Source organism: Nicotiana tabacum, chromosome 24, assembly GCF_000715075.1.
Source record: "Nicotiana tabacum cultivar K326 chromosome 24, ASM71507v2, whole genome shotgun sequence".
Lineage (NCBI taxonomy): Eukaryota > Viridiplantae > Streptophyta > Magnoliopsida > Solanales > Solanaceae > Nicotiana > Nicotiana tabacum.
In genome coordinates this window covers 103,054,267-103,126,355 of record NC_134103.1, presented here as the reverse complement: position 1 = coordinate 103,126,355, position 72,089 = coordinate 103,054,267, and the positions used below count along the sequence as shown (strand labels likewise).

General features: G+C 38.7%; 3 protein-coding genes across 3 annotated transcripts; 1 reads left to right on the top strand and 2 right to left on the bottom strand.

Moving 5' to 3' along the window:
- Positions 1–3,421: 3,421 nt before the first annotated feature.
- On the bottom strand, positions 3,422–9,178 carry LOC107808132 (uncharacterized). The gene is made up of 5 exons (XM_016632621.2): positions 8,759–9,178; positions 6,166–6,278; positions 5,693–6,064; positions 4,182–4,911; positions 3,422–3,869 (listed from the first exon to the last, which is right to left on the bottom strand). The coding sequence occupies exons 1-5, from the start codon at positions 8,988–8,990 to the stop codon at positions 3,799–3,801; spliced, it is 1,518 nt and encodes a 505-aa protein (XP_016488107.1). The 5' UTR covers positions 8,991–9,178; the 3' UTR covers positions 3,422–3,798.
- Positions 9,179–17,525: 8,347 nt separating this feature from the next.
- On the bottom strand, positions 17,526–27,628 carry LOC107791867 (transcription elongation factor SPT6 homolog). The gene is made up of 17 exons (XM_075248383.1): positions 27,293–27,628; positions 27,060–27,158; positions 25,901–26,030; positions 25,748–25,832; positions 25,470–25,623; positions 25,259–25,394; positions 24,869–25,136; positions 24,531–24,740; positions 24,324–24,449; positions 23,849–24,235; positions 22,998–23,105; positions 22,130–22,909; positions 21,815–21,956; positions 20,568–21,742; positions 20,174–20,383; positions 18,825–19,293; positions 17,526–18,195 (listed from the first exon to the last, which is right to left on the bottom strand). Exons 1-17 carry the CDS (start codon positions 27,324–27,326, stop codon positions 17,774–17,776), a joined length of 4,935 nt encoding a protein of 1,644 aa, XP_075104484.1. The 5' UTR covers positions 27,327–27,628; the 3' UTR covers positions 17,526–17,773.
- A 1,761-nt stretch (positions 27,629–29,389) lies between these two features.
- Positions 29,390–33,061, top strand: LOC107820087 (nascent polypeptide-associated complex subunit alpha-like protein 1). The gene is made up of 4 exons (XM_016646303.2): positions 29,390–29,580; positions 30,476–30,560; positions 32,268–32,395; positions 32,515–33,061. The coding sequence occupies exons 1-4, from the start codon at positions 29,518–29,520 to the stop codon at positions 32,845–32,847; spliced, it is 609 nt and encodes a 202-aa protein (XP_016501789.1). The 5' UTR covers positions 29,390–29,517; the 3' UTR covers positions 32,848–33,061.
- The last annotated feature ends 39,028 nt before the right edge of the window (positions 33,062–72,089 follow it).

Below are 72,089 nucleotides of genomic sequence, written 5' to 3'. Positions count from 1 at the left end.
GGTCAATACTCCTTCTTTTAGGTTTCGAATGACAACATAATCTTTTCCTAGAAGAAGCACCAATATTCCAGCACTCTTCATCTCATTAAATCCCTATTGGAACTTGTCAAACTTGTCAGCCAGAGCTTGATTACCGTAAATATCAAAAACTTTGTATACCCCGGCATTATACAGTGAGGGAATAAGCAATGCTGACAACCCGTAATAGCCGAATTCAATCATGCTCATATTAAGCGATATTCTAGTGTCGGGGCAACGCTGACATCATATTTTTATGCATACGCCCAAATCAAAAATTAGCACGATGTGACCCCCAAAGAGGCTGATCTTGGCGGAATGTTACCATTTTTATAGTCTTAGAAAAATATCTCTTTTTTTACTTGAAAATCATAATTCTTTAATTTTTGAAGCTTGCAATTTTTGTTTAATAGTGAAAAATAAAAGTTTATGATTGATTATTGTTAAAACCGTGTAAATGTTGATAATTTATTCTTAAATTTTTCGTTCAGATACAAATTGTGGTGATTTACTGTACAGATCTCATAACTCCATTGTTAGACCTTAGAAAGTGTTAAAAAAGATAAAATGAGCCTTTTTGATTTGGTGTTATTCTACTAAATTGGTGATTGGGGAGTGTTTGTATTACTATTTGAAAACTTTGTTTCAAATTTGAGATCATAGGAACAGATTTGGGATAGTTTGATAAAAGAAAGGTAAAAAGTACTTACTTGAACTTCTCTATATATATTTCCTTAAAGCATATACGTGTACCGTTATACACTCAAGTCTCACTACGGCATGCCTAATATCTTTCAAACTTTATTTGCCAATTTAGAACTCATAACGTCCAAAAATCAAGATCTGGATCCTTGATCAATGACCTACAAACAGTATGCCGCTATATGTAAGGCCAGCAGTTCAGTTATTATCCAAATTTGATATAGAGAAAAGGAGAGAAGATATGTTTACCTCTTTTTATTGTAGAACCGTAAGTAGTCAATCGAGAGAAAAGGAGAGAAGAAGGGGATCGGGAATGGGGTTTAGGAACGACTTGGAAGGGGGTTTAGGCATTTTAGGATTTTTTTATTTTCTGTAAAGATCCATTGTTGACATTATTATTTTACACATATCGAATCATTTGATAATATTCGGGCATTATTGGTAAAGATATTTTAAAAGATCTCGCATAATAACATAAATTCGAACATCATTTTCAAAGCTCTCATAATACATAGTCATACAATTTGTACCAAATATTGAATTATTATCAAACTTCACTATGGCATTATGAATGTTTGGCCTAATCTCTTCTTTGATTTCGAACTTATACTTCCAAAATCAGGATCCGGATCATTGATGAATGAGCTACAAATAAAGAAAAGAAAATTAGTGTGTCGGCCAAACTATGTATGGAGAAAATGAGAGAAATCGATTTACCTATTCTGGGGTATGAATCGTGAGTAGTCCAACAGGGGGAGGGGGGCGAGAAGGGGGTTTAGAGGAAGAAGGGGCCTGAAAGGCGGTTTAAGGTTCATCGAGATAGAAGAAGCGGATCGTGAAGTTAAGAGCGACCGAAGAAGTAGGGTGGTTTCAATTTTTACTCTTTACAAGGTGAATTAGACAATTAAGATTGCTGCTTTATTTGGCATAATTTTTTATTTGTATTTCTTTAATTTTTTTTAAAGATCCATTATTGATATTATTATTTTGCCGAGTATGAACGTACCGAATCATTCGATAATATTTGGGCCTTAGAAAAGTTCAAGCCCAAACTTAGATAAACACCTAAAATCATATTTGATGCATATGCTCATATCAAAAATTAGTACGGCGTGACCCCCAAAGGGGCTGATCTTGGCGGAATATCCCCATTTTTTATGGTCTTAGAAAAATGTCCCCTTTTTATACTTGAAAGCCATAGTTCTTTAATTTTTAAAACTTAGAAATTTTTGTTTGATCAACTTCACTATAAAAGGATTAAAAACAAAAATTATTGATAATTCCTTGACACTTCGTGCAACTATTTTTCAGCCAGTATGTACCCACCAAAAAGGACCCACACATATGATTCTGTCTTATTCTAACTTCTCTTAATAATCCAAAAGTATTAGAAATTGTCAAATGGAAAACAATTACAAGTTGGTTAAAAATAAAGTATTCATTTGATGTGGCTTTCTTCACTCCTGACTCAGCATTTTGATTTCCTATCTTACATCCTAATTATTCATAACGAGAACCTCAATCTTGACTTAGGTTCCAAAATTTGTATTAGTAAGAAAATTCAAAAAAAAAAGACATCTTTGGTGTATTAAGATTCAGCTATACGCAATATAATACAAGTAAGAATTTGATCAAATCGAATCTATTGCACCTAACTTTACTTTGCACTTTTGCGAGAGAGACTATTTCCTCTCATATTTCTCTTAGTTTCTTCATAGACCAGACAATGGAAGGGAAGATTATCCCCTGTTCTTTTCTTTTCCCCTTTCTATTTCCTTTCTTACCTTCCAAACAATGTAAAGGTTTTCTATGTGTAATTTACCTAACTTATAGAAGTTTTGCATTACTATATATTTGGAGGAGTGGCATACTCACTTTGATGATTTCACTTGACAGAATAAAAATTGTCACATCACATGTTTACATGCCATTATAAAGAAGGCTAATTGAAGATGGAAGAAAGTGTTTGTTTTTTAGTATTCAAATTTGTGGATAACATATCTAAATCAAAGAGTACCCACATGAGTTATCATAATCCTAGCCAAAGCTTGTCCCCCACAAGCCAAATATGTTAATACATCAATTCTGGACATTTAAAGAAAAATGGCCAAAATACTAAAAGTATGAGTGACACTTTCACCATTTTTAAACCAACCAATAGTCATTATATTTCATCTATCACTTTTGAAGATAAAAACAATAATAATTCTTTCTTCAAATAATTTCAATGGGATACTTGGGTGACTTATGGAGAAGGCTAGGGGAAAGAAGAAACTAAACTCGTACCACACTTTTTCTTTTTTCTTGTCTCATCAAATATCCCAACACAATCCATTTTTGTTTTTCATATGCCAAAGGCAAGCTCTAATTCTCCTTCATTGTCAATGAGTTTGAATCACCAAATGTATTACAGTCTACAGAACTAAAATTAAATAAAAGCATATTTGAACTGAAGATGAGCGTATTTTTGTTAACGCTATGTAATATAACATTTTTGTTAACGCGATGAAACTCTAACTCAAACACTTTATCTGAACTAAAATTAAGTTTTGTTCATAGCAAGAAATCGTAGCTGACAGGCTCGGGAGTTTCTTATTTCCTTCTTTTTTTTTGGAAAACCAAAGAGATGCAACACGAGGACTTCCAAGAAGGTCAACCATCCTAGTACTACTCTCCCCCAAACATGCTTAACTTCGGAGTATTGAACGGGCTCGGAAGATATTACAAACAAAAAGGCATTGTTATACATTTGTTGGTTGATTTTGTTTACCTCTTTACATTTATGCAAGAGGTATCATACATAACAGTGGTAATTCATGTCATCACAGGCCTGTCACCTATGTGACTTTGACCTGAAAATGCATCGCGGTAGTGAATCTTTGATACAGTATTTACAAGCACAAAACAACCACATATATTCATTTGCGTGTGAGGGATGCCCCTTTGGCATTGTTCCCAATTCGCAAAGCTCCTCCATTTAGTTTTCTTCGGCCTAGATGAAATGATACGTGGAACTCATTTTCATACTCGCAGCAGATTTTAGCGTCACCAGAGAGGGGGAAATCCTTCATTCTGCAGCTATAAATGTGGTACAAGAAGAAGAAACAGCGAGAGCGCCCACAAGCTTGAAGAAAAGATCGCTGTAGAAGCTGCACAAATGGAGTACACCAGATTATCATTTCAGCATGAAGAGCAAAAACATACTAGAACAATTGAGTGATAAGTATATTTCTGGTAGCAAGAGGGAGCAGAGCAGGTGATTAGCAAATAGCAAAACTCTTCACGACTGAATGAACAATACAACTAGAATAGAAGAGTTTCACTTGCTTTAATCCGTGTCCCTCTCCTCGTTTGAATGAAAGGTAAAGAATATTGAAGACTGATGAATGATTGCTTAACATGCCTCAAGAGCTTATTAGCTTTTCTGCATAAAACAAACAGAAAATGTTCTTGCTACTTACATGAAGATGGCGATTTTGAACCTGAAGGTATTCTGTGAGGAGGCTCTGCAACTGAAGGTGTCACTGGAGGAGGCTGAGTGTGAGCATACACAACAGAGGGTAATGGGCTCGACGCAGAGATTTCATGCGGGACTGGTGTTGGAGCATGCGTTTTCTGTTGTGGAGAGGGAGCAATATGAGGTGCAGGGACTGGTGGTCTAATAGGTGGTAGTACGGGAGGATGACTAGTCGCCTTCCTTGGGAATCTCTCGAAATGACAAGGAGGTTTCGCCACATGACCTTTGTGAGTTGAATGTATAGGGGCAGGTGCAACCACTGGTGCAGACGATGGCACAGGTGCCAATATTGGTGAAACTTTCCCGCTAACTGATCCACTTTTCTCAGCCCTCGGAGCAGGTGAAATTGCGGGAGCAACATTCGAGCCTTGGCGGTGGTGGTGGCGACTGTGGTGGTGATGGTGTTGATGGGGGTGATAAGGTTGAGGAGCCGGAGAAGGTGAAGGACTACCAAGAGAATGTTGCAAAATAGAAGACAGGCTAACTTGTTTAACCCTCCCAAATACGGTGTTATTAAGGCCAAGGTTTTTAGAATTAGAACCAATGGTCTGAGCCAACTGCTTCAACCTAGAATTGGAAGGATTTATCCCAACTGCTAAAAGAACTTGACACTGAACAATAGTGGGAGGATTCACCGTGGAGCCTCTTGTATTAGTCAATTTGATATACAAGTTCTGCATTCAAACGAGAAGTAAGAAATATCAATCAACATGCAAACAGTAAACATGAATGCTTAAAAATAGAAAGATACATACTATGCAAGACGCCAGCAGCCAGAAGAACTAATATTACGGTATGTAAATACGAAAAAAAATATGTTTATACATTTGTGCAACATGTGAATGCATGAACATTTGTGTGATAAATAACGTCTTCCTGTAAAGCAGCAGATTCCGATGGAAACACAGCAAACGTTTTATACCTCAAAACAGAACTGCAAAAAAATGAAATTACTGAACCATAATGATGGTTATCGCTATGCTAGCAGTTTATATCGATGACAATCTTGTTACAAAATCGTAATTTGAAGAAGCAGGTCATATCCTAGAAGTTCAAATAGTTACATCTGTAAATGCCGTCAAATTAACCCACCAGGAATATTATCTTTGGTAGTTGATATCTCCTATAATCACCTTCTTAATAGTCATGACATTCAACTTGAGGCAGATAAATATAGTAAACTACAGGTAGTTGAAGCTACTATTCATCATTTTCCATTTATTTGATTTCCTTGAAGAGACAGAAAGCTATTACTACACTTAGTCAACTATACAAGAAAGCAAAAGAGAAGAGCGGTAGGTGTCATGTAGCAAGAACAACAAGCCAAAGAGCATGAGGAAATGACAATTGTAAATAGAATAGAAAATCATAAAGACTTGCTTAATGACATCATCATGAATTGCATCAACAACCAACATCAGAGGAAAGCAAAGGACAGCAATCATATTCGCGCACCTCGTATGATGCAAGGTGTACCCCTGATTTCAGCTGGCTTGTTAATTCATCAAATTTATCTTGAATTTCATCGATGGAGGAGTTCAATGTGAAGTTGAATCGGATCTGCACATTCTGCATGAGGAATCCACTCTGTTTAGGGATCACTGTAATCCCTCCTCTGAGTTTCAGCACATCGAAAGAAAAAGGATCCCCGAACAAAGATGCCGTCAGGTGCAGAAATGACGGGTGAGTAATTACAGTTTCAAATTCTGATCTGACTAGACTCAGAGCAGTTGGAGAGATCCTCGTATTTTTCAAATCAGAATCAACAGCGAAGACAACCCTTGTTATGTTTGATCCAGTTATATTTTCCAATGATATTATTTCCACCTGTTATAAAAGCATAAATCAGTAAGAAAAGGAACAAGTAGCAAAAGCAGTTAAATCTGAGAGGGGAAAGGAAAAACAAAGAGAAACCACATTTGACATACTTTAGTGTTGGAAACACTTATTTCATCAAAAATATCATCTTCAAGTTGCAAGGTATAGTCCTCCATCAAAGAAGCTGGCTTCTCAAGCATGAAACTGGCTACTATATCATGACCTATAAAGCCCCAAACACAAACGTAGAGACAAATCAATAGGTGAAAGTATATCCAATGTGCAAAAATCAGCTGCAATAATTTTTTAAATATATTATTAGTTATTGAAACTACTATAACAGAAGAAATGAAGAGTTCTCAAAGTAAAGTTTGCAGTGGATGTTATATCCCCGTGGAAAACAACCACTAACATTTGGAACCACTTGCTTCTGGGTCACACGGCACACGAGGAATATTCTACTCTATGCCTACAACTAAATCCATCAATCGCAACTCAATTATACTAGCACAAGTTGCTTGTATTGGTAAAACTAATACTCATAGAAAAGAAGGCAGCGGTAAAAAATTAACAAGAATTTGATTCAAATCTGCAGAGGAGATCAATTAGATATTCCTTTATTTTCTCTGTATATTCGATTAGGAACTAATGTGCTTTCTTTCTTTGATAATTTATTGTAAGATTTGTTTATTACCAATATTGTTGAAGGGTGGACTGCTAGTTGAGCCACTGACAGATGAAATGAAGATAAAAACAAATGATCAACTCCTTATTATGTGATGACATCAATTAGACAACTCAGCTGAAGAGAAGAGGTGAGACCACCAGAAACTCCTCTACTAACAAGGACAGAAAACACATTCACTAACTTCGCTAAGTGTCAGTTATCAAACTCTCCAGACATTGCATGTTTAGGCTTGTGGATCTAATGGTCCCAGTACTTTACAAACTTATAATCAATGTCTAGCCCACAAATGAGAATGACAAAACAAATCGCCACATGCCAATGCATAAGAATATGTAAAAAGGGGCACCCTTTTAAATCCAGTTGGACAATAATCTTAATAATAATAGAGTGAAAGGTCCTAAAGCAAAAGAATACAAACAAAAGCGGATCACTGAGGTATCTTTAATTGCTCAGCCATCATTAAAGTCCTGAATTATGGAGTTGTTTCTTGAACATCGTGCATATAGGATGGGAATGTTAACGTCAGAAAATGTCTAAGAACATAAATGGATAGCCTGGTACACTAAGGTCTCGCTATGTGCAGTGTCTCAGGAAGGGACGAACCACATTGGTCTATGCGCGTAGCCTTACCTTGCATTTCTGCAAGAGGATGTTTTTGCGACTAGAACCCGTGACCTCTTGGTCACATGGCGGCAAGTTTTACCATTGGCAACAAAACATAAAGAAAGTAAATCTTGCTTGACCAGTTGGAGCTTTCGTTGCGAGTCAACAACACTAGGGTTATAATGGAAGGCGCTCATACTACAAGGATAATGCTATTGGGTAACTAAAACCTCTTATATGCTCAACTATCACAAAGGTCACATGTCAAAATAACTCGTTGGCAATTGAGTTTCTTAATAAACTTTCTACACAAATAAAGTATGACTGAATGTAACAAGGATTATAGTGAAAACCACCAAAAAGAAAAACAAAGAGAAAAAAGACAAAAGAAGGGGAAATTTTTGTGGAGAACTGAAACAGGGTTGATCATCTTAAGTAACAATATACAATCCTACAATTAAAATATTATTACACAATTATTTTTATTTCTAGTTTCAATTAAAGGTTATTACTCTCCTCCCACTGAGACAGAAGTGTGCATATTTGCTTTAAAAGATTTGATGAAAATTATATACAACTTACTAAATTAGGAGATTACCTAAAAAGAATTCTAACATAAGCTTTCATACCAGACTTATCAGTCATCAGCCTATGTCATAACACAGCCTTGTTCTCAGTCAAAAAACAAAAACAAAACAAAAAAACAATTTTCACCAGATAAAGAAAAATGACAAACATATATTAGCATTATCCACTACTTCAAAATTGGAAATTTTACCATATTATAAAATTAGAAAAACCCAAAAATAAAAAGCATCAGTTCATTTAAGAAAAAAGGAAAAAAAGAGTTAAAATCAGATTACACCATAAGGTAAACAACCCCTCCCAAAAAGGGTAATTAGGATCTCAAAAGAAACAAATTAGGAACTCATAATTACCAATTCTAACACAACAAAATTCAAATTTTACTATAGCAAGACAATATTGATATTAAAAAAGGTCAAAATAAAGAAAAGGGGTACCTGTAAACGGTAATGTTTTTACCAAATTTGACATGGTAATAGCAACTTCAAATTTGAAAAGTTCACTTCATTTCACAAGATAAGAAGAAACCCAAAAATAAAAAACACCAGTTCTTTTAAAAAAGGGAAAAAATACTACAATCAAAATAACACCAAATTAGGAACTCTATAATTACCAATTCTAACACAAAATATTCAAACTTTACTATAAACAAACAATGTTAACATTTTAAAAAAAAACACATCAACAAAAGGGTAATTAAGATCTCAAAAGCAAAACCAAATTAGGAACTCTTACTTACCAATTCCAACAAAAAGAAAATCAAACTTTACTAAAGAAGACAATGTTAACATTAAGAAAAAAAACTCAAAATCAAGAAAATTAGGTACCTCTAAATTTGGGGTCTAGATCTAGATCCCCAAGATCTCCAGTGTGAAAAAAAGGCAACAAGAATATAGCAGAAAGCAAAACAGCTCCACCAAATAGCAAAGCAAATACACATCTAAACTTCACAAACCCACTGAATCTGCTGCCGCAACTATTATTCTCTACATTTTGGTCTGTACCATTTGCACCTACTGTTGATATTGGTAATTGATGCTCTTCTTCTACTTTGCCCATTGAAAATAATAGTAATAGTAATGTGGGTTTGGTTCAGTTTTGCTAATCTCCATATGTGTTGTGAGTGTGTAGTGAGAGAAAGTCCATAGCTTCTTCTTCTTTTTTTGTTTCTTCTTTTCTCTTTCCCTTTTTTCCTGTGAGTGTGTTTTGGAGGAGAAAAAAGAGAGAAAGTGAGAAACTTCCTATTTGGTAAGACTCAAATAGAGTGGTAATATATGTAGTCCACTACTCCACTTCTTTTCTCCTACTTAATTCAACACTGTTATTAGTAATTTAACTTATGAGATAAAATTTACCATAATAAGAATTTAAGTTATAAGCATTTATAATGTAAAAAAATTTATACTAGTATAATATAACATGTGTTACTAGATTACTTACCATTTATATCATGTTATTAATTATATTTACTTATAATTAATTTTTTCTTCGCTTTGGTTGTCAGATTGATTTGCTTGTTATTTTCCCTCCCTTTTTTTTTTTCCATGAATCGAGGGTCTATCGGAAATAATATTTTTGCCTTCTTAAAGGCAGGGGTAAGGTCTGCGTACATTCTACCCTTCCCAAACTCTACTTGTGAGACTACACTGAGTATGTTGTAGTTATTATTGCAATTACCTTATAAATAATCTAATTATGTAAATATAGCATAGAACTTAAACTGTATTAATAATAATAACAATAACTTATTAACATAAGATTGAAATGCAGTTTTGCAGAAAATATGTTATATCAAAGGTTAATCATTACTCTCTATCCATTTAATTTTATGTGGCATAGTTTGATTCATTATGAAGTTTAAGAAAGACAGTAAAATGTTTTAAATATGTAATGAGATTTTTGTAGCTATAAAAGTATGCTATTAATTATAAAAAAAGAAGTTTAAAATTAAATTATATTTAAATATAAAAATATACTCTAATATTTTTTTATGAATGAATTAATAAGGTAATAATATCACATAAAGTAGGAGGAAGAAATTATGATTCAATGAAGTTAAATTTCTTAAGGTTGTAAAAATATAAAATGAGACAGTAATGTCGGTTTGCTACAATAGCGTTTTGTTTTAAGTTGTTGTTTATCGCTTTATCGGTTGGTGTTTTGGATTTTGTAATAAAGTCATATTTAGAAACGAAAGGCTGAAGTTCTCCACGTTTTGGTCCCTTTTCTTGTCAACATAAATATGGTTAAAAGTTTCTGAAAAAATGTGGAGTAGTAATTTTTTTCAAAATATTTAGTTTAACCTAGAGCTTTTGAATCAAGTCGATTAATTTGTTAATTAAAAAATTAGCAAAAGTTGGTTAAACAGAACGAAATGATATAATGAATTTATATAGCCAACTACAATTAATTGATTGATCAAGTCTTGTTTCTTTTTTTCCAGAATAAGAATTATGTTAATTTTTAACTCTTGGTCGTATGATTTAAAAAAGATTGAAATATAGTGGAATGATTGTTTGATTAGTGATTTACTTAAATCGATAAAAGCTTGAAATGTGAAAGGAAATAGTTCATCTCCTATTTTAAAAATGGATTTTATTTCCATAAAATAACATTTTTATTCTAAACTTCCACTTCCTTCTAATGAATTTATTCACATAAAAAGAAGACAACTCTTGAAAAATTAGCTGGCATAAATGATATGAAAATTTAAACAAAACTCTCATACAAAAGGTAGTAATATTTTTGTACCAAATTCTTGAAACTTTATGCTATTTATTTTCCAAAAAACATGTGTACAAAATCTTTCTATCTCTATCCAAACCCATTGGAAGAATTTAATTTTCATGTATTCTAATTATGTTTAGAACACTTCAACATTATTACTATACTATTTATCGTTCTAATCGTTTATCCTCCGCTTTTGGTACACAAGAACTTTTAAAAAGAGAAAAATCAGTTCAAAAATAAAATATCATACGATATTTAAAAAGGAGAAGATAGAGGATATTTAACTCTTTGTTCTTAAACCAACATAGAGAAAAGGGATAATTGGACAAAAAAAAATAATAATAACCCCGTAAGAAGAAAAACTAGTATTAAAATTCTACCTTAACGGGCAAATAAAGTGACACTTAGTAAGGTAATTTACTTTAAAAAAAGACTTTCTTGTTCTCAACTTTATCTAAAGAGTGAATGTCAAATGGTAAGCAATCGCCACACTTAGTTATTATATATCTACCTTTTCATTTTCTTTATTTGAATTTCGAAGAGGACGCTCAACCAAACAGAAACTTCTCATTGATTTGGATAGAAAGCCTAACCTATTTCTAGGTGAACCAATAAAACAGAAAGCATAACATATTATTGAGTTTACTCAATTACTCTTTTTATTGAGTTTGAAACATAAAAGATCAAATCCAACCAAGAGTAAAATCCTGAATGAGTCTTACCCAAAAAAAAAAATGCCTCTCTCCCCTCCCCTCCCCTCCCCTCCCCTCCCCTCCCCCCTCGTTTTTAAAATTTTCGTCATTCGAAGTTGTTAAGTAATTAAAGGATGGTTCAGTTGTTGGTTAAAATTATGCAGCATTAGTGTTACGCGGCGCCTTCCTGAAGTTCCTTGGAAGGGTAACGTAAGGCTAAGCAACCGATGTCAGTGCGGTTGTTATTCGCCAACTGAGGTCTCCTCCGTACGCTAGACTAGATTGTCAGTGCCGTACGTAAAAACCAATATCGTGAGCAATTGAGCCGCGGAAAATGAGCAATTGATGATAAAAGCTGATGATTGTATTGATGATGATGAAAGCTATTACAAGATGCTATGCGGTGTCGGGGGAGAGACACCAGTATAGAGAATTATTTGAATGCTTGAATGTTTGAATGTTTTGGTCCCCCTTAATAATGCTTAAAAAAAATAAACCAAAGTTACATGAGTTGACCTAAGAAAGCTCTAGAAACACACTCAAAATGAATGAAGTAAAACTACTCTATAATTACAATAAAAAGGACTTGGTCTTCTACAAGGTGGAAGTAAGTCCGATGGCAGCAACTTTATCTTGAGCATCAGGGTCTGCGCGCATTGTTGTTGGCGCGCGCGGCACTATTTGGATCTGCCAGCGGCTGGGCACTGGTGCTTGGTATTGGATCTGCGCGCGGGGCACTGTCTGTGCGTTCGGTGCTCTTGACAACATGATGGTTTATGCGCACGGCATTGTCGGTGTGCGCGGCACTGATGGCATTCGCCAGCCGCTGGGTGCTGGCACTGATTATCGGTGGGGCGACAGAGGCGCATGCGCGCTTGTCACTTGGCGCTGCCGAGACCACGGGGCCGACCGTGGCGCTAGGCGTTGGGAGGCTTTCCATGATGTCACGGGGCGCGTCCAAGGGGCCATGGGTCAATGATGGAAAGCAGCTTATGACATTCTCCCCCACCTGAGTTGGCGACGTCCTCGGAGCCTTACTTGCCGAATGAGGATGATTGGTCAGGCTCTTGTTGGCTGGGAGGTATGTTCCCCTCAGTGTTGTGAGGTGGCTTTCTGAATGATCTTCCATGTATTTCTGAAATGCTCGGAGGCGGCTGTCATGGAAGACTGGATGGATTTTCCACCAGGCTGGTGTGTTCAGCTGGTATGTGAATTTCCCGATGCGCCTTTCAATGGAAAAGGCTCCGATGTATTTTTGCAATAGGCGAGGATCTTGGGTCCTCTTTTCAAACAAGTTCCGCCTCGGAACTTTGTCCCCTGCTTGATGTTGGGCAAAGCGAAGGTTTTGTTCAGCATACCTCGTTGCCCTCTCTTGGGCTTTGACAAGATAGCTCTGCACTATCTTCAAAGTTTGCTCCCATTCTGTCGAGAAACTGGCAGCTCGAGGAGATGTTGGCATGATTGGTGCATTCACCGTCTGTGGGAGTAGCGGTTGTTGTCAGGTAATAATTTCAAAAGCGCTTTTGTTTGTATGGGCGCACTTTTGTGAATTGAAACACAGCTGAGCAGCATCCAGAAGCTTCACCCAATGTGTTTGTGATCCGGTTGCAAATTGGCGAAGATATTCCTCCAACATGTTATTGAACCGGTCTGGCTGGCCATCTGCTTGTTGATGGAAGTTTGAGTTATGACTCAATTTGGATCCGAGGCAACTGAAGAGATGGGTCCAAAATTTGCTAGTGAAGCATGGGTCGCAGTCACTAATGATATCTTTGGGCATACCCCAATATTTGACAATATGAGAGAAGTAGAGTCGAGTTGTATCTTCTGCTGATATGTTATGTGAGGCTGCTATGAAGGTAGCATACTTGGAAAATCGGTCTACTACCACCATGATGGTTGCAAGATTTCCGACCTTGGATAATCTTGTGATGAAATTCAGGGAAATGCTTTCCCAAGGTCTTTGTGGGACTGGTAGCGGCTCCAAGAGTCCCGCTTCTGCTGAGTGATCCAACTTGTCCTTTGGCATGCTTGATGAGTCTTCACACACTGAGGGGCGCCATGAGTTGTTGGACGCCGATGATCTGATGTTTGATTGATGATGTTGAGGGCAGCCGGAACCGTAGGTTCAAGTCTGTTGGTTCCCTTCTTTGACTGCATGGCCGAGATGTTTCCAGCGGACATCTTTATGGGTATGCACGGTATGGTGCGGGGTTTGGCCCCGTTGTCTCCCATCATTAGGAGCATGTTGGCATATGGTACCGGTATAGTGTTGGTCTGCCTGAGGAATTCCAATCCCACTATCAGTTCGAAGTCATCGATGATAGCTATGCGCAGGTCGAATATTCCCTTGTATGGGCCGAGCTTCATTGGCACTTCTTTGGCTATTCCACTCACTGGCTGAGATGGAGAGTTGATAGCCTTGACACGACCCTTGCATTTTTGCACTGCTAGACCGAGGCGTTGCACCTGAGTTGAGGCCAGGTAGTTGTGGCTAGCACCCGTGTCTATCAATGCCCGAATAGGTCTGCCGTTTACTTTCATGTCAACGAACATTAAGATCCTCTTTTGTGTTGTGGGAGGCCTCTCATCCTCCTTTCCTTTCCCTTTTTTGACGATTGGGCATGCGTTCTTCTTGGGGTTACCAGTGCTAGTTCCCGCCAAGGTATCATGAATGGAGCCAACAAATGCGTTGAAGGCACCTACTTGTTCGGGGCCGTCTGAGTCGTCGGTATCTGACTCATTTTCAGCAGTCTGTTGAGCATTGATATGTGTATTGGGACATTGATTGTTCCAATTTCCCTACCGCAATGACGACATTCTGAAGGGGGCTTTCTCCCCTGATTGTTGTTGACTGATGCAGCATTGTTACTGCTTGAGGAAAGAGTCTTGGATTTGGATGCACCTCGATCTCCTCCGTTTCTGTTAGGACCACCATTGCTAGGTCGGCTCCCGTTGTATCCCCCTCGGACAGGCAGCTGGGGCCTATCCTTCTGAGTTTCCAACTCATAATCCCCAAGGCACTCTGCAGCTTGAATGGCCTTGGGCAGAATATCTACCCGTTGTCTTTGCATCTCCATACGAGCATGAGGTTTCAATCCTTCTATGAATGCGAACAGTTTGTCTTTGTCCCCCATATCTCGTATGTTTAGCATAAGTGCGGAGAATTCTCGCACGTAGTCCCGCACCGACCTGGTATGGCGGAGTTCATGCAACTTTCTCCGTGCATTGTATTCCACGTTTTATGGGAAGAACTGCAGACCTACGGCTGCCTTCAGTTCTGCCCATGTGTTGGGAGTATCTTCACCGACCCTGATGGCTTCGTATTTGACTCGCCACCAGAGTTTTGCATCGTCTTGAAGATACATGGCTGCAGTTGCTACCTTTTTGGATTCTTCCAATTGTCCTACGGCATCGAAGTATTGTTCGATGTCGAAGATGAAGTTTTCCACTTCTTTAGCATCCCGGGCTCCGTTGTATGGCTTTGGCTCCGGAATTTTCAGCTTTTGTGGCATGGGGGCAATGTTCATGGCACCCCTAATTTGGTTTTCGCCTCTTTTGAGCAGACTTTGAAGGGCAGCATTGACAACATTGAGCTGGCCTGTCAAGTTGTCTATGGTTTGCTGCATGACGGTCAGTCTGTCAGCCTCTAGTTCTCGATGGGCTAAATCCTCGGCACGCTCCTATTGGAGGTCCTCGAATTTGCCATGAATTTCGGTTGCCTCGACGGCTGTCGTTTGTCGGTCTTCCTCAGAGTCGCGACTGATGTTTGCTATGTCAACTTCGGTCTGCCGCATTCTGCGGTTCAGGTCGTCCAACCTTTGCACTAGGCTGGTTTTTAGATCTTGTAACGTATCCACGATGGGCCGTAATTCGTCAACCGTCTCTTGAAGGGTTATGATGCGATCCCCGTAATTCACCATGGTCAGAAATGGTGATGATGGTAATGAGTTCCCTCGTCCGATGTCGAGCCTAGGCTCTTATACCAACTGTTACGCGGCGCCTTCCTGAAGTTCCTTTGAAGGGCGACGCAAGGCTAAGCAACTGATATCAGTGCGGTTGCTATGCGCCAACTGAGGTCCCCTCCGTACGCTAGACTAGATTGTCAGTGCCGTACGTGAAAACCAATATCGTGAGCAATTGAGCAGCGAAAAATGAGCAATTGATGATGAAAGCTGATGATTGTATTGATGATGATGAAAGCTATTACAAGATGCTATGCGGTGTCGGGGGAGAGACACCAGTATAGAGAATTATTTGAATGCTTGAATGTTTGAATGTTTTGGTCCCCCTTAATAATGCTTAAAAAAAATAAACCAAAGTTACATGAGTTGACCTAAGAAAGCTCTAGAAACACACTCAAAATGAATGAAGTAAAACTACTCTATAATTACAATGAAAAGGACTTAGTCTTCTACAAGGTGGAAGTAAGTCCGATGGCAGCAACTTTGTCTTGAGCATCAGGGTCTGCGCGCGCATTGTTGTTGGCGTGTGCGGCACTATTTGGATCTGCCAGCGGTTGGGCGCTGGTGCTTGGCATTGGATCTGCGCGCGGGGCATTGTCTGTGCGTTCGGCGCTGTTGGCAACATGATGGTTTGTGCGTGCGGCATTGTCGATGCGCGCGGCACTGATGGCATTCACCAGCCGCTAGGCGTTGGCACTGATTATCGGTGGGGGCGACAGAGGCGCATGCGCGCTTGTCACTTTGCGCTGCCGAGACCACTGGGCCGACCGTGGCGCTAGGCGTTGGGAGGCTTGCCAGGACGCCACGGGGCGCGTCCAAGGGGTCATGGGTCAATGATGGAAAGCAGCACATGACATTAGTAATGCAGGAATTAGTTATGCATAATTTAATTATTTGGATTTAATTATTCTATCATTTACCATGCATAAAGTTATACATAAATTGACTCATAACTTATACTTGTTTTATTTATAAGATTGTAAAAGAATAACTAAATACGGTAATACAACAACAACAACAACCCAGTGGGATCCCACAAGTGGCGTTTGGAGAGGGTAATGTGTACGCAGACCTTACCCCTACCTTGAAGGGCAGAGAGACTGTTTTCGAAAAATCCTTGGCCCGAAAGGAAGAATAGGAACAAGTAAATAACAACAAGGCTAGGAAAATGATACCACACTAAAAGCAATGAGAGTTTTATTTTATTTAGTTTCCTCTAAGAAACAAGATATGCGAATAATTTTACGGTTTCACTAATATGATGGTAACAACTTTTTTTTAATACACAAAAAAACGAAATTAGACCATGCAATAAATAATAAAACGGATTGAAGTACAATGAACAAAACGATCCAATCACGGGCACAAAGGTTCCTCCTTAATTTTGTGTTGTGGGGTACACCGCAAGCACCCGTGACCAAATTCAATTTATGCACATGTAATGCCCAAGTGTTATTTTCTCAATTTATTCATGGATGATGAAAATTATTTCACCAGAACTTGAATTATCGTTGAGATAAAACGTCTACTGCCTCTTCGTTGTATACAGCTTTGAGTTTCGACATTGCGAGATTCACTGCCTAGACAATTTTACAAAACTTCGGCTATATAAATAAAGAAACAATGTCAAAAATTATTGTCATCTATCAACTCACCTATGGCACCTAGCTTAACGGTATTAGCCTAACTATCAATGAAATGAAAACCACGAGTAGGTTCAAATCCTTTGAGGCGAAATAGAAGATTAAAACGTGAGGCCCGAGTACCTACGGGCAAAAGTTTGCAACACACACGGGGAATTGTCAAGGATCGCAAGCTGATCTAAATACCACAATTATAGTAAATTTTTGAAAAGAATACTATGTCACCTGAGGTACTAGCCCAGGAATGTCCAAATCAAACAGACATATTTCGATCAGAAAAGGAAAGACCCAAATATGGATACACCGATCCAACATTGGTAAAGAAGCCAATGTAAAGAGAAATTTATTTTCTTCCCACGCATAAGATGACAGAAGAAGAAATATAATGGAGTACCGGAAGAAACAAAAACATGACAAAAAGAAAAATTTATCTTCTTAATCCTTCTATTAAAGGGCAAATCACCTCCCTCCATCCTGATTTACTTGATTATTAGTCAAAAATATGATTTTTAACTTCTTAATTCACTCGTCAAGCTACATTACACGAATGCAAAATCAATTTGATTTTTGGGTAGAGCATAAAACAGTAAAAATAACAGTAGAATCTTTGACAGGGAAGGGAAAACATTATGAGGACGGACATAGAGGCATAATTACAAAGATGCTACACTTAGCAATTCAATTCCAGAATGCAAAATTGAAACCTGGATAACAATGTTTGCAAAAAGAAAACAAGTCAGTGGTTATACATCCAAAGGGCTGCATAAGTACGAATTACTTGATCGAATGAATTGCTGTGATCATAGATACAGTCACCACCCTCCGCTGCCACCGGACTGTGAACCCTTTTTACCGCCACCCCAGCCAGAATCATCGGACTGACCACCGGTATCCTGCCCCCAGCCACCACCACCACTACCACTAGCACCCCAACCACCTCCGTCTCCGCTACCACCTCCGGCACCACTTCCACCACCACTCCAACCACCAGAGAAAGTGTCTCTAGCAGGTGAATTTTGGACTTCTGCACCCCATCCTCCCCCACCTTCCTTAGAACCCCACTTTTGAGTGCCATAATCTGAATCTTGCCCGTCATTATCGTTATTTCCTCTACCACGTCCATATGTTCCCCGACCACGTCCACGACCACGCCCACGCCCACCACCACCATAGGGCCTGGGCGGCAATCCACTTGGATCATCCTGACTGCTTCGATTTCTGTAGTCATTTCTACCTGCAAAACCGGAAAAGTCCATTGGCAATCAGTATGCATCTTTCTGCTCTTTTATCAACCTCGATGAACAACTGTACATTACAAAGCAACAATGGATAGACTTCCAATGGAATGAAAGACATTCTAGACATAAACAGACACACAGTAGGATAAGCAGTAAACGCTCTCTCGCCCCCAAGAGAGTTTCCTTAATCTTATTTAGGGCAAATACGTCACAAATCTTAACCAGCTCAGTTGATGGACCAACATAAGTTGAGATCTTAAGGGAAAATGGAGAGCAGTTGAAACAACGCTCGCCTGCTATATAGACCACAAGACCCACCCCCACCCCCAACCCAGACTAATTTTTAGGGGAAAACGAGAGAAGGGGCATGCTGCCCCAACTTGAAGATACGGGCCAAACAGTGCTGGAAAGAAAGTCTTTAAAAAAAAGGAATTCCTACTAGCTGCAAATATAGGCCCAACCTATTTCGAAGAAAAAGCAGGTGTCTAAAGAGGAGTCACCAATAAGGTCGGTTTAGAGCTTTCAGAATTTGATGAAGAGCAACCTTTTTATCATGAAACAAAGGGGAAGCAGAGACAGAACAGACAGAGAGAGAATAGGCAGGGACAAAAACAGAAGATTTTACCTGGTCTAGAATCTCTGTCCCCAGACTGACCACCTCTTCGACCACTATCATTGGATGAACCACCCCAACCGCCACCAAATCCTGAGCCCCCACCTGCAGGGCTGCGCATAGGTACCATCGCTGCAACTGATCGTATTGATGGTGCAGAGTCATGGGGATCATCAATATGTCTTTGAAAATATGCCACAAGGCGATCAATATCTTCAAACATCCTCTTGCGGAATTTAAATCCTTTCGGATACAGACCAACATACTCATGGTGCGGGTTGGAACTCCGTATATAAGTCAAAATGAATGTCCCAGGGTGTTCATGAGAAATACCAAAGCTATAGACAATCCTCATAGGGTACTCAGATTTCTCAATTCTCAAAAGTTCATCAACTTCTGCCTTTGTTCCCTTCCTAAACTTGCGGTAATTCAGCATTGCTTTCAAATGAGCTACTAATGGATCGACATACCGATCCATTACCTGAAATAAACACAACACAAAACCAATGAGATTCTCAGTGTTTCCAAGAAACTAAAATATAATATACCCAAGAAATGTATTGTACCAGGGGATAAATAAAGTAATCAAACAAGTGTCCTATGAAAATTTGCCAAGGACCACAAAATGTACAATAAATCTCCATGAAGTTTCTGGCTCCACTCAACCGAAAATAAACATATCAAAGAAAGCCATCCTCAACTAAATGCCAACAAGCAAAATGCTTGGGAGCAGTTAATACTTTTTTGGTAATAAAAAGGAAGTAGCAAATATTTAAGTTCTCCAACCAGCTCTAACAATAGTAAGAAAAAAGTCGAGCAAATCAGGTCCTTCACTCATCAAACTTGACCTCTCTTGCCCAATGTATTTGTCCACTATTTGAGCACAAAACCTTTGTTTTTGCACAAGGAGAATGTAAAGAAAGAGATATGGAGAAGAGGTCTCTGTGCGAGTGTGTGGGAGTGTGAGTGTGTGTGTAAGAGAGAGAGAGAGAGAGAGAGAGAGAGAGAGAGAGAGAGAACAAATTCTATTTCCTCTCAACCATGACATTAATGCAAGCGAACTGCATTCATACCTATGTTCTAGTTCTACTTTCAGAAAGCATCAACCATCATCATCTTAAGGATTTCCATTTATTACTAATTAATTTGTTTGTTTATTTGTTGCTTTATACAACTCTTTTCTCCAGCTGGATGACCTGTGAAGATAGCTGATCCCTCAATTCATATTGACTACGGGGAACATATGTTCCCTATTCCCTGCAATCCTCCCTCCCACAAAACCAAACGAAAACACATACCAAAAACTAGATTAGGAACAACTCTCATTATATATAAAATAACTGGAAAAATTGCCAGAGTACCTCATCTAAATCCTCAAAAGTATCCTCTCCTATTTTCAATGTTTTTCCGATACGGAGCAAGCTTGTTATGTCCTTATGTTCCTTTCCACCTTCCACAATATCCTTGTGAGCATAAACTCCATCGTACACTTTGAGAGTTAAAGTCAAATAAGATGGTCCGCGTGAGCTGGGACGTACGATACTTTCACCCGGTTCCTTGTCCGACAAGAACTGCACAAAGTATGAAGAGAGTATCAAGATAGCTTAGGCATCAAATGCTAGAATCGCCATTCTAAAAACGCTTAATTCATGCTTGTCATAAAAGAAAAGATGCTTGCGTCTTTTCATTGCAATGTCGCATCATAAGAACTATGCACCAAGTTTGTATTCAATATCTGCGAAGATAATAACATACCTCCATTGCTTCATCTGCCGTTATATTTTTGAATCGAGGATGAACTATCATCCTTGGCTTGAAATGCTTCTTTGCGAGCTCCTTTTCTTTACGAGCTTTATCCTTTTCAGCCTGTAAACTACTGCGATCTTCATGGTAGTATGGATCCAAGTTCTGATTATTCTGATACCTATTATTTCTCATATCATTCTCTTTACAGCTAAGGAAAACCTGGTACCTATTTTTTTGGATCGACTTGATTCTGCAAGTTAAGATATCACCTTCACGCATTTTTTCAGTCAAATCATTGACATCTCTCCAATCATCTGAAGAATCTTCTTTGGTAAGAATGCCAGTCAATCCAGACTCGAGAGCACAGATAGCTTTCTGAGGTTGAACTCGGCGAACTGTTGCCTGCACAATTCTTCCCTCGGAAAGTGTCTCCTCAGACTCGCCAGAAATCATATAGAACTCCTCATCCTGGCTTGGCTCCACATACTGTCTACGCCAATCTTGAAACCCTTGCATCAGCTCTAACCTTATATCGTTAAGAGTTTCCTCTTTGTCCTGACGATCTTTGGCTTTGGCGTAGTTTGGAACTTCAAGCAACCTCGCCAGATGTGGCTTCTCTCTAACATGCTCTATTGCCATTTCAAGCAGTTCATCATCATCATTATTTTCTTCACCGATATCATTAAGATAAATATCTTTGGCCAACTCCTGTGCAAGACCATAGGATTCTGGGTGGATCCTTGTATCATCCAACAAGTCAATATATGTATTACTGTTAGCAGTGTATCCACTACGCCTTACTCGCAAGAAGCCAACTGCATTCACAAATACCTTTTTACCAAGATGATGTTCAGTCAAGAGATCCTTCCTAGTGAAGATTGTCTGCTGTCTTACCAAGGATCTTTGAAGAGATGCTGCCTTTCTGGGACCTAGCCCCGAAATAAATTGCAGAGGGGCAAACAACCATTCATGACTTATAGCCAAATTAAGATCAACACCCACCTGGTTAGTTACATCAACCATAACCTGTTCAACCATCCCATACTTCTCATCTGATGTAAGAAAACTATCTAAAGTACTCAGCTTCCAAGATAAAATCTCCTTGCCTGGTCCACACAATGTCGCTATCATTGCTAAAGGATTTTGAAGATAACGTCCCAGTGCCACAGCGCGCCTCACAATACCTAAAACCCTGGAGTGGATAAGTGCTGCTAAATCCTAATAGCTGTATAAAAGTTCACAAGGAAAGTAATTACCTGACTGCCCAGGGAGCTGGTCAACTGAAATGCGGGAATTCTCATAGAGATGTGGAAGGGTTTCGTCTCCATATATTATGTTCAAATTATCCATCTCATGACCAACATCTCTTGGATTATCCTCCACCATTTTGAAAATTATCTGAACCACAAAAACAGTCAAGAAATACTTTAGCCACCTCAATAAAGAAATTATGCTGATTAAGAAACTGTTTATAATATGGCATAATTAGGCACTACATATCCTACCAGAATACCGCCAAGTTTATCCCCTAATCACACAGTTGCAATCAAATAAAATTCAAGGATGCACACCTCATAAATATCCTCCTTCAGCCGCGTACAAGATAGATTTACAGCTCCCAGCACCACAACATGTGGTTGGTGGTCCATCATGAATTTTAACAGTCTCTGCTGGTCATTCTTCTTCCGCTGCTCATCATTAACATTCTGTCCACGAAGGCTGAGAGACCCAGCATACAGGATATCCAAAACCTCTCCCGACGAATCCAACATCACAAAAGTAGTTGCTGGCTTTCCAGGGCCCCAACAGCAAGCCATAACCCTGGGCATAGGCTCTTCATCAGAGCCGACATCACTTTCTCTGCGTTGATATGGTCCCACAGACACTTTATTCCACAAAAACTTTCCATATTCCGAAAGCAGCCAGCTCTTTGCTCTACTCGTCAGCAACGATCTAGCTTCCTTCTCCATCGAAGGCAGAAGAAAATTGAAAAATGCATCCTCAAGTATTAACTTTCTCTGCTCATTCCATAACTGAGCAGATTTACTCACACCATCACTGAGATAATGATCTCTCGAGTCAGTTATCAGCTTGTCAAGAACAACTTCGGGCAGCTTGATAGTAACTTTGAGGAGTTTCTCCTCTTCTGCCTTCTGTATGAGAAGCCACTGTGCATCCTCAAAATCAGAGAGAGGTTTATCCCGTAACCACTTTACTCCAGCAAATTGATGGAAGGAATCAATCACCACATTCCCATCAGGAGTAGGACTCGTTGATACTTTGGCGTCATCCATAAAGGTCTTACGCACCTGTTTCCGGACACTAGGTTCACAGCTTATCTCAACTGCCGCCTAAAATAGCTCAATGAGAGTTAGCTATTACAGTCAAACATGGCAACAAAATCGTCCCAAAGTAAGTATTGCATAAACATCCTCATACCATGTGTCTAGCGCCTTTAAGCACAGCTTGCGGTGTTTCAAACATTGCGCAGGTGAAGTTCGACGCCATCTCCTCCGGTGTTTCCCTAGCATCCTCCAGCAAATCCCCCTGCAAGAAAACTCACAGCTTCACTATAATTTCCTAGTTCCAACTAGTACAAATGTTATCCACATCTCCCTTTGCAACTAAGAGACTTGAGAAAGAAATTAAACCCAAATCCAGCAACAGGAATGAGGAAACGAAGGGAACAACCAGCTATTTGGAGAATATTTTGGGGCTGCAATATAAGTCTCAGGATTCTGTGATTGAAAGGTCTTAACTAAAGGAACTGGCCTGGAACTATATGTAAGGGGACTCTCATCCACTGGCTGCAAGAAAACAACTGGATTGGCTTTTCTAACCCTCTTTAAAAGAGACTGCTTTCATTTTAGTAATGAACAAAACAAATAGGATTGATTATGTATCACAATTTCATCACTACATCAAAGGTTTTTTTGGAAATATATTGATAAGATAGCTTGGTATCCAACATAAATAAATGTGTGTTAGCATGTCATCCTTTTGCGAATAAGATGCATGTCTATGTGGGAAAGATTGCATATTTAAATAAAATCTGGTCATCATTTTATACTGTTTACTTAGTTGAACGCATCTCATTTCTGATTGTATGTCAACAAGCAGATTGAGAGTTCAGAAGTAATGATGTTCTAAAAGTGAGTTCAAATGTATTGGTGCAATCAGAAATATGGTACCCCCTCCACTGATTCCCCGATCAAGGCAATAGTTATCATGTAAACAAATTTACTTTCTTCAACATTCAGCAGATTTGGAACTTATAAGACCACACTTACCATACTTTCACAAGACATGTGTGAACCAAATTGTTCGGCACTATATCCCAACTTGCTTGCAACTTCCCATAAGCCGGCTTTGCTGCAAATACTGTATTGTGATTTCCTCTTTGGCCTCTTATATTGTCCTTCATCCACACCAACCTCTCCAGGTGGAAAGTGCAAGTTAAATTTTGAGTCAACATCATCAACTTCTCTTTCACAGTCCGCCACCTGGAGTGATTTTGTAATTGATTCAAAGAGTTGCTGATTCAACTTAAGACGTGTTTCATCATACACCCTACGGGACTCTTCTTGAAAGCGCTTCTTATAGTATAACTCGAGCGCAGACTTCCGCTTCTGAAGGAGGAGCCACTTTCTGTCTAAATCTTGGATTGCCCAAAGCACCTGCAGCATAATATCTTTCAATATTCATTTCAAATTCCCAAGCTTCTCGGCATGGGACAATCCACAATACTTTGACAACAAGTCTCACCTTCTGCCGTCTTACAGCAGGCTTTTTGTCAGAATTATTGGGGCCATCATCACTAGTTTCATCCTCTTCTGGATCCTTTAATAAGCTCATGCATTCCTCTTTCCGGTACATGGCAATGAACGGGACCTAATAAGAAAGCAAAAATTTGCAGAGTTTCAAATGTCATGCATAGACAAGATCAAATCCTAGTTAAGGTTTAGAACTCACATCAAGCTTCTGCCCATGCATCAAATCCAGAAATCTCATGATGTCATCTTTATCTATTGGTAGCTCACTCTCTTCATCAGTTTTCCCACTATCTTTCTTCTTAATCTTAAAGAAAGGCACAACGCCAGCAGCAAGCTGATTGTAGATCCAGTTACTCTCTTCCACACTAATAGCTTCAGGTGGCACAGGACCAGTGCTTTCCTCGGATACCTACGAAGAATTAACAAGAAATTCTACTGTTAAGAAGGTATCATAGCAAACAAGAAAAATAACACAACCGACCCAGACAAGAAAACTAAGATGTAAAAGCAATCACAAAGAAAATGTCTGTGTTGCACCTGCATTCTTTCGGGGACATCTATTTTCCGAATGCGCTCATCCTTCTCTGTCATATACTTCTCAGATAGAATAGTAGGATCAAATTCATCTTCAAGTCTCCTTTCACTCCATTCACCAGATTCGTCGTGCCTGCCTGATTTTGCCCGATCTTGTTTTCGACGCATTAAAAGTTCATCAACATCACCAAATATGTCATGGGCTTCCTGGAGAGCAGAAGACGAAACTCCTGATGCCTGCCTGGACTTCTTTTTGTTCACCTTCTTCCTTCTGCATCAGAAATTAAGAAGTAAGCAACTAAGAGGGAGCCAAAAAAACAATGTGAGATAAACCAAAGAGCTAATAAAACATCAAGATGAATCCTACAGCCACATATATTTCAAATGCTATACCTAATAGGAGCGCCATGTTCATCAACTTCTTCTTCATCAACAATAAAGTCGGCCATTTCATCTTCCTCTCCAATATCAGCATCCTCTTCTTCCTCCAGCCGCTCTTCCTCCTCAGCAATATCCTCGAGTGGTGGCCCTGGAAATATTACGGGAGTTCAATTAACATCATGAGAAAGACCCCAACAAAGAAGGCAATTAAAATGGTATTTACCTTCATCATCACCAAATAAGCTATGCTCTAGCTTCTCCTCAGCTGTACGCCCACGCCTCCCAGTTTCGTCAAACTCTTCCTCCTCAGAAAAACCAGAACGCGCATCATCCATATCCCTCTGAGCTTTTTTTAGCCGCTTGAACTTTTTGCTCTCCTGATCAGCCAAGGGGAAAATCAGAAGGTGTGAACAATGACTGACAAATCAATATACTACATATGAAATGCATATACATGTGTTTGTCTGCGTGTTTATATCAGTAAGCAAAATCACAACTCACAAGTTTCGGACGAGGCACCGCAATGTTGCTTTCCTGAAGTAGTTCATAATCATCTTCGTCAAGCATGTAATTCCTCTCTGACTCCCTGAAACAGCAATATATAAGGCAACCATACACGAGAAAACATATGCATTACTGCAAAAAATAACTCACCTTTTCTTCCTTTTCTTCTTCTTTTGCCTCTCATCATCACTGTCAGCTCTATCTTCTTCACCCTCTTCCTCTTCTTCTTCCACATCATCTACTATAAACCCATCTTTCTCATATTCATCCTGACCTTCTTCTGCCCAAATAAAAGCATCAGAATACCCGATTAGAACAAGTACAAAGAAACCTTCAAAACAACTAGCGGAACTTTTCAAAAAAGAGAAAACAGCCAAAGATAAATCGTCTTATTCCATAAAGGCTTCCCTATCTTATCCTCCATAATATCAACCATCTAAAATAAGAATTTCTGCTAGGACCATGTATTATTAGTCCATCTGATAACTATAATAGCAGGCTAAAAGCCTTTAATGTTGTCAGCACTCAGCAGTAACTGCTTTGGGGGGGGGGGGGGGGGGAGTTCACTGAGTATAACTGCACTTAACTTGAACAGAAAAAACAGTGTCTCCACCAAATCCACATCCTCAAGGGAAGTTGATCCACTTCCTTACAAAAAATAAAATGCCAATTCGACAAACCATGCATCCTTAAACCTTAATCCACGTGATTTGGAACTCCAAAACAAATATTAGCAATCAATTAACAATCCCTTGGTACCAAACTAGTTGATGCCGGCTCTATGAAACTTGTATATCCATTCCGCTATTATTTGGGATCTTTTTTTTTCACAATGGTGGTGCCCGGACCAGCTAGCATTCACCTCGATGACTCCACCGGTACCCACTACCTCCCACCACTACAAGTACCGCCATACCCAGAAACTCTGCTCACCAAGAATCGGGAAGATAGGAAAAAATCACCTGGCATTTTTAGACTCAGCATAAGTCTGAACCCCGATCTCCCACAACTTTTAGCCAGTCCATAGACCACTATATTCAGGATAAGTTCATCTAAATACTCAATAATTTGTCTTGAACTCTCTAAATCTAATCCTTCTCCAACAAAACATTAGCAAAACAAAAACTAACAAGCCTCAATCTTAAACTAGTTGGGTCTAGTATGAATCCTCTATAAACATTCCAATTCCGTTCTGGCCCGTCTCATTCCACAATTCAAGCAATAACAAAGGTAAAACACTGTCAATCTTCATTATAATAAGCTAAAAAAATATATGAAAATTCAACCATATTAAAATTAGGGTTAATACCATCTTCTTCTTCGTCTTCATCCTCCTCGTCCCGTTCATCTACTCCGTCTCCATCAACAGGCTCTTCATCCCTCTCTTCATCCTCAATTCCAACTTCATCTGCTCACCAAAAATTTGATTTTTATCAATAAAATAGCATAAAAAATACATGCACATAACTACTAACATGTTCAGCTGATATAAGAAACATATTCCTCGAAAATTTTCAAAAAATTAAGTTTAAGAAAAACAACCTTCGTCATCGGAGATCACGTTTTTTCCAGCCATTTTTTCGAAATGCGAAGACGAGATTTAGGGCACGGGGAAAACCCTAGTATTTCACAAAGTTTGCACACAGAACTATGTGAAAATTGAAACCAAACCCTAGGCTTTTCGCTTCGATTCCTCTCCCTGCTACTGAACAGCAAAAGATGCTGAAATTATATACTAGATGAACAAATGTGTGTATATATATCGCGTGAGAAGAGAATACTATGGCGGTCCGTGGCACTGACACAGTAGCAATTGGCAATGCAAAGGGGCAGACTTCAGTTACGGAACTACTTATTTTGATGAGGCGAATTGGCAATGAATTTATAATAATGCTCTAAATAGTTGATTAAAGATAAAATTTTAGAATATTGATGAATATTTATAAATAATTTATATTGCGCTCTTTCATAAAAACACTAGTATTAATGTTTTATATTAACACTAGTTTAATAGTAAGCTATAAGGAGAAAAGACTTTTTCGTATATATAAAATTTTCAAACTTATTTATTCAGTTTATTTGTGTTTTCCTATTCATAGAGAGTAACTAATTTTTTTTTACAAAATATATATAAATTCGGTCAAGATCTACAATTTATCTATAACTTATATTTTTTCTACAAAAATCTGTCAAAAACTAAAATTTACATATAATTTATATACAACTTGAATAGAATTATGTTAGTTGTATATATTTTGTATAGCGTTTCTACATTCGACATACAAAATGTATACAATTTGTTTATATCTTCTTCGCGTTCAATCTAAAATTCTAACCAAAATCACCTTGAATCTTCACCAATTTTTCTCAAATTTGAGATATAAATTTCAAAGGATACTAGCAATTATTTACAATAACATTCAATCCAAAAAAAATAACAATTTTACAAAAAATAATTTTTCAATTCAAAGTTACGAAACTTTTTAATGGATGTCAATGACTATTAAAGAGATGGTAATGAGAAACTTCAAATCTTATGCGGGCTAACAACGTGTTTGATATTTTTCAGTAATTGAATATTTTGAAAATTAATTGAGTATCTAGGAAATCAAATTAATTCCCCTAATATTAACACATTGTTATTGGAAAACAAGTTCATTCCCCTTGTATTAACACTTTACTCACTTTGATCAGAGTCATTTGAATTACATATTTGTTTGCACATCGGTTTTGAGTTCATTTCAGCCAATGTCCTCGCTATTACATTAGTAATTAGTGGATATTTTTTTGAGAGAGATGAGTGGAATGGGAAAGGAAGAAGAGAGAAAGAAGATGGGTAAAATTGGAGTCTAACATATATATATAAAAATGATAAACCGTATATCAACTTGGAATTAAATTAGAACTTCAATATTGAGAATAAATAAGTTTTAAAAGTAGTATAGATAATTAAAACCCTCAACTGAAATTTACGTACCGTTGTTGTTTTCTAATGAACAATGTAAATTCAAGTGTTTACGTATACCTTTATGTATTTGTGTGTTTATCTTTTTTAATTAAAAAGGAAACTGAAATTTTCAAAAGAATAGATTTTAGGCAAAAATATAAAAAAGGAATTATTACATAAATAACCGGCCAAATTCAATATTTATTTTTTCTAGGTGGTATACATAGACTATACACACTTATATATATATTATACATATATTATATATCCGACGGCTATTTATAGTTTAAGAGATTAGGTGGGCGACTATTGAGTTAATTCTTCTAGATTGAAGAACATAATATACTTATTAACAATCTTTAACAAAAGCCCAAGCCCAAGAGTTTTTCACGTAAGGTAGGCAATGACACTTGGCAGCCGCTTGTAATGGCATCATTTAAAAAATAGCTAGTTTTCAATACATATTTAAGGTTTAGCCACTCTATATAAGTAGTAATTATAAGTTTTTTTCCACAGTTTCGTTATATCTAACTTTCAGAGTTCATTAGATATTTGATTTAAACTAAAAATTGCTGATTTTTAACGAATTTAAACAACCAAACTGTTCATTGAAAAAAAACAATTAAAACTATGAGACTAGTAAATTACTTATTTCAAAACATAAGTGACCATTTTTGTAATTTTCTCGATTTTGAGTAGTGGCAAGGTGTTCAGATCTCAAGGTAAAAAGGCTTTTCTTCGCCGTTTTAGGGTTTTAGGACTCTTCCTTATCTCTCTCAAAAGAAACCTAATTTCTCAAATTCCTCACTCATTCTCAGCCATGACTGCTGCTCAATCGCAAGAAGAGCTCTTAGCCGCTCATCTCGAACAACAGAAGATTGAAGTAATTCTCCATTAATTTTTGTTTAAATTGATTTAATAGTTCGATTTATTGTTTTGTAAGATTCGTTTATTGCTTGAGATTTATCTCATACTCTTTTAATTTTTTATTTTGTTGTACTTACGTGCTTGTCTTGTGACTGTCTGGGTTAAGTGAAATAGAAAAATTTGTATTTGTAGAGAAATTGGGAGATAAATTAGATTTTTGAGAAAATACCTGTTAACACTTAATATACATGTTCATATGGTAAAAATGTGATTTCTGAGGCTATTAAATTCCTGGGTACTTCTCAGTTTGGAAATTGAAAAAAGCAAAGATATGTAAAAAGACTGATGATTCACTGTTTTCCTCCAGAAATTTTGAATGGTCTTTCCAATTGAAAGATTGAACATTTTTTTTAGGTATGTATCGAGATATTGAATTAGCTGAGCCCCTTTAAATGGGCCCTGCTCAATCTGGATTAGTTGGGCTAGTAGGTTCCGGTTACTAGATGGTTAAACAAAAAAATAGCTTTCTGGGTGTTACAATTGCATTGGGAGGCTAGTTAATTGTTCAGAAATGAAAAATAATAAAGATTTGGAGAACAAAAATTAATTTAGTTGTTCACCATGGAGGCTCTAAATGATGTTTTAAGTGAAAGTTTTAATTTTGTTATAAAGAGGTAAGAGTTTGAAACTTTCGAGGCTACTAACAGAATTAGTAGGATTAATTTATGAACAGAAGTGTAAAGAAAGAAGGAAAATGCAGTAAACGCTTCTTTGGTTCATATGTGGATGCTAAAATTGATAAACTTTAAGTGTATTCTCATTGTTTGGCATTAAAATATCTTTTCTCAAGAGAGAACAGGTCATTTTGCTCTTTGTGTAAGCTTTTATGTTTTTAAATTGTTCTCTTGTAGTCTGAGGAACCTATTATCGAGGATGAAGAAGATGATGACGATGACGATGATGATGATGACAAAGATGATGATGATGATACTGAAGGTAAATGTAGAACCTAACTGTTAATTCTGAGTCCTGCTTAGGTTAATATTCTGTCAGTTCACATAAAGATGTTAATCATATCATTCAACATATCAATGATAGTGGTGGAGATGCCCTTTAGATAGGGATGCCATCTGACACCCCTTCGCAAAAAAAAAAGTTTCTTACACGTGTGAAAGTACTTTTCTAAGAAACAATTATATGCATATAATAGGATAAAAAATCTTTAAAATAATATAAAGTAATATCAATATGAGACAGGAAGTAAAGCCTCAAAACCAACATAGTCCTAGACCCTAAACCACCTGCGGAATTATGATAATAGACCAACACCGCTTGCATAAAATCTTGTGTACCTGACTTTATTGTAATTTTCTTGTTCTATATATTTTTTGTATTCCCTTCTTGATTTTTTAAGATGCAGTTTGATAGGTACCAGGATTAAGGAGTTAATTGTGTATATAATCTATTTCGTGACAAGGAAAGTCTTATTTTTAAGTGTTTGTATTTAAGTTTGTCTGCTTGGAAAGGTCATTATAGGCTTTAAATTGTTTAATAAACTGGACTTCTTGAAGTTGTGAAAGCTGATTAACTTTTTTATTTGTTTTTTTGTAAGTTTGTCAGCGTTTTAGTTTATTCCCAATGTAGGAAATATCTCACATAAAATGCAATAGAGATAGTGTTGATGTTTGCAATCTGTTTGGCACATTAATAGTTACCCCTGTCCCTTTCACCCATTTGTTATTCTTAGTTATTTTTAAGAAAATAAAGACTAGAGCTTGCTTTTGTTCTAATCTCTTGTAAGTTAAGCATGTACATCTATTTATCAAATAAAATTTTTGTGAATTGATTCATGTTTTTAGTTAATTTTCCTGATTAGTTCCCATTAGGCATAGATTTAGATCGTGTCCGATGGATTTGGCCTCCTGTCTGAGACAAAAAATCTCCTGAACCTTTCCATTCCAACCAACGAAGGCATGAATATTATTCTCTATCCCCTAACCATGTCTAAAATTTTAATTGAGGTACAGCCTGATATTTCATTTGAGCTGGTAATAAAGGTTTATTTTACCTGCAATTCATCTTTTCGAGGTGGTGTGAACTTATCTGCCTTTTAACCCTACATATTTGGGTGTAGTGATTTGAAATTTATACATTTTGATACTCTTAAGTGTTATTTATCCACAAATAAAGTCATATGGGAATCTTATTTTAACAGCCACACAATTTGTAAAAAATTTCAATAAAATCCTTTTTTTAGGTTTTAATTGTGATCCTATATGTTATTTACAATACTGACAATAGATAAGTTTGAAATATTATTGAATAAACACTTGTGTTGGATGATAAGTTCCAATTTCAGGGTATTTCAAATAACCAAGCTAAATGGGTGAATATGTATTAGAAGGTTGGCTCCAAAGGGATGGCTGCCCTCTACCAAAAGTTCACCGCAAAATATGGACAAGCTAAACCCGTAGAAATGAAATTATATCAAAAACTAACAAAAGTCGTTAGTTAAAAAAAACAAAAGTCATCGTGTTCGCCTAAAGGGATCCTTAAGAACCAAGATCTTAATGTTGGAAGTTGCATTTGGTTTAAATAGGAGTGCTACATATTTATCTCTGTCCTGATGCAACAACTGAAAGGCCAGGTGAGTTCTTCATCTCTGATTATTGTGGTAATACTTAAATGTATTATTGTGGGCAGAACTCGGAGATGGTAGTGGTAGGTCAAAGCAGAGCAGGAGTGAGAAGAAGAGTCGCAAAGCTATGCTGAAGCTAGGAATGAAGCCAATCCCAGGGGTCAGCCGTGTAACTGTCAAGAAGAGCAAAAATGTTAGTTGACATTATTATTTTCTCACTTCTCTTTTTCCCTTGTTTTGTTTTAATTCTATTTTAGTTGCTTATGTTGTAGCGATAACTTTCTTCTGATTCTTTGTTGATTTCTACTTCAGATTCTATTTGTCATCTCAAAACCAGATGTTTTCAAGAGCCCAAATTCAGACACATATGTCATATTTGGTGAAGCAAAGATTGAGGATTTGAGCTCGCAATTGCAGACTCAAGCTGCAGAGCAGTTTAAGGCACCTAATCTGAGCAATGTTATATCGAAGCCTGAGCCATCGACTGTGGCTCAGGATGATGAGGATGTGGATGAGACTGGTGTAGAACCAAAGGATATAGAGTTGGTGATGACTCAAGCAGGAGTCTCCCGAGCTAAAGCTGTCAAAGCTCTCAAGGCTGCTGATGGTGATATTGTCTCTGCTATCATGGAGCTTACAAATTAGGATGTCTGCTAGGAATGCTGTCCCAATCTTCTGAGCAGTGCTTTCTTTGAAAAAACATTCAGGTCGTGAGTTTTAAAGGTTTTGAGTTGCTGCCTCTTTTTATCTGTGTGTTCTGTTCATCATACCAGATTGGATTGTTATGTAAGAGGGAAGGTTTAACTTATGCTGCACCTTTCTGTCTAACTAAATCTTGTCTCGATCAGTCTTCTTGCTCCATTACCGGGGTGCAAACGAGCCAGGCTAAACAACCTATCTTGATCCCAAATTACTCAACTTTGTTCCATGCTTTTGAACCGAAAATTTATGAACATCGCAAAAGCTTTTACATATATTCTGTGATATCGATGTGAAATGTAGTGAACTATTACTACTCTTTTGCTAAAAATATTAATATAAATCAACTGAAGTTAATGTTAAAGGCAAAGGTAGTGGCCCTAAATTTTCTGGATCAACACTTGAAAATGTCTTAATTGCTCAAGGGGATATAGCAGAAGAAACGGGTTGATCGCAAACTTTTTTACTTTGTTTTGAAAGTGTTTTCTCAGAGGAAATTTCGCATTAAAGTTGAATCATCCTAATAAAATTAGTAAATGAAAGCAAGTCCTTCCAAGGTCATGTACTGTTTGATTGAGATAGTAAAACATTCACTAAATCGACTTATTTTATGTTTAACATTTTGCAAAATCTCTAGTAACAAAATTGTTGGTCCATCAATCCAATATTGTGACTTATATTCTCTAATTTGTAATATTAGTCAGTTCAACATCACTCTATGTATATATATCCTCGATACATAGTCCAAAAAAAAAAAAAAATTGAGGGCCAGAGAATTCGGATTATTCTTTCTTCCATTGTTGTTATAACCCAAATAAAGAATCCAAACCATTAGTTTCCCTTCTATTCTGTTCTATTAGTATCCGTACCCGCTCGTTGCGCGGAGAATAATAAATATAATTTTTCATAAGAAAATATATCTTGAAAATACGGCAGATACAAAGGAGCATGGAAATGTTATTATTTTTGAAACATGTAAATGTAATTGATATTCCTACAATGAAGTCATAAGGAAGCACAATAAAGAAACATACAGTTATTTCATGAACTCCAATATAATATTCTTTATAGCCTCGAAAAAGCAAGCAATGTATATCAGCTAGAGTGCCACAAACAAAGGTTTTTAATACCCTAAAAATTCAGAAAGACGACAAAGCCATAGTCTTTTTTGTGTCTTTCATTTTTTGAACTCAATTATATATAAATCTTTAATTAATAAAGTTAAGCAATGACGACAACTTCAAGACATCACATCCTGTGAAATTGCTAGTTTAGTTAAAAAAAATTTAAATACCACAACATATATCACTTCTGCAATCAACTTCAATAAAATTTAAAAATAAAATTTTGCATCACAAATCAAAGCTCAAGTAGCAGACATACAAAGTAACTTCAGTAACAATCCGAAGCAAAGTTAACATATGTATGTTAAATAAACTTAGAAACGTAACCTGAACTTTTGGGCATAATAAACAGGCAGTTACAAAGCCAAATCAGGTTAAAAGGGTATATTTAATTTACGCCAAAGAAGAAAGACAGAGGACAATTGCAATGGATTAAAGAGACTGCATAACAATCAAATTTATCTCTTCTCAAAAGACATGATCAATTTTAATTGTTTGTAATTTTAAGAACAATAGTATATGATTTTATTGTGCAAATCTGTATATATTGATAAAAGTTCATACCATTCTTACGCAAGGAATATTTAGCATGTTTCTGCTTCCGTATGCATATTCAATTTTTTCTTGTGAGTTTCTTCTGTTCTTTCATGTCAAATTGCCTAGAAACTGAATTTGGTGTGAGAAGTTGTAGAGCCGTTTGAATAAGAGATACCAGTTCGCTGATATAGGGCATATAGTGCGCCTCTATTTTGCTCTAAATGATTTTTTTTTTTTTTTTTAAAGTCGTTTTAATTAAGTACTAATATTTTATTTTAATATTAGCCCCGCATAGAATTTTTTTTATTTGTTTTGCTAATATGGTAGTAATTGTTTGCCAATTATTTTTACTTTATATTGGCTTTCCTTATATTCAGTTTTAACAAATATTTTACCAAGTAACTTCCCAAAAACGTGAGATTCTGTGAGTTAACTGAATTGGAGATTTAATAATTTTTAAGTTTTTTTTTTAAATTTCAAATAATTTTTGAATCTCCAAATTTGTTGGAGGTTTGTCCTAAATTTTGACACATGTTGAATTTTTATTTTGACACTTGGCATAATCATATGGATTTGCTTTTCTTATTCTATATAGATTTGCTTTTCTTATTCTATATAGATAGATAGATAGATAGATTTGTTTTGCTAATATGGTAGTAATTGTTTGCCAATTATTTTTACTTTATATTGGCTTTCCTTATATTCAGTTTTAACAAATATTTTACCAAGTAACTTCCCAAAAACGTGAGATTCCGTGAGTTAACTGAATTGGAGATTTAATAATTTTTAAGTTTTTTTTTTAAATTTCAAATAATTTTTGAATCTCCAAATTTGTTGGAGGTTTGTCCTAAATTTTGACACATGTTGAATTTTTATTTTGACACTTGGCATAATCATATGGATTTGCTTTTCTTATTCTATATAGATAGAAGATTACACTTTCATTTTCCAGTCAAAACAACGAGTCTTTATGTGGACGAGGAAATGATAAAAGAGAAAAGCATACTGTTATTCAACAACTAAGCAACCACAACACACACCAGCAGCAAGAGTTCCCGCATTCTCCACAGAACCACGAGGAGATTGCATCCCCACAGGTCAACTGGTTGCCCTTGTCGCCACAACAAGTATTGCCGGAGAATCTGGACATCGAGGATCAACTAACCCCACTAGAGCCATTATCCCCTTTGAACATGGAGGAGGCAGTGGCTATAATGCTCGATCCCGAACAACAGGCGCCAAACATCCTCGATCAAATTCTCCGGAACATCACACTGCAGGAATCACTGTCAATTACAGTCCACGAAAACAGAGAAAAAGGTGCTTTATAAATGTCCCAACAAACGTCATGAGGATTGCGATGAACATCCGCTCCTACCCACTCTCAATCCTCCACAAATATGTTATTTCGATAATTCCAACACTGACGGGGGAGGACATCTCGATGGACAATGGGGTCGACCACCCACTGACCACCCATTTGCGCATGTCACTAGCTCCGGGCGAGAGTTTGAGGATCGTTAATGAGCCCCAGATGAAGATACTTCTTTGAAACTGCAGAGGGTGCAACAACCCTGAATTCAGGCGGAGCTTCAAGGACCTCATAGACTGGAACAACCCTTCCATCATCTGTCTTACAGAGAAACGCATGTAGAGTCACTACGGTCTCATGGATTTTGTTAACTTTACTGACCTATTTGAGCTTACTGCAGATGGATACTCAGGAGGTGCTGCCCTAATGTGGAAGCAGGAAGAGCTTGAGCCCGACCCAGTCACCACTACTGATTAGGTGATCCATGTCAATATCTAGGTTAGAGGAACATCACACTGTTGGCTTTTATCCTTAGTTTATGCAAGTACGAACCTAGCTAATAGAAATTTTTTATGAAATAACCTAGAAACTGTAGCTAAGAATCATACTATGCCATGACTTCTCTGTGGGAATTTTAATGAAGTAACATCTACTTTCGAAAAGTTTGGAGGAAGACCAATAAATAATGTTAGGATGGCTGCCTTTCTAAAGTGCATATAAAATCTCAATATGATTGACGTAGGGTTCATGGGACCCAGGTTCACGTGGACAAATAAAAGAAAAAAAAGGGCCACCAAATCCTGGAATGGCTAGACCGCTTCTTTGCCAACCTGGACTGGGTGGGGACATACCCAGATGCGCATGTGGCTCATTTGTCCCGCACGTACTTTGATCATTATCCCGTTATCTTAAAATTAACAAAACCTATGAATAAATCCGCTTACATATTCTGCTTTGAAACAATGTGGTTATACCATCCTGATTTTAACATATCGTTAACTATCATTGGTCAAACAACATATGCTACATGAATGCCATATCATCCTTTACGAAACATGTGGAGTCATGGAGCAAGAGCACTTTTGGAAATATCTTCCAAAAGAAACAAACATTACAAAATAGAATATTAGGTATCCAAAGTATGCATCCTACCTACAAAAGGGACTTCCACATAGACCTTGAGGAACAACTCATTCGCGAATATAATGGAATCTTAAAAAATGAAGAGAACTTCTAGAAATTAAAATCTTGAGTCCAATGGTTAAATGATGGAGATGCCAATACTAAATTCTTCCACATCTTGGCTATCCATCGAAGCAAGAAAAATAAAATCCTAGGACTCGATGACTCTGTAGGCAATTGGATTTTTGACTGACAGAATATACGGAACATAATCTTAATCACTTTACATACATTTACACTAATGAATTACCCTTTTGGTCTAGACATGTTACCAATAATCCAAGCACTCTCAATATCCTCAGTGACAGAGATAAATAATTTCTTAGTTGAGACTTAAATGCCTTAGAAATTCACAAAGCAATAAAGTCTTTTAAGCCACTCAAAGCACCCGGACCAGATGGTATTCACCCAATATTGTTTCAAAAATATTGGGCGGACACAAGTCCCTCAATTATCAACACATCCTCACAAGATTTCCAAATCCTTACAATTGACTCTAAGATAAATAAGACATATGTATATCTTATCCCTAAGATAAAAAATCCACAGTACATCTCCCACTATAGACCTATTAGCCTTTGCAACACGATTTACAAGACAATTACCAAAATTATTGTTAATAGGATACGACCATTCCTTAACAAAATAATTAGCCCTAATCAGTGCGGCTTCATTTCGGGAAGACGTGCTATTGATAATGCAATGATAGTTCAGGAAGCTATTCACTCCTTTAAAAAGAATCGAGGAGGCATAGGGAAAATGATGCTTAAACTAGACTTAGAAAAAATATTTGATCGCCTGGAATTTTCGTTTTATTTGAAACTCCCTACATTGGCTCAACTTTCCTGTCAAATTGATCACACTAACTATGAACTGTATCTCAACATCATCTACCTCTATCATAGCCAATGGTCAACCGATAGATTTCTTTGAACTCTCACGCCAAGAGGACCCATTGTCACCACATCTCTTAATTATCTGTATGCAATCAGTTACTAGATACATTGACCATGTTGTTGACATTTGTCAATAGAAACCTATAAAAATTAGTCGATCCGGACCCCCATATCCCATCTCCTATTTGCGGATGACCTTATCCTCTTCTCTGAGGCAAATGCAACTAGTGTTGCCTCTATCATAAATATCTTCAACTCCATTACCCAACAATCTGGTAGCGGATAAACTTCACAAAATCAAAAATCCTCTTATCAAAGAATGTGGATAGCAACACCTAGAGCAGGCTCTCCACAATGCTAAACATTAAGGCAACAAACCATGTAGGGAAGTATCTTGGCTTCCCAATTACCAATCTACAACCAAAAAGCTTTGACTATTAATTTATCCTTGATAGAATGAATACAATACTAAAAGGCTGGAAAGCAAAGCTCCTAACCCAAGCAGGAAGAACCACCCTTATTCAGTCAATTTTGGCAGCTATACCAACACACTTAATGCAACTCAATTACCTTCCTACGTCTACTAGAAAACATATAGACCGCGTTCAATGAGACTTCCTATGGGGATCAACTGCAAAAAAAGAAAGAAGGGTTCACCTACTTAATTGGGATACTGTAACATCTCCAAAACAAGAAGGAGGCCTGAGCCTTGTCAATTCCAAGAGACAAAACCTAGCACTCCTTTGTAATATCATTTGACGCCACTACTACATCCCAAAAAACCTATGTGCACATGTGGTAGGTCAAAAATATCTGGCAAGGCAGGAGCATAAAGATTTCATCTCAAATACAACTGACTCTTATGTGTGGAAGAGCCTTGTTAGAGCTCATCCCTTCTTTGTAAAAGGATTAGCTTGGAATGTGGCGAATGGCAACCGTATTAATCTTTGGAAGGACAACTGGGTCATCGCCCAGCTACCTCTAAGGGCTCGCATCCACACGACCCGAAATTCCCACCTTCGGGACCGTGATGGCGCCTAACATTTCACTTGCTAGGCAAGCCAACGTTAGAATAATATTAGCCAATTTTAAAAAAAAATTAAACTAACTAATAACAAAGAAACAAATGCAGAAGTAAGGTCTGAAATGTAGTGACTAATCTATAATAATAGCGATGTCTAAATACCATCCCAGAACTGGAGTCACAAGTGCACGAGCTTCCAAAATAATACAAATAAGTGTCTGAATAAAATTGAAGCTGTTTGAAATATAATACACAACTGAGATAATATAGAAGGGGATTTCAGAACTACGAATGCTGTGCAGTTATACCTCAAGTCTCCACTGCTAGCTGTATCCAGGCAAATCTATAGTACGTTGCTGGGACCAACTCCGAAATTTGCACAAGAAGTGTAGAGTACAGTATCAGTACAACCGACCCCATGTACTGGTAAGTGCCGAGCCTAACCTCGACGAAGTAGTGACGAGGCTATGACAATACACGTATGCAAATCACCTGTACAAGTATATACAAATACAAAGTAACAATAATACAACAAATATCAATCTATAAATTGGGAGGGAACATGCGAAGGGGAATGATATAATAATTTCAGCAGGAGGAGTGTCACTAAGCAGCCAATTAATTTATCAACAATAAAATGAGCAAATGATAATATGAAAATGGCACGGCACCACCCTTCGTGCTTTTACTCTCATTTGACACGGCATCACCCTTCGTGCTTTTACACTCACAAATGGCACGGCAACACCCTTCATGCTTTTACACTCACAAATGGCACGACAATACCCTTCGTGCTTTTACACTCTTCCTTACCATGAAAATAATAATATAAATTCAGAAGAGTATTTAAGTGCAGGGATATACACTTATCAATCAATTCAATACCAAAATACCGACTTCACCTTCCAAAATATTCAACAATAATTAAATGAATAATAATTTCACGAATAATGATCAAATAATCAATAATAAACTTAAGCAGGAATAACTTAATTAAATAGATAATTATTCATAATAAACAAATTCCACTCGCATGCTTTGACTCAACCACAACGCATAAGTACTCGTCACCTCACATATACATTGTACCCGCATATTAAATCATGTAGAAAATAGACAATTAAGTTGTGAGACCCCAGGTGTTTCTCTATTCTCTTACGTAATATACGTAACGTGGCTTGGTTATATTAGGTATATATGATTGAGTATAGCACATTGGGAGAATAAGACTGAAAATGTATGGTAATATCAAGGAACTAAACTAAAGCTTTAAGTCAAAGGAATCCCTTAAACAAAGGTTCATGGTTAAAGAAATGGCTCGGGTAGCACCCCGCGCGTTCGGAAGGTTTAAGTTAACTTGCACCTGTGGGATAAGACTAAGAGTGTATAATATGCTAATAATAATGTGTTATGAGGTATTATAATATCACACTGGTCACATGTTAAGTTTTGGAGTCAAGCAAGTTGCGAAATAAAGGTCGGCAAAAGTTATCGTAAATTTCTCTAATAAATTTTCTAAACTTTGGGTCAAATGTATCAGATCATTTCTCCCAATATATAAAGCTTTATGGGACCCACAACCTACCAAATCGAAGGTCTACGAGTCTAGTTTGTAACCAAATAAATATCACATCAAACCGACATTAGAGTAAAAAGTTATGACTGTTTTACCGCGGACTGTCCGGGCATAAATCGGGTCGCGAACCGGGTCGGGTCAAACAAGTGGTATAAGTCGGAAAATCCGACTTTTAAGACCCCAAAACATTTCATCTTCGTCCCAAAATAGTGCGAAAGCTTAAGAGAGGGTTTTATGGTGTTCTTGAGTAATTAAGGTACGTTTTTAATGATTTCTATCGTTAAAGTTTGCCCCCGTGCCTAGAAGCGCAATCTCTACGCTTTGCAATCGTTTTCCCCTTCTATTAGCTGTGTTTGGAACTATTTTTGGAAGATAGGAAATTATTGTTCTTGTTGGTTCTTCAGGATTTATACTTGGTTTGCCAAGGTAATCATCTTGGGACTCTTTTATGATCGTTTTTTACAAAGTTCTACGGGCGTTTCGTCAAGTTAGGGTCATATGGCAAATCTGTCAATTTAAACTCATTTATGAACTATTTATAGGTGCGTATAAGCTGCATATATATAGTGGTTTCGAAGCTTAGGACGTAAGGAACAACTTTCGTGAAGGAACTACAGGCATTCGGACGTTCGTTGGAGAGGTATGTTAGGGCTAAGCTTCGTCTTTCCTTTTAGCACGAATTTTAAAAAATTCCTAAGACGTCAAATGTGATATTTTACTATTCTGTTGCTAGAAAGACCTTCTGTGAAAGGCATTGGTATCGTAGCTGAAGTATTTTTATGATGCTATTAGGTTGATATTCCACTCGTTCGGTTAAAAGGGGTATTCGACGTCTATATATGTCATTTTGTCGGCTTTCTTACATATATGTCCATATATATGAATTCTTATTCGTCTTTGGGTTGTGTGACTTAAAAATAAAGACATTTAGTATTTACGATCTGTCCTTCTTCCTTGTTAAAGTGTATTTTAAAATCTCTAAAGTGACACGTCGATTTCAAAATTCTCAAATATAATTTTTATGTTTAAACTACTAAAATATTTGATTTTTTTGAAATACTTTCTTTTACTAATTATCAAGAAATCAGGTATAAGGACTAAGTGAAGCACCTTAAGCTTTTTATGAACATATTCAGAGTTAAGTTATCTTTCTAAAAGTCGAGTTAAGTTTTAAAACTTATTAAAAAAAGATATGAGGTTCCACGAGACATTTGTATGCGATACGAAGGTGATTATGAGATTATGAGAATAAGAGTACCAATGAGCCAAGGTTGGCTAAGTTCTTGTTATGGCCTATTATGTGCATTCAAAGTTCATATCATACATGACATATTATGCATGGACTTCGAGCTATAATCGGAGGTAAGGGGCCTATTTGCCCGAAAGACTATATATATTGTACAGATGGCCACAGGTTGGCAATATGATACCGGTTAGCTACCGGGAGAGACCGCTATTGCTAGCATTTAGTTGGGTATGTCATGCATTTACATCAATATATATGTATTCAGGACATACGATTACACGAGCATACCATGCATATTTTATTACTATGAGGTCAGATGTCGGCCATGGAGGTTATCAGAGTTTCAGTGTCAGGTGGTATCTTTATTACTTTTTTACATCAGCTATGTATGATTCTACTTTCTGCCTTACATACCAGTACATTTTTATTCGTACTGATGTCCTGTTGCCTGGGGACACTGCATTTTTGTTTTGTGCGTGCAGGTCCAGGTAGGGACTCTAATCGACCCCTCCGCTAGGATTTCGGGGTTCAGCTGTGAGTTAATAAGCTTCATCTCTTCCTGGAGCTTTCATAGGATGGTTACTTTTGTTGTACAGTTTGGGTATAGTTGGGGCCTTATCCCGACAGTGCTTATGACACTCTTAGAGGCTATTGTGGACATAATATTCTAGGTTTCTTTTTGCTACTTTCAGTCTCCAGCCCATAGGCTTGGCATGTATATATAGGTGTGTAGGCATGTATGTCTTCAGTCGCGGCTTCGTCAGCCAACTAGTATTTTATTATTTTGGCTTGTCTACCTATGTTTATATGGCTTATTGTTATTCATGTCATAACCTTACGGTCCAGGCTTAGTATTTCAGATATTGTGCTGCCCGATCTGTTGGACCCCCAATCTAGTTAACTAGTATGTTTAGTGGCTAACTCGATCGAATACAGTATTGAGTGCCAGTTGTGCCTCCCCTAGTTTGGGGCGTGACAAACTTGGTATCAGAGCAGGTCGTATCCCAGGGAGTCCGCAAGCCGTGTCTAGTAGAGTCTTGCTTATGGGTGTGTTGTGCACCGCATTTCTAATCAGGAGGCTATGAGGTATTTAGGAATGGTTACATTTCTTTCAATTAATAGACCGTGCAATAGAGCGAAGTTATAAGAACATATGAAATCTAAATCGTGCTTTGTGTTTCCTATCTAATAGACTACCTACGCTTAGGAGATGGCACAGCGAGAGATAAGTATGGATCCGGGAGAAGGTACCAGTCGTTCCCCACCGGGTCAGAGGGATTGATTTCCCTTAGAGGCTCACAATGAGTCTCCAGTACCCCTAATTTCAGCTTCCCCAGCACTTGTTGGAGCCCAGGGAGACACAGTACCCCCAGCCTCACCAGTTCCATTGGTACCTGAGGCAGCTAGAGACACAGGACCTCCAACACCTATTGTTCCCCTATCAGAGACTGGGGAGCAGGGGATGAGGGAGGCTGTTCAGTTGCTGACTAGGATGGTTTCTATTCATGAGCTACAGCTAGAGTCAGGAGCAGATGCCCGGAGAGATCGGATAGGAAGCTCGACGGTACGAGAGTTTCTTCACTTGGCCCCTCCATTATTTACAGGATCCAGTTCCACTGAGAATCCCCAGGACTTTATAGACCATATGTATAGAGTATTGAGGGTGATGCATGTCTCCGTCACTAAGGCTGTGGAGTTGGCTTCTTTTCGACTACGTGATGTAGTCGTCCTATGGTATGAGGCATGGGAGAGATCTAGAGGACCTGATGCTCCGCCAGCAGAGTGGGAGGACTTCTCTGAGGCTTTTTTAGCCCATTATTTGCCACGGGAGGTTCGGGAGGCCCGTCTTGACCAGTTTCTTAGCCTAAAGCAGGGGGATATGAGTGTGAGGGATTATAGCCATAAGTTTAATTCTTTGGCAAGGTATGCACCAGATATAGTACGTACCATGAGGGCTAGAGTTCATCATTATGTGGATGGTTTGGGGGATCATCTGATTAGAGACTGTAGGGTTGCATCCCTATCGGATGATGTAGATATTTCCCGCATACAGGCTTTCGCTCAGACTACAGAGGACCTTTCCCGTCGGATTCGTGATACTCGCAGGGATAGGGAGCAGAGTAAGAGGGCTCGTACTATGGGGTCTTATAGGGAGCCACGAGTTGATTTTAGGCCCCCACTCCATCGATATCCACCTCGGTCAGCAGGCAGTTTCCCACCACAGATGCAGGGCCAGCGGTTTGATCGTTATATTCAGTCAGGACCAGGGCAGAGCTCAGGCCAGCCTGAGGGCCATCGACAGGAGCGTTCTGCACAGATGAGACAACTTACTCCTCCATGTACTCAGTGCGGTAAGCTTCACACCGGGCAATGTAGACAGGGTTCGAGTGCATGTTTTCATTGTGGGCAGACAGGACATTATATTAGCCGGTGCCCGGGGTTAGGCAGAGGTACACCAGCTCAGCCTTCAGGATTCACAGTAGCCTCTTCGCCCTCAGTCCGTGCTCCCCGACCAGGTCCACAGTCTACTCAGGGCCGTGGTAGGGGGAGAGGTGGAGGAGACACCTCAGGTTCTAGTGGTGGCCAGAACCGCTTTTATGCACTCACGGGCCGACAGGATTCAGAGGCATCACCAGATGTAGTCAGAGGTATATTGACAATACATTCTCATGCCATTTATGCATTGATGGATCCCGACTCTACATTTTCATATATTACTCCATTTATTGTTGGTAAGCTTGACATGAGATCTGAGTTGTTGCCACAGCCAGTTGAGGTGTCTACGCCAGTTGGCGACTCTATTGTAGCTAATCATGTCTATCGAGATTGTACAGTGTTAATTAATGACCGTCCAACCTCTATTGATTTAGTTGAATTGGTTATGCTAGACTTCGATGTCATTATGGGTATGGATTGGTTGGCAGCTTGTTATGCTAATATTGATTGTCGTGCAAAGTTGGTCCGATTTCATTTTCCTGGTGAGCCTGTCCTTGAATGGAAAGGTAATGCAGCCACGCCCAAGGGTAAGTTTATTTCATACCTTAGGGCTCGGAAGTTTATTGCTAAAGGTTGTATATACCATCTGGTTCATGTTAGGGATATAGATAAGGAGCCAGCGACTCTTCAGTCGGTTCCTATTGTGAATGAATTCCCGACGGTATTCCCTGACGAGCTTCCAGGAATTCCCCCCGAAAGGGAAATCGATTTCGCTATAGATTTGCTTCCTGATGCAGCCTATATTCATTCCTCCCTACAGAATGGCTCCTGCAGAGCTAAGGGAATTGAAGGAACAAATGAAGGACTTGCTCGATAAAGGCTTTATTAGGCCAAGTACATCCCCATGGGGTGCTCCGGTGCTCTTTGTTCGAAATAAAGATGGGTCCTTGCGGATGTGCATTGACTACATGCAACTAAATAAAGTCACTATCAAGAATAAGTATCCTCTTCCACGGATTGATGATTTGTTCGACCAGTTACAAGGTGCCAAATGCTTTTCGAAGATCGACTTGCGATTCGGTTATCATCAGCTACGAGTCAGGGATATTGATATCCCAAAAACAACATTTAGGACGAGGTATGGCCATTTTGAATTCCCTGTCATGTCTTTCGGGCTTACAAATGCCCCAGCAGCCTTTATGGATCTTATGAACTGGGTGTTCAAACCATTCTTGGATGAATTTGTGATTGTGTTTATTGATGACATCCTAATATATTCACGATCGGAAGCCGAACATGCGGACCACTTGCGAGCTGTATTGCAGACTCTCCAAGACTACAGGTTATATGCTAAATTCTCTAAATGTAAATTTTGGCTAACTTTTGTAACTTTTCTTGGTCATGTTATTACCGGTGATGGTATCAAGGTTGATGGCCAAAAGATTGAAGCTGTGATGACTTGGCCGAGGCCCTTGAATCCGACAGAGGTTCGTAGCTTTTTAGGCTTGGCAGGGTATTACCGAAGGTTTGTGGAGGGATTTACCTCTATCTCTGCACCATTGACGAAACTGACACATAAGGGAGCTAAGTTTCAGTGGACTGAGGCATGTGAACAAAGTTTTTAGGAACTAAAGAAAAGGCTTACTACGGCACCTGTCTTGACTCTTCCGGATGGCACCGAGGGTTATGTTGTATATTGTGATGCCTCGAGAATTGGCCTAGGTTGTGTTCTTATACAGCATGGTAAGGTTATCGCGTACGCCTCCAGATAGTTGCGAAAACATGAACAGAACTATCCTACGCACGATCTTGAGTTAGCCGCAGTTGTATTTGCCCTAAAGATTTGGCGGCATTATCTATATGGGGTTCATATTGATGTTTTCACCGACCACTAGAGCCTTCAGTATTTATTTAAACAGAGGGAGCTGAACCTACGACAAAGAAGATGGCTAGAATTACTAAAGGACTATGATGTTGATATTTTATATCATCTCGGCAAAGCTAATATTGTTGCTGATGCCCTTAGCCGGAAGTCCATGGGCAGTCTAAGCCATGTTGAAGCTGATAAGGTCAAGATGACCAAATATCTATGCCAGCTAGCTAGTTTGCAGGTGCGTTTGGTAGATGCAGAGGGTGGACGCATTCTCGTTCAGAATACGGCAAAATCTTCTTTTGTTACTGAAGTGAAAGAGCGACAACACGAGGATCCTGAGCTTATAAAACTGAGGGAAAGTATTCCACAGCAGCGACAACCTTTATTTGAGCTAACTGGAGATGGAGTCCTTAGATACCAGGGCCGCTTATGTGTACCGTCAGTAGGAGAGCTCCGTGCCAAGATTCTTTCGGAGGCCCATTATTCTAGATATGCAGTTCATCCCGGAGCGACAAAGATGTATCGGGACCTTCGACATATCTATTGGTTGAATGGAATGAAAAAAGATATCGCGGAGATGGTAGCCCAATGTCCCAGCTGCCAGCAAGTTAAAGCCGAACATCAGAGGCCTGGAGGCCTAACTCAGTGTATTGAGCTTCCATTATGGAAATGGGACATGATAAATATGGACTTCATCACTGGTTTGCCTCGCACTCCACGGAGGTATGATTCTATTTGGGTAATTATTGATAGGCTTACAAAATCTGCTCATTTTCTGCCAGTCAGGACGACATATTCAGCCGAGGATTATGCCAAGCTTTACATTCGAGAGATTGTTCGCTTTCACGGAGTGCCATTATCTATTATCTCTGATCGAGGGGCTCAATTTACAGCATATTTTTGGAAATCTTTTCAGAAGGGTCTAGGCACGCAGGTAAATCTTAGCACCGTTTTTCATCCGCAAACTGATGGACAGGCAGAGCGTACTATTCAGACAGTTGAGGATATGTTACGTGCCTATGTGCTAGATTTTAAAGAAAGTTGGGATGATCATCTACCTCTTATTGAGTTCGCTTATAATAACAGCTTCCAAGCTAGTATTCAGATGGCTCCTTACGAAGCACTACACGGGTGGAAGTGTAGGTCGCCGATCGGTTGGTTCGAGGTCGGGGAAGCAGAGTTGCTAGGTCCTAACTTAGTCCAGCAAGCAATGGAAAAGGTAAAACTTATTAGAGACCGGCTGCGTACAGCACAAAATTGGCAAAAGTCTTATGCAGATGTTCGACGATGAGACTTAGAGTTTGATGTAGAAGATTGGGTTTTCCTGAAAGTATCGCCTATGAAGGGCGTCATGCGATTTGGAAAGAAGGGGAAGCTCAGCCCCAGGTATATTGGACCGTATAAGATTATTCGGAGGATTGGTAGGGTGGCGTACGAGCTTGATTTGCCTTTAGAATTGGAAGCAGTCCATCCTGTGTTTCATGTATCTATGTTGCGGAAATGCATTGGAGATCCTTCATGTATTACGCCCATTGAGGATATTCACATTGCTGAAGACTTATCTTGTGCAGAGGTACCAGTAGTTATTTTAGATCGGAAGGTAAGGAAGCTTCGAACTAAAGAAGTGGCTTCCGTGAAAGTGTTATGGCGAAATAACAACATCGAGAAAATGACCTGGGAAGCTGAGGAGGAAATGAGGAAGAAGTACCCCCACCTATTTACGACTTAAGGTGAGTCGCATTTTAATAATTGCCAATTATTTCTTTACAGCAACTTAATTGGATTTTAAATGACTTGAAAGTGCAATTTAAATTTCTTATTGCGAGACAGCTATACGAAGCCTAGTAGTTGGAATCTTCAGAATTTGATTTATGCTTTGAAAATGTAACAAATATAGCCTCGCAAATAACGTATTAGCAGACAAGAAATGAAACCAAAGAATTGACTTGACCCATTCGCGGACGAATGTTCTTAGGGGGGAGACTGTGAGACCCCAGGTGTTTCTCTCTTCTCTTACGTAATATACGTAACATGGCGTGGTTATATTAGGTATGATTAGGTATAGCACATTGGGAGAATAAGACTGAAAATGTGTGGTAATATCAAGGAACTAAACTAAAGCTTTAAGTCAAAGGAATCCCTTAAACAAAGGTTCATGGTTAAAGAAATAGCTCGGGTAGCACCCCGCGCGTTCGGAAGGTTTAAGTTAACTTGCACCTGTGGGATAAGACTAAGAGTATATAATATGCTAAGAATAATGTGTTATGAGGTATTATAATATCACACTGGTCACATGTTAAGTTTTGGAGTCAAGCAAGTTGCGAAATAAAGGTCGGCAAAAGTTATCGTAAATTTCTCTAATAAATTTCCTAAACTTTGGGTCAAATGTATCATGATCATTTCTCCCAATATATAAAGAGTTGTGGGACCCACAACCTACCAAATCGAAGGTCTACGAGTCTAGTTTGCAACCAAAGAAATATCACATATAACCGACATTAGAGTAAAAGGTTATGACTGTTTTACCGCGGACTGTCCGGGCTGCAATCGGGTCGCGAATCGGGTCGGGTCAAACAAGTGGTATAAGTCGGAAAATCCGACTTTTAAGACCCCAAAACATTTCATCTTTGTCCCAAATCAGTGAGAAAGCTTAAGAGAGGGTTTCATGGTGTTCTTGAGTGATTAAGGTACGTTTTTAACGATTTCTATCGTTAAAGTTTGCCCCCGTTCCTAGAAGCGCAATCTCTACGCTTTGCAATCGTTTTACCCTTCTATTAGCTGTGTTTGGAGCTATTTTTGGAAGGTAGGAAATTGTTGTTCTTGCTGGTTCTTCAGGATTTATACTTGGTTTGCCAAGGTAATCATCTTGGGACTCTTTTATGATCGTTTTTACAAAGTTCTACAGGCATTTCGTCAAGTTAGGGTCATATGGCAAATCTGCCGATTTAAACTCATTTATGAACTATTTATATGTGCGTATAAGCTGTATATATATAGTGGTTTTGAAGCTTAGGACGTAAGGAACAACTTTCGTGAAGGAACTACAGGCATTCGGACGTTCGTTGGAGAGGTATGTTAAGGCTAAGCTTCGTCCTTCCTTTTAGCACGAATTTTGGGAAATTCCTAAGACGCCAAATGTGATATTATACTATTCTGTTGCTAGAAAGACCTTCTGTGAAAGGCATTGGTATCGTAGCTGAAGTATTTTCATGATGCTATTAGGTTGATATTCCACCCGTTCGGTTAAAAAGGGTATTCGACATCTATATATGTCATTTTGTCGGCTTTCTTACATATATGTCCATATATATGAATTCTTATTCGTCTTTGGGTTGTGTGACTTAAAAATAAAGGCATTTAGTATTTGCGATCAATCCTTCTTCCTTGTTAAAGTGTATTTTAAAATCTCTAAAGTGACACGTCGATTTCAAAATTCTCAAATATAATTTTTATGTTTAAACTACTAAAATATTTGATTTTTTTGAAATACTTTCTTTTACTAATTATCAAGAAATCAGGTATAAGGACTAAGTGAAGCACCTTAAGCTTTTTATGAACATATTCAGAGTTAAGTTATCTTTCTAAAAGTCGAGTTAAGTTTTCAAACTTATTAAAAAAAGATATGAGGTTCCACGAGACATTTGTATGCGATACGAAGGTGATTATGAGATTATGAGAATAAGAGTACCAATGAGCCAAGGTTGGCTAAGTTCTTGTTATGGCCTATTATGTGCATTCAAAGTTCATATCATACATAACATATTATGCATGGACTTCGAGCTATAATCGGAGGTAAGGGGCCTATTTGCCCGAAAGACTATATATATTGTACAAATGGCCACAGGTTGGCAATATGATACCGGTTAGCTACCGGGAGAGACCGCCATTGCTAGCATTTAGTTGGGTATGTCATGCATTTACATCAATTTATATGTATTCAGGACATACGATTACACGAGCATACCATACATATTTTATTACTATGAGGTCGGATGTCGGCCATGGAGGCTATCAGAGTTTCAGTGTCAGGGGGTATCTTTATTACCTTTTTACATCAGCTATGTATGATTCTACTTTCTGCCTTACATACCAGTATATTTTTATTCGTACTGATATCCCGTTGCCTGGGGACACTGCATTTTTGTTTCATGCATGCAGGTCCAGGTAGGGACTCTAATCGACCCCTCCGCTAGGATTTCGGGGTTCAGCTGTGAGTTGGTAAGCTCTACCTCTTCCTGGAGCTTTCATAGGATGGTTACTTTTGTTGTACAGTTTGGGTATAGTTGGGGCCTTATCCCGACAGTGCTTATGACACTCTTAGAGGCTATTGTGGACATAATATTCTGGGTTTCTTTTTCCTACTTTCAGTCTCCAGCCCATAGGCTTGGCATGTATATATAGGTGTGTAGGCATGTATGTCTTCAGTCGCGGCCTCGTCAGCCAACTAGTATTTTATTATTTTGGCTTGTCTACCTATGTTTATATGGCTTATTGTTATTCATGTCATAACCTTACGGTCCAGGCTTAGTATTTCAGATGTTGTGCTGCCCGATCTGTTGGGCCCCCAGTCTAGTTAGCTAGTATGTTTAGTGGCTAACTCGATCGAATACAGTATCGAGTGCCAGTCGTGCCTCCCCTAGTTTGGGGCGTGACATAAGTCCTACTCCCTCAAATCAAGGTTAACCACGACACTTACCTCGCTTTGCAACCAAATTCAAAAATCCAATAAAACTTTGCCTCACGAATTCGTGTCCGAAATCCTCAAATCTAGTCATAAACAATTCAATATACTCAATACAAATCGTAGGAATTAATTCTATATGAATTTACTAATTTTTTGGATTAAAATCGAAATTCATCTCAAAAATCAATAGTAGGGCCCACATCTAGAATCTCAAAAAAACTTACGAAATCCGAACACCCATTCCGAGATGAGTCCAACCATATAAAAATTACTAAATTCCGATGTCAAATGGACCTTCAAATCTAAATTTTTTGTTTTTGGAAAGTTTTACAAAAAATCCAATTTCTTCTATCTAAATCCAAAATAAATGATGAATATAGACATGGATTTATGAAATATAATCACTTTTGGTTATAGAACACTTACCCAATTCAAAGTCGTGAAAAATCCCTTTGGAATCGCCAAAATCCGAGACTCAAAACTAAAAAATGAGTAAAAATGGCTGAAACCTGATTTTTATGTATTCTGCCGAGTTGTTTCACATCTGCGGCCCGAATTTCGCATCTGCAGACTCGCTTCTCCGAGGTGGAGTCCGCTTCTGTGCAAGGCTGCCCCTTTCCCCTTTCCCGCTTTTGCGACGCATGGGCCGCGTCTGCGGTCGCGCTGCGACAGCTCATCCGCTTCTGCGGACTGTCCGCTTCTGCGAGGCATGGCTCGCTTCTGCAAGCTCGCTTCTGCGGCCAAGACTTCGCAGAAGTGAAGGCACCAAAAAGAGCAACTTCCAAATTTTTCTTAAGTCCAATTTTTGTTCTGATTTCGATTCGAATCACACTCGGGGTACTTGGGACCCCATCCGAATATATCAACAAGTCCCATAACATAATACGTACTTACTCGGGGTCTCACGTCACGTCAAACAATGCTGAAATTATAATTTACACCTCGATTTGAATTTTGAGTTTCAAACTTTTCAATTTACAAAACTTGTGCCTAAACATGTTAAATGAATCCGGAATGACTTGAAATTTGGCACACAAGTCATAAATGACATAACAGAGCTATTTCAATTTTCAATTCCGACCATGATATCAAAAAGTCAAATCCATGGTCAAACTTTGGAAATCTTTAGCCTTTAAATTACTAGTTTCCGTTAAATGGTCATAACTTGAGCTAGGGACCTCTAAATTAAATTTCGGGCAGACGCCCAAGTCCCAAATCGCGATACGGACCTACCGGAAGTGTCAAAATACTAATCTGGGTTCGTTTGCTAAAACTGTTGACCAAAGTCAACTCATTTGAGTTTTAAGGCTCTATTTCATATTTAATCCATTTTTCACATAAAAACTTTCCAAAAAATTATACAGACTGCGCACGCAAGCCGATGAATGATGTATAGCGATTTTTGAGGTCTTCGAACACAGAAATAATTATTAAATTTAAAGATGACCTTTTGGGTCATCACATTCTCCATCTCTAAAACAAACGTTCGTCCTCGAACAGAATTAGAAAAAGTACCTGAGCTGGTGAAAAGGTGTGGATCTTTACTCCGCACATCCGACTCGGACTCTCAAGTAGATGCTTCTACCGGTTGACCTCTCCATTGTACTCGAACTGAAGGATAACTCTTAGACCTCAACTGTAGGACCTGCCGGGCTAAAATAGCTACCGGCTCCTCCTCATAAGTCAAATCCTTGTTCAATTGGACTGAGTTGAAATCTAACACATGGGACGGATCACCATGATATTTTCGGAGCATAGACACATGGAACACCGGATAAACTACTGATAAACTAGATGGTAGTGCAAGCCAGTAGGCTACTTCACCCACCCTTTCAAGAATTTCGAAAGGTCTAATATACCTAGGGCTCAACTTGCCCTTCTTTCCGAAATTCATTACACATTTCATAGGTAAAATCCGGAGCAATATTCTTTCTCCAACCATGAATGCAATATCACAAACTTTACTATCGACATAACTCTTTTGCCTAGATTGAGTTGTGTGACGTCGATCTTGAATAACTTTGATTTTGTCCAAGGCATCCTGTACCAAATCGGTACCCAATAACCGAGCCTCTCCCGGTTCAAACCAGTCAACTGGCGATCGGCATCGCCTTCCGTATAATGCCTCATATGGAGCCATCTGAATGCTCGACTAGTAGCTATTATTATAAGCAAACTCCGCAAGTAGCAAGAACTGGTCCCAAGAACCTCCAAAGTCTATAACTCAAGCGCGAAGCATATCTTCCAATATCTTAATAGTGCGCTTTGACTGTCCGTCTGTCTGTGGATGAAATGTTGTACTCAACTGAACCTGCATGCTTAACTCACGCTGTACAGCCCTCCAGAAATGCGAAGTGAACTGCGTACCTCGATCAAAAATGATAGACACGGGCACACCGTGAAGGCGGACAATCTCACGAATGTAAATTTCAGCTAATCGCTCTGAAGAATAGGTAACTGCCACTGGAATGAAATGTGCTGACTTGGTCAAACTGTCCACAATGACCCAAACTGCGTCGAATTTTCTCTGAGTCCGTGGAAGCCCAATAACAAAATCCATAGTGATACGCTTCCACTTTCACTCAGAACTTTCTAACTTCTGAAGCAAACCACCAGGTATCTGATGCTCGTACGTAACTTGCTGACAATTCAGATACCGAGCTACAAATGCAACTATATCCTTCTTCATCTTTCTTCACCAATAATGTTGACGCAAATCTTGATACATTTTGGCGGCACCTAGATGAATAGAATACCTATAACTGTGTGCCTCTTCAAGAATTAATTCACGAAGCCCATCCACATTAGGCTCACAAATACAACCCTGCATTCGCAGAACTCCATTTTCACCCACAACAACCTGTTTGGCATCACCGTGTCGCACCGTGTCCTTAAGGACAAGTAAATGAGGATCATCATACTACCGTTCTCCGATGCGCTCATATAAAGAAGACCGAGCGACTGTGCAAGCTAGGACCCGACTGGGTTACATAACATCTAACCTCACGAACTGATTGGGCAAAGTCTGAACATCTGCAGCTAACAGTCTCTTACCAACCGGAATATACGCAAGACTGCCCATACTCACAGCCTTTCTACTCAAAGCACCAGCCACCACATTGGCCTTTCCGGGCTGATATAAAATAGTGATATCATAATCTTTCAACAACTCCAACCATGTTCTCTGCCTCAAATTGAGATCTTTTTTCCTGAACAGATACTGCAAGCTACGATGATAAGTAAATACCTCACACAAAATATCGAAAAGGTAATGTCTCTAAATCTTCAAAGCGTGGACAATGGCTGCCAATTCTAAGTCATGAACAAGATAATTCTTCTCATGAACTTTCAACTGCCGCGACGCATACGCAATCACCCTGCCATCTTGCATCAATACTGCACCAAGCCCAACGTGAGATGCATCACAATAGACCGTATAAGATCCGAAACCTGTGGGTAATACCAACACTAATGTCGTAGTCAAAGCAGTCTTGAGATTCTGAAAGCTCAACTCACACTCGCCTGACCATCTGAATGGGACACCTTTCTGGGTCAGTCTGGTCAATGGGCTTGTTATAAGATGAAAACCCCTCCACGAATAGACGAAAATAACCTTCCAAACCCAAGAAACTCCGGATCTCTGTAACTGAAGTAGGTCTAGGCCAATTCTGAACAACCTCAATCTTCTTAAGATCCACTTTTATGCCTTCTGCCGATACAACATGCACCAAAAAGGCAACTGAGTCTAACCAAAATTCACATTTTGAAAATTTGGCATATAATTGATTATTCATCAAAGTCTGAAGCACACTCCCAAGATGCTTCTCATGCTCCTCTCGACTGCTGGAGTAAATTAAGATATAATCAATGAGTACAACCACAAAAGAATCCAAATAGGTTTTGAACACCCGATTCATCAAATCCATAAATGCACCTGGGGCATTTGTCAACCCAAATGACATCACTAGGAATTCGTAATGCCCATACTAAGTCCGAAAAGCTGTCTTAGGGACATCAGATGCCCTAATCTTCAACTGATGGTATCCAGACCTCAAGTCAATCTTTGAAAACACCTTGGCACCCTGAAGCTGATCGAATAAGTCATCAATTCTTAGCAGTCGATACTTTTTTTGATAGTAGCCTTGTTCAACTGCCGATAATCTATACACATTCGCATTGAGCCATCTTTCTTCTTTACAAATAGTACTGGTGCACCATAGGGCGAGACACTGGGTCTAATGAATCCCTGATCAAGTAAGTCTTGTAACTGCTCCTTCAATTCTTTCTAATCTGTCGGGGACATACGGTATGGTGGGATAGAAATAGGCTGAGTGTCCGGAGCTAAATCAATACAGAAGTCAATATCTCTGTCGGGTGGTATTCCCGGTAAATCTATAGGAAATACTTCTGGAAATTCACGAACAACTGGTACTGAGTCCATAGAAGGAACATCCGCACTGGGGTCGCGAATATAAGCCAAATAGGCTAGACACCCTTTCTCGACCATACACCGAGCCTTCATATAAGAAATAACACTGCTGGTAGAATGACCAAGAGTTCCTTTTCCCTCTAATCGAGGTAACCCCGGCATGGCTAGGGTCACCGTCTTGGCATAACAATCTAATATAGCATGATAAGGTGACAACCAATCCATTCCCAAGATGACATCAAAATCTACCATATCAAGAAGTAGAAGATCTACACAAGTCTCAAGACTCCCAATAGTAACCACACATGAATGATAGACATGATCTACCATGATAGAATCTCCCACCGGAGTGGACACACATACAGGAGCACTCAGAGAATCACGAGGAATCCCAGATATGAAGCAAAATAAGAGGACACATAGGAATAAGTAGATCCTGGATCAAATAGAACTGAAACATCTCTATGGCAAACTGGAACAATACATGTAATCATGACATCGGATGATTCAGCCTCAGGCCTAGCTGGAAAAGCATAAAATTGGGGCTGGGCCTCGCCATTCTGAATTGTGTCCCTCGGACGGCCTCTAACTGGCTAGCCTCCACCTCTAACGGTCAAACCTTCACCTCTAACGGTCTGACCTCCACCTTTAGCTGCCTGACCCCTACCTCTAGCTGGCTGAGCAGGCGGTGAAGCAACTGGTGCTAGAACCATAGCACGAGAACCCTGCTGCTGCATGCTTCCCTGAGACCCGGGGCAGAATCTAGCAATGTGCCTCAGATCACCACAAGTATAACAGGACCTCGGCTGCTGTGACTACTGAACCGAACGGGCCGAATAACCGCTGTAGTGACTCTGGAGTGGTGGTGCATTAATAGGAGTTGAATGTGCATTAAATGCTGGCTGCCTAGAGCAAGGCATAATAGGACCGTGACTCCTTAAAGCACCGAGCGATGCCTGAAGTGCTGAATGAAACGGTTTGGGAGGATGACCCCTACCAAAATTACCCCTGCCTCCAGACGAGGCACCACTGAAACCACCAAACTGACGAGGCCTCTTACCAGACCTATGCCCTCTTTCCTGAGCAAGAACCATCTCGATCCTCCTCACGACATTAGCAGCCGCTTGAAAGGAAATCTCACTTCCGGCCTCGTTAGCTATCTGAAGCCTGATAGGGTGAGTGAGTCCCTCAATAAACCTCCTCACTCTCTCTCCCTCAGTAGGTAGTAAAAGGAGAGCATGATGGGCTAAATCCATAAAACGAGAATCATACTGAGTAACAGTCATACCGCCCTGTTGTAGACGCTCAAATTGCCTACGGTAATCCTCTCTTAATGTGACAGGGAGAAACTTCTCTAGAAATAGTCATGAGAACTGTTCCCAAGTCAATGCAGGCAATCCAACTAGTCTGGTCAATGTATAATCTCTCCACCACCTCTTGGCGGAACCCGTAATCTAAAATAAAGTAAAAATCAACCCCATTGGTCTCAACTATACCCATGTTTCGCAGTACCTCATGGCAGCGGTCAAGATAGTCCTGTGGGTCCTCAGAAGGTATACCACTGAAGTGAACTGGAAAGAGCTTAGTAAACTTATCCAGTCTCAGTAAGGCCTCAGAAGACATGGCGGGCCCTATCACTGGCCTGCGTCGCAACAACTAGTTGAACTACCCCAACTGGCGGGGCTGATGGAGCCTGATTCTGGGGAGACATTTGCTTCGGAGCGGGGGTAGTGGGAGTCTGTGCTCCTCCCCCAACTGTGAGACGACTGGTGCCGCTAGAATAGTACCATTCTGGGTCATGCCCTCCATAAGACTCACCAAGCGGACTAGAGCGTCCTGAAGCACTGGAGTAGCTATAAATCCTTCCGGGACCTGAACTGGTCCAACCGGTACAGTCTAAACGGGAACCTCCTCCTTAAGATCCTCCTGAGGTTCTACAACAGGTGTTGCTGCTCGAGCTCTAGACTGAGCTCTACCTCTGCCTCTGCCTCGGCCCCTAGCACGACCTCAGCCTCAACCTCTATCCCTAGCCATAGTTGCCACCGGGGGCTTTGGTCCATGTCCATCGATTTATGTATTACGTGTTATCACCATCTGCGAGAGAATAAGAATAGAATGGTTCAATCATCGATGATTGAATAAAATAGCACGATAGAATAAGAAAGAAGGGATATTATTCCTAAACTTCATAGCCTCTGAGAGATAAATACAGACGTCTCCGTACCGATCCTTCAGACTCTACTAAGCTTCCTCGTGACTCGTAAGACCTATGTAACCTAGTGCTCTGATACCAACTGTCACGACCCAAAATTCTCTCCTTCGTGACCGTGATGGCGCCCAATATTTCACTTGCTAGGCAAGCCAACGTTAGAATAATATTAACCATTTTAGAATAATTTTAAACTAATTAATAACAAAGAAACAAATGGGAAAGTAAGGTCTGAAATGTAGTGAATATTCCATAATAATAGCGATGTCTAAATACCATCCCAGAACTGAAGTAACAAGTGCACGAGCGTCCAAAATAATACAAATAAAGGTCTGAATAAAATTCAAGCTATTTGAAATATAATACACAGCTGAGATAATATAAAAGGGGATTTTAGAACTGCAAACGTTGTGCAGTTATACCTCAAGTATCCACTGGTAGTTGTATCCGGGCAACCTCTCGATCAGCCACTACCTGTTCCAAAATTTGCACAGAAAGTGTAGAGTACAGTATCAGTACAACCGACCCTATGTACTGGTAAGTGCCGAGCCTAACCTCGACGAAGTAATGACGAGGCTATGACAATACACGTATGTAAACCACTTGTACAAGTATATACAAATACAAAGTAACAATAATACAACAAATAACAATTTATAAATTGGGAGGGAACATGCGAAGGGGAAGGATATAATAATTTCAGCAGGAGGAGTGTCACTAAGCAGTCAATTAATTTATCAACAATAAAATGAGCAAATGATAATATAAAAATGACAGGGCACCACCCTTCCTGATTTTACTCTCATTTGACACGACATCACCCTTCGTGGTTTTACACTCACAAATGGCAAGGCAACACCCTTTGTGCTTTTACATTCACAAATGGCACGACAACACCCTTCGTGCTTTTACACTCTTCCTTACCATAAAAATAATAATAATAATTCATAAGAGTATTTAAGTACGGGGATATACACTTATCAATTAATTCAATACCAAAATACTGACTTCACCTTCCAAAATATTCAACAATAATTAAATGAATAATAATTTCACGAATAATGATCAAATAATCAATAATAAACATAAGCAGGAATATCTTAATTAAATAGACAATTCTTCACAATAAACAAATTTCACTCGCATGCTTTGACTCAACCACAATGCATAAGTACTCATCACCTCATATATACGTTGTACCCGCATATTAAATCATGTAGCAAATAGACAATTAAGTCATACTCCCTCAAGTCAAGGTTAACCACGACACTTACCTCGCTTTGCAACTAAATTCAAGAATTCAATAAAATTTTGCCTCGCGAATTCGTGTCAGAAATCCTCAAATCTAGTCATAAACAATTCAATATACTCAATACAAATCATAGGAATTTATTTCATATGAATTTACTATTTTTCTGGATTAAAATCCGAAATTTATCTAAAAAAACAACAGTGGGGCCCACGTCTCGAATCTCGGAAAAACTTATGAAATCCGAACACCCATTGTGAGATGAGTCCAACCTTATAAAAATTACTAAATTCCGATGTCAAATTGACCTTCAAATCTAAATTTTTCATTTTTGAAAAGTTTTACAAAAATTCCAAATTCTTCCATCTAAATCCGAAATAAATGATGAATATAGACATGGATTTATAAAATATAATCACTTTTGGTTATTGAACACTTACCCAATTCAAAGTCGTGAAAACTCCCTTTGGAATCGCCAAAATCCGAGACTCAAAACTAAAAAATAAGTAAAAATAGCTAAAACCCGATTTTTATGTATTTTGCCCAGTTGTATCATATATGCGGACCGAATTCCGCATCTGCGGACTCGCTTCTGTGAGGTGGAGTTCGCTTCTGCGCAAGGTTGCCCCTTCCTCCTTTCCCGCTTTTGCGACCCGTGGGCCGCGTTTGCGATCGCGCTTCTGCGATAACTCATCCACTTCTGTGGACTGTCCGCTTCTGCGAGGCATGGCTCGCTTCTGCGAGATCGCTTCTGCGGCCAACACTTCGCAGAAGCAAAGGTACCGGAAGCAACAACTTTCAGATTTTTTTTAAGTCCAATTTTTGTTCCGATTTCGATTCGAATCACACTCGGGGTACTTGCGACCCCGTTCGAATATACCAACAAGTCCCATAGCATAATACGGACTTACTCAGGGTCTCACATCATGTCAAACAACGCTGAAATTATAATTTACACATCGATTTGAATTTTGAGTTTCAAACTTTTCAATTTACAAAACTTGCGCGTATACATGTTAAATGAATTCGGAATGACTTCAAATTTGGCACACAAGTCATAAATGACATAACGGAGCTATTCCAATTTTCAGAATCGGATTCTGACCCCGATATCAAAAAGTCAAATCCATGGTCAAACTTTGGAAATCTATAGCCTTTAAATTAGTAGTTTCCGTTAAATGGTCATAACTTGAGTTAGGGACCTCCAAATTAAATTTCGGGCATACGCCCAAGTCCCAAATCACGATACGGACCTACCCGAACTGTCAAAATACTGATTCGGATACGTTTGCTAAAAATATTGACCAAAGTCAACTCATTTGAGTTTTAAGACTCTATTTCACATTTAATCCATTTTTCACATAAAAACTTTTCAGAAAATTATACGGGCTGTCCACGCAAGTCGGTGAATGATGAATAGTGATTTTTGAGGTCTTAGAATATAGAAATAATTATTAAATTTAAAGATAACCTTTTGGGTCATCACACAAGGTCCACTAACAAATACAAATTTGGGAAAAAAAGCTCTTACACATATTACAATTAAATTCTTGGGACCTAAACCAGTTATCCTTTGAACGTTTTGCAGACATTGAGTCACTAATCCACAACACATATCTACCATTCTCTGAAGCTGCCACATATAACTTCTTCTGGAAACCAACCACTGATGGCTCCTTCACTACCCAGTCAGCCTACTCTTTAATTAGGCAATGCCTTTCTACACAAATTCCAAGGGATTTCGAACACACTTAGATATGAAAAGCGAATTGCAATAATAAACTCAAACACTTGTTGTGGCTGTTACTCATAAAGCGCCTACCTACATCATCCATGCTATACTACAGGAAAATAATTTCATCCCCGCTTTGTCCTCACTGTAATGTTGTGGAAGATACCGAACACATCTTCCTCCATTGCCCACGAAACAATATCATCTGGAACACTCTGCATATAGACTTTGAACCACCAAATTTCAGTATGTGGGTTAAAGAACTATGCACTTCCAATAGCTCAATAACTCTACCAAACCAAATTCAAGTCCCATTGTCCATTATCACCCCCATTACCCTATGGCATATCTGGTTACACCGCAATAATAACTTGTTCAAAAAATTATCCGCAACCATTACTAACAATACACCAATTGCCCAACCAATTGAATACCTTTGCCTCACAAGCCAAAAAGCAGCTCAGCAGCAAACCACAAGAATTCAAGTACGGTGGGAACCACCACCACCAAATATCTATAAACTCAGTATAGATAATGCACACAAAAAGAACTCCAACTATGGAGGAGTAAGATGAATCATTAGGGATTTCCATGGAAGTTGGATAGCAGGGTTTTTCAGCCACGTTGTGGCAACTACGCCACTCCAAGCTGAAATTACAGCCCTACTCAAGGGATTAGAGCTGGCATTTACTAAGAACTTAATGCCACTGATAGTGAAAACTGGCTGTCAGGTATTGCCCATAGTTATAAAACCTCATATGATTAATGATGCTTACACAAATTTATTACATGATTGCAGGTTCCTCATCGCATCCATGGACCGCCACTAGTCAAGCACATATACCATGAAGCCAACTCAGTCACACACGTTCTAGTACATTATGCAAGTACACGGATACTGGAAGGAAATGCTGAACGTGAAGACATATTTTGGAGCACAATGCCTTTATTTGCTTTCTTTACTTATCGCAAAGACTTGTTAGGAACTGCATCGTTAAGATGTGTTCCATATTGTATTAACACTCTTTAATTTCCTGCTTTAATACATCTCGCCGTTCAGGGAAAAAAAAAGCTTAGTATTATCCTTCCCTCTTGCTTTCATGCTTTGTACCCATGACCAACCAAGCAAAACGGGAAATAAGAAAGAAACAAAAGGAAAAATATCTCATATTTTATCTTAATAGAGCTTATTTGATTAGGCACAGAGGTAAAAAAAATATTAATAGAATTTTTTAATATAAAACTTTTCAAATATGTGATCGTAAACTCACAATAATACTTGTGTGGTAATAAGAGACTGTCATTAAATGTAAAATGAGAAATTTAATTTATGTTTTTCTTTTAAAGATAGACTAAAAGGAATTGGAGGGAGTATTCCTTTTCCTCTTCTCGTTTTACTTTTTTCCCGAGGATTATATACAGAATTACTCATCATACTAAACAAAACTTATAGCATCATGCTGTAATAAGCATGACTTCATACTTGACATCTTATAAACTGCCAAAAATTTCATTTAATAATTGGATGTTGATTGATATTGACCAGTGGACACGTCATTGCTCTTCTAACAAACACCCTAAAGTGGGCCTCAAAGTCGTAGGTCAACAATACCCCAAATTTATTTCTCTGTTTCTTTCCCAACCATAATACTACCACGTAAGTCTACGGTCTAGAAGATTTCTGGTGTGTTCTTTTTACCTAAAAGGTTAAACTGACGAAAAGTGAAACAAAAGAAGGAAAAAAAAAATACAACTCTAAGATAATTAAGCGAAAATATTGCTAACTAGAATGCAAACGGGACGAACCTTGTTCTTGTCGTCAATTCTTTTCACAAATAAACTGTTCAAAACTAATTAGTTTAAATGTTTCTTCGCAATTATTCAAACTGAAGGGATTAACTAATAATGCAATGGTGGTAAAAATTCTCTAATTAAATGGAAAGCATTGTTGGAGGAAGTGTTCCAAAAATGCAAACTTAGAAGAACATTTTATGAAAATTTCATTAAGAAAAATTAGCAAAGAAAAGAAAAATGGGTTAACAACATTAAAAACATGTTTGAGAAATTGTCTTAGGGATACAGAATATTCACATGAATTTGTTGAGGTGTTTATACAGACATGTAAATTTATGATCCTCATTTTAATTCCGTTGAGAGTTAAAATTGGTCCACCTAAGTAGAACGAAAAGAAGGAATTCCAGAGTGATGTTTTAATGATGAAGTTAAATCCAACTCTAAGTTTAAGGTACCGAGTGAAGCAAAATTCAATCTTCTCTAATTGTGCGATTATTATACAGTTTAAAGAAATTTGAGTCAATTCAAACTAAAAAGGACAGTAGTACGATCAAGTACAGCACCCTTTCTTTGACTCTTTGATTTATTGAAACGTTCAAATAGATATTCGACATTTAGTGCATCAATCAAGATGGCCGGTTTGGCGGTCATCAACTTCTTTACAACTCTTGCTCTATTTGTTTCAAATACATACTATTAATTTCATATAAATGGTAGATTATTTATTTGCACCATATGTATATTAGATTTTTGAATATATTCTATCATGTCCAACATTAAATCTTAAATACTGCTATCACTAGTCCATGTTATTTGTATTTGAAGGAATCATTTGGTTTATGAAAAAGTTATATTAGGATTATAATACGAGAATTATAATAACGGTTTCGGCTCAATTGTAAAAATATTACTATCCACTATGATCCAATCTTTGGGGTCTCAATATTTTGTTCCTCTTGGGCGTCAAACAAACAGGATTCTCAATATTTAATTTTTTTGTCTCGGAAATAAGGATCTTGAGATAGATGTGTGGACATACTAGAAATGATAAAATTAAAATGAAGTATTCGAGACAAGGTGGGGGGCCTCAATGGTGGACAAGATGCGGCGGTGGACAAAATACGGGAAGCGAAACTGAGATGGTACATGCATGTGAAGAGGAGATGCACCAACCCATTTAGAAAAAGTATGTCACGACCCAAATCAGAGGGCCACGACTGGCACCCGATGCCTACTCAACCGAGCACCATGTACCTTATCCTTCTTTACTATAAGACTCGTCACGGATAGGCTACATCTATATGTCACATGCCATGATAGGCCATATATATATAATTAACAATATTAGAACTTAACTCACATAATTAATTCAAAAAGATTTTATATAGATACATAGGGGCCGACAAGGCCGTTGACATGTCATACCTAAAACTATACACAGGACACTGTCTGCAAAACCTCTAAGAAAACATGACCATAATATATAAGTCGGGACAAGGTTCCCGACATCCTCATAAAACAAAATAACATATATAGAACATGACTCGGCAATACTCTAGGAGGAAGTGGAGCTCACCAATCAAAAGCTAATATCTAGAGGTAGCCTATAGTGGATGGTCCTCAGCTCACCTATCTACACCTGCGTGGCATGAAACACAGCGCCCCAGGAAAAGGGACGTCAATACGAAGAATGTACTGAGTATGTAAGGCAGAAATGAAACGTAATAATAAGATACTATCTCAGGGAGGAATAAAAGTCAACTTATAACCTATGACTTGCCGTTGAGGGTCATAACATATAGAATAAGACCCATCTCGTATATATAAATAAAACTAAAATATAATAGTTCTGATTACATCATTCTCGTGACGTTAAATGCCCAACTAATCAGTGGTAGCTGCCCGACCGGCCGTAGCACGGTGGTAAATGCATGACTGCCTGACCGGCCGTAGCTCGCTGGTAAATGTGTAACTGCCCAACCAATCGTAGCTAGGTGATAAATGTGTAACTGCCCAACCGGTCGTAGCTCGGTGGTAAATGATGATACATATAATACCATTATGAACAATAACATCTTTATCAAATACCTCAATAGGGAACTAGATACATACTTAGACATGCTTGAATATCATTTTATAGGAATGCATAACGTAAACCTTCTTAGTTACTAAGAGTAGAACCATTTATAAAATAACATTACGTTTACGTATCGTTACTTGGATTATGCCAAAAGAAAGAAGGATCAACCTTAACATACCTCAATATTTTATGGCTCGTTATTGTTGAAATCCGCAGATAGATACGAGTCTGCTCTTAGTTTTTGCGGATCACCCAAGAAAATACAATATCTCCCTTCTTCAAAAGATGTATTTTAAATTTAAAGTGAATGGAAGGAATTAGAGTTAACTCCTATGTTTCCTTCCTTTAGATACTGCCACCGCCAACTATCCCTTCTCAAAGTCTCATTTTGATTCATGCCACCTATTTTAATGAATGTAAGAGTCACAATGTTTCCAGGCAAAAGCTGCCACGTGAGGTTATTTATCCAAGGATTTTTAATTATCTCCCACTAAAATTCATTAATTATCCAATTATCCACATAATTAAAAATTATCTTAAATTACTTAAAATACTACTCACTTTTAACATACTTTACACACCTTACTATCATTGTCATGTGGTATCTGATATGACACTAATCCATAAATACCGGATATTATAGCTCGGACCGTATTTTATCCTAAATTGACAACCCTAAACAAAACTCATTTTCTTTGATCCGTTTACCCTTTAACCTTCACGGCACTTACTTATCGCCTGTTATAAATAACATAAATTCTTATAACCTCAAAAATAATCTCATCCCTGAGTCTACATCGATTAACTTACGACAAAACTTTAACGTACGAAATGTGGGATGTAACATCCTTCCCCCCTTAGAAACATTCGTCCTCGAATGTTTAAACTTGCAAGATGTACATAACTTACTCATCAATTATAAATGTATATATCTTCCTGGGCTATACTCCAATGAAACAAATATCAGACTCTCACGGGGTCGAGACATCGTCCCTCCATAAAACTACTTCCTAATCCATTCGTCACCTACGATTCTGTTAATCTATCTTCTAGGCGCTGACACCTACTAGTTGTAATCTTAATAACCGGGTTTAGTTATTTTCTATTCCATTATACTAACTTTCCCAAAATCTTGCGTACTATATGTTGTTTCCTCCCTTGGGCATTAGAGCTATCAGAGTTCTAACTTCTTAATGTCCTAGGTTACTCCTCTTTCCTCCCTTAGTCCACTATCCCTATGTTCTTACTTTGCTTTTCAAGCTAGCCTTGGTTTCCCTTAACCCTTCACACGTAATGTCAACTCACTCTTATATTAATCATATTAACTAGTCAATTTGCGTTAATAAGATCGAACCCCATAGTCACAGTACCTGACACATCATCCGGTGCAGCATCTGGGTCTTGATGGCCTGCCAAAGCATACATGCGGTTCTGAATACCGCTGGAGCTAGATGTTCCACCCCTGCCTCTACCTCTACCAGCTGATACCTGAGGGCCTCGCTCTAGAAGGCGTACTGAAGAGGAAGAGACTGTTATAGATCTGGTGGGCTGAAGCATCACGCTTCTGTCCTTCATAGGACAATCCCTCATGTAACAACTAGGGTCTCTACAGGTATAACATACATTAGATCCCTGACGACATTGTCCAGAATGAGCTCTACCGCATTGACTGCACCGCGAAGGAGGCGCCCTCATCTGCGCTGAATCCCTCCGACTCTGAAAACCCAAAATTCTTGAGCCCTGGCCTGATTCAGAATAGACAGATCCCTCATAATGCAGCCTCTGCAACTGTCAGACACTATTAACAAGATATGGTGGCATAGGATCACCCGAAAAATCCTCAGGTTGTCTAGCAGACCTAGCTTTCTTACGCTGACCCTCATTACGATTCTCGTATTGCTGCCGTTGCCAATCCTCAAAATTCTGAGCATAAGCCTGGATGCGGGAAATACCCATACTATCAAGCAGAGCGGCCGTGAAACACTCATTAATCAGGTGCGGCCCAAGTCTTACCACAAACCGATGCACTCGATCACTCATCTCATCCACAATCGAGGGGGCATACCTCACCAAGGAATCAAACTGGAGACTATACTCCCACACACTCATATTCCCTTGTTTAAGAGTCAAGAACCTGTCTACCCTTGCCTGACGAATCTCTGCCGGCAAGTAATGAGGCAAGAAAGCCCCTGAGAACTCTTCCCATACCGCTGGAGGTGCATTTGTCCCTCTAGACAATTCCCAAGTTTCATACCACTGAACCGCAACATCCCACAATCGGTAAGAGGCCAACTCTACTGACTCAATATCTAATGCATGCATCACCCTCAAAGTCCTCTGCATCTTATCTATAAAGTTTTGCGATTCATCATCCTTGTTGGATCCGGTAAACACTGGAGGGTCGAGGTTGATAAAGTCTCGAACTCTCGCACTAATAACCCTGTCAACGTAACCAACACTTGTACCTACCTGGCGCTAAGCATGAGTGGCTACCAATCTAGCCAACAACTGTACTACACTTCGCATATCCATATCCTCATCGTGAGCAATAGGTAGAGGTACTGGGTTCCTCCTAATCTCCTCGGGTGCTGGCGAAATCAGAGAACTATACGAGGGTGTCGCAATTCCCCTCGGGGTCTCACTCTGTCCCTCACTAGACATTGGTGCTCTAGTTGTGCCCTCATCTGCCACTATTTTACCCTTCTGACTAGTTGTAGCTTTATTGGTCATAGGCATCGATGTATATATAAAACAAGTCAAAGGTCAAGGGCTTTATTCCCTACGACTCTGCTTTATTGCACGATCTAATATCAAGAAGGAAGGGTAATGGGTCCCTAAATGCCCTATAGTTTCCTGTTTATACAACGTGGCACACAACACATTTATAAACAAGACTCTACTAGACACGGCTTGCAGACAACCCTAGGACATATCTGCTCTGATGCCAAGTTTTTCACGACCCAAATCGGAGGGACACGACTGGCACTCGATGCCTACTCAACCGAGCACCATGTACCTTATCCTTCTTTACTATAAGACTCGTCACGGATAGGCTACATCTATATATATAATTAACAGTATTAGAACTTAACTCACATAACTAATTTAAAAAGATTTATATAAATACATAGGGGCCGACAAGGCCGTTGATATGCCACACCTAAAACTATACCCATGACACTGTCTGCAAAACTTCTAAGAAATCATGACCATAATATATAAGTCGGGACATGGTTCCCGACATCCTTATAAAATAAAATAACATATATAGAACGTGACTCGGCAATACTCCAGGAAGAAGTGGAGCTCACCGACCAAAAGCTGATATCTGGAGGTAGCCAATAGTGGATGGTCCACAGCTCGCCTATCTACACCTGCGTGGCATGAAACACAGCGCCCCAGGAAAAGGGATGTCAGTACGAAGAATGTACAGAGTATGTAAGGTAGAAATGAAACGCAATAATAAGATACTATCTCAGGGAGGGATAAAAGTCAACTTATAACCTCTGACTTGCCACTGAGGGCCATAACATATAGAATAAGACACATCTCATATATATAAATAAAACTACAATATAATAGTTATGATTACATCATTCTTATGAAGTAAACATTCCAACTGATCAGTGGTAACTGCCCGATCGACCGTAGCACGGTGGTAAATGCATGACTTCCCGACCGGCCGTAACTCGGTGGTAAATGTGTAACTGCCCAACCAATCGTAGCTCGATGGTAAATATGTAACTGTCCAACCGGTCGTAGCTCGGTGGTAAATGATGATGCATATAATACCATTATGAACATTAACATATTTATCAAATACCTCAATAGGGAACTAGATACATACTTAGACATGCTTGAATATAATTTTATAGGAATGAATAACGTAGACCTTCTTAGTTACTAAAAGTAGAACCATTTATGAAATAACATTATGTTTCCGTATCGTTACTTGGATCATGCAAAAAGAAAGAAGTATTAACCTTAACATACCTCAATATTTTATGGCTCGTTGTTGTTGAAATCCGCAGATAGATACGAGTCTGCTCTTAGTTTTTGCGGATCACCCAAGAAAATACAATATCTCCCTTCTTCAAAAGATGTTCCTTAAATTTAAAGTGAATGGAACGAATTGGAATTAACTCCCATGTTTCCTTCCTTTAGATACTGCCACTCCCAACTATCCCTTCTCAAAGTCTCATTTTGATTCATGCCACCTATTTTAATGAATGGAAGAGTCACAATGTTTTCAAGGCAAAATCTGCCATGTGAGTTTATTTATCTAAGAATTTTTAATTATCTCCCACTAAAATTCATTAATTACCCAATTATTCACGTAATTAAGAATTATCTCAAATTACTTAAAATACTATTCACTTTTAACATACTTTACACACCTTACTATCATGGCCATGCGGTATCTTGTATGATACTAGTCCATAAATACCGACCATTATAGCTCAGACCGTATTTTATCCCAAATTGACAACCCTCAACGAAACTCATTTTCTTTAATTCGTTTACCCTTTAACCTTCACGGCACTTACTTATCGCCTGCTATAAATAGCATAAATACTTATAACCTCAAAAATAATCTCATCACCGAGTCTACGTCGATTAACTTACGACGAAACTTTAACGTATGAAGTACGGGATGTAACAGTGAGAGGTTGACCATGGTGTGCCTGAGGAGAGGTAGAGGTAAGCCAAATAAGTATTGGGGAGAGTTGATTCGGCAGGCGCCTCTTCAGCTGATCGAGGGCATGACCCTTGATAGGAGGGTATGAAGGTTGAGAATGAAGATAGTTGGGTAATAGGTAGTCGAGCGCATCTCTCCTTCCTATACGAGTAGTATTAATATTATTTTTGTAGTCTCTTATGCGTAGATTTCTATTACTATCTGTTGTTTCTTTCGCTTCGATTTGTGTTTATCATCTTATCTTGTTGTTGGTGCTCCTTGTTACTGCTTCTTTTTCTTCTGTCTTTTTAGCCGGGAGTTTATCGAGAACAATCTCTCTATCCTCATAAGGTAGGGGTTGTGGAGTCCATACCATAAATTAACTAAAAAAAATAAAAAAAAAATAAAGAAGAAAACAGATTCCAAATCTTGATTTGGAACAATTTGCAAGAAGTAAATCGGCAAATTGACAACAATAACTTGCAAACTAATTAATTTGATTGGTTGGAGTGGCCGGTCACTCTTCCTATAAAAGGAAGGCTTCAGCTTCTCATTCGACACACCAATCTCAGAGAGAAATATATTTGAGAACATAGAGAGCATTGTGAGTTATTCACAGACGGTGTAGTTTGTGAGAAAACATAGAGAGAGTGAGCGATATTATAGTGAGGTTGGAATCTCAAAAGAGGGTTATTCTTTAGAGTGTGTAGTGGTACATGGAGTACTTTACTCGGGACTACGGAGTGTAAAATTCTTCATTATAATGAATTACTTTGCTCCTCTCGGGCCCGTGGTTTTTCCCTTAATCACAAGGGTTTTTCACGTTAAAATCTTTGTGTCGTTGTTGCTCTTTATTATTCTTGTTGATTACCGTATCTCGATACTACCTTATTGTTCCGCTGTTATTACTGTAGATATTATTTTTGTGGGGGATTTATTCCCAACAACTGGTATCAGAGCAAAGGTTCTGCTCGTTCACAGAAATACTGTTCATGGTCGGTTGTACTATACTCGGTGAATAAAATGTCCAGAGTAAATTACGAGGTAGTAAAATTCAACGGAGATAGTGGTTTTTCAATATGGCAAAGAAAGATGAGGGATCTGCTCATCTAACAAGGATTACACAAAGCATTAGACAATAATGCCAAGAAGCATGATACCTTGAAAACTGAGGATTTGGCTAACTTGGATGAAAAAGCTGCTAGTACAATCAAGTTACACTTATCAGATGATATGGAAAATAACATCATTTATGAAAACACTGTATGTAGAATTTGGACAAGGTTGGAAAGTCTATACATGTCCAAAACGTTGACAAATAAATTGTACCAGAAGAAACAATTATACGCCCTACATATGGGTGAAGGTATAAATTTTTCGTCACATTTAAATGTGTTTAATGGACTATTCACGCAACTTGCCAACCTCGGAGTAAAGATCGAGGAAGAGGATAAATCCATCTTTCTCTTGAACTCATTGCCATCTTCGTACGATAATATGGCACCAACCATCCTTCACGGTAAAACCATTATTGAGTTAAAGGGCATGATCTCATCATAGAAGGTAGAGGCAGAATTTACCAAAGGAGTTCGAGCAATTATGGTAGATCCGGAGGTCGTAGGAAGTCCAAAAATAGTTCCAAATCAAAAGCCAGAAATTGTTATAATTGCGATAAATCGGGTCACTTCAAAAGAGATTGCCCAAATCTAAGAAAGGGCAAAGGTGAAAGTAGTGGTCAAAAGAATAACAACAACACAACCGCCATGGTTCAAAACAATGATAATGTTATTCTCTTTATAATTGAGGTAGAAGAATGCATGCACTTGGCAGGTCCAGAGTCGGAATGGGCAGTTGACACAGCTACATCTTACCATGCCACACTGGTAAGAGAATTTTTTTCTAGATATGTAGTAGGTGATTTTGGCACTGTGAGAATGGGTAACACAAGTTACTCAAAGATCGCGGGGATTGGTGGCATTTGTATCAAGACAAATGTCGGATGCACATTGGTTCTAAAGGACGTGCGACATATACCTGATTTGTGGATGAATTTAATCTCGGGAATAGTGTTGGACCGAGATTGATACGAGAACTATTTTGCAAATCAAAAGTGGAGACTCACCACGGTATCATTGGTGATTGCAAAGGGAGTTACTCGTGGCACGTTGTATAGGAAAAATACAAAAATATACCGAGGTGAATTGAACGCGGCATAAGATGAGTTTTCTATAGATTTGTAGCACAAAATAATGGGTCATATGAGCGAGAAGTGATTGTACATTCTTACGAGGAAATCACTCATCTCTTATGCCAAAGGTATAACGGTAAAATCTTGTGACTACTGTTTACTTGGTAAGCAGTAGAGAGTCTCATTTTAGGCATCGTCTGAAAGAAAATTGAATATACTTGATTTGGTATATTCTGATGTTTGTGGTCCAATGAAAATTGAATCGATGGGCGGTAATAAATATTTTATTACTTTTATTGATGATGTTTCATGAAAATTGTGGGTTCAAATTTTGAAAACCAAATAGCAGGTGTTTCATATTTTCCAGAAGTTTCATGCTCTGGTGGAAAGGGAGATATGCCAAAAGCTAAAGCGTCTCCGAAGTGACAATGAAGGTGAGTACACTTCAACGGAATTTGAAGAGTACTATTCGAGCCATGGTATCAAACATGAAAAGACAGTTCCTGAAACCCCACAACACAATGGTGTAGCTGAGAGGATGAACCGCATCATTGTTGAGAAGGTGAGCAGCATGCTCAGAATGGCTAAACTGCCTAAGTCATTCTAGGGTGAAGCAGTTCACACAACCTGTTACCTGATCAATGGAGTCCATCGGTTCCATTGGAGTTCAACATCCCAGAGAGAGTTTGGACCAACAAGGAGGTGTCATACTCATATTTGAAGGTGTTCGGTTGCAGAGCTTTTGCGCGTATACCAAATGAGTAGAGAACAAAGCTGGATGATAAATCTGTTCCCTGCATATTCATCGGATATGGAGATTAATAGTTCGGGTACATATTATAGGATCCTGTAAAGAAGCAGGTCATCAGAAGCAGAGATGTATTCTTCTGAGAAAGTAAAGTTGGAACTGCAGATGACCAGTCAGAGAAGGCAAATAAT

Coding starts and splice junctions, on each gene's coding strand:
- LOC107808132 (XM_016632621.2), bottom strand. CDS start 8,990: ATGGGCAAAGTAGAAGAAGAGCATCAATTACCAATATCAACAGTAGGT. Junction 6,279..8,758: donor TCTAGACCCCAAATTTAGAG/GTACCTAATTTT, acceptor GGGGCTTTATAG/GTCATGATATAGTAGCCAGT. Junction 6,065..6,165: donor TAAGTGTTTCCAACACTAAA/GTATGTCAAATG, acceptor CTTTTATAACAG/GTGGAAATAATATCATTGGA.
- LOC107791867 (XM_075248383.1), bottom strand. CDS start 27,326: ATGGCTGGAAAAAACGTGATCTCCGATGACGAAG. Junction 23,106..23,848: donor ACATGTCTTGTGAAAGTATG/GTAAGTGTGGTC, acceptor GTTTTCTTGCAG/GGGGATTTGCTGGAGGATGC. Junction 20,384..20,567: donor CGGCAGATGAAGCAATGGAG/GTATGTTATTAT, acceptor TACTTTGTGCAG/TTCTTGTCGGACAAGGAACC.
- LOC107820087 (XM_016646303.2), top strand. CDS start 29,518: ATGACTGCTGCTCAATCGCAAGAAGAGCTCTTAGCCGCTCATCTCGAA. Junction 29,581..30,475: donor TCGAACAACAGAAGATTGAA/GTAATTCTCCAT, acceptor GTTCTCTTGTAG/TCTGAGGAACCTATTATCGA. Junction 30,561..32,267: donor TGATGATGATGATACTGAAG/GTAAATGTAGAA, acceptor TATTGTGGGCAG/AACTCGGAGATGGTAGTGGT.